General features: G+C 40.2%; 3 protein-coding genes across 4 annotated transcripts; 2 read left to right on the top strand and 1 right to left on the bottom strand.

Annotated features, from left to right (window-relative positions):
• The first annotated feature begins 13,031 nt into the window (after positions 1 to 13,031).
• Positions 13,032 to 15,658, top strand: sox17 (SRY-box transcription factor 17). The gene is made up of 2 exons (XM_037756642.1): positions 13,032 to 13,356; positions 14,449 to 15,658. Exons 1-2 carry the CDS (start codon positions 13,032 to 13,034, stop codon positions 15,318 to 15,320), a joined length of 1,197 nt encoding a protein of 398 aa, XP_037612570.1. The 3' UTR covers positions 15,321 to 15,658.
• A 17,058-nt stretch (positions 15,659 to 32,716) lies between these two features.
• On the top strand, positions 32,717 to 43,473 carry LOC119480432 (oxygen-regulated protein 1-like). The gene is made up of 4 exons (XM_037756630.1): positions 32,717 to 32,906; positions 34,399 to 35,053; positions 36,378 to 36,525; positions 36,902 to 43,473. Exons 2-4 carry the CDS (start codon positions 34,409 to 34,411, stop codon positions 43,390 to 43,392), a joined length of 7,284 nt encoding a protein of 2,427 aa, XP_037612558.1. The 5' UTR covers positions 32,717 to 32,906; positions 34,399 to 34,408; the 3' UTR covers positions 43,393 to 43,473.
• A 2,086-nt stretch (positions 43,474 to 45,559) lies between these two features.
• Positions 45,560 to 60,303, bottom strand: LOC119480431 (protein MLP1 homolog). Of its 2 annotated transcripts, XM_037756629.1 has the most exons (11): positions 60,195 to 60,303; positions 55,769 to 58,103; positions 50,990 to 55,201; positions 50,822 to 50,909; positions 50,282 to 50,363; positions 50,087 to 50,195; positions 49,811 to 49,942; positions 49,176 to 49,265; positions 48,802 to 48,945; positions 48,499 to 48,683; positions 45,560 to 47,635 (listed from the first exon to the last, which is right to left on the bottom strand). In XM_037756629.1, exons 2-11 carry the CDS (start codon positions 58,100 to 58,102, stop codon positions 47,467 to 47,469), a joined length of 7,545 nt encoding a protein of 2,514 aa, XP_037612557.1. In that variant the 5' UTR covers position 58,103; positions 60,195 to 60,303; the 3' UTR covers positions 45,560 to 47,466. The 2 variants fall into 2 exon arrangements, with proteins under 2 accessions (XP_037612557.1, XP_037612556.1); XM_037756628.1 differs by having other exon boundaries at positions 50,990 to 58,103.
• Between the last annotated feature and the right edge of the window lie 607 nt (positions 60,304 to 60,910).

Genomic DNA, 60,910 nt, shown 5'->3' with positions numbered 1-60,910 from the left:
TGCTGATGTAATTTTGATTTCTTTTCATGAATATCCTTAAAGAATGACATCATTCTTGGGTTTGGATTCGTCATCATTACACAGTATTATACTCTTTTGCCTAAAATCTCCCTCAGTTTGGTGCATTTTCTCAATATGTCACTTCAAATTGAATAAATGCTTATCGGAGCATCTTGAGTAACATTATGTGCATCACTTACAGGTTGTATTTATTGTTGTTCTATGACATCGCTGCCAGATACGAGTCTGCTAAGGCACGATAGAGCCTGTGTTATTGTAAGGCCACAAGGCCATCTGATAAGGCCCCATGCTCCACAGCCTGCAGCGATAACACATGTTTTGGATGGTGTCGAGCCAAAAGAGCCGAACCTGTCGCTGCACAGAATGCAACAATTACTGCAAAGTTCAAAGTCCGCACCATACGGGCATTGATCAGAATATCCATGGATGCCATTTTTCAGCTGCGGATAGCGTCCTCTTGGGTCTCCATTGTTTCACACACTGCAGCATGTCAGTAGGCTATAGGTAGTCGCAGGCTTTTGTCTGGATGCAGTAACGTGATGATATCAGGAGGGACTTTCCCCCACCGAGTTTCCTGATATGAGCTTTTCCCATGTTATCATATAGGAGTATTCACAGGAGGGATGCTGATCAGCTGACACTGATTGCTAAAATGTGATTGGAAGGAAAAATTGCAATTGTATCATGCCATATATTAATTTAAGCATGAGTAATTATGTATTCTTCACATGCTTTAATGGAATAGTTAGACATTTTGGGAGGTTTTGGGCATTATTTTGCTTTCCTGCTGAGAGTTAGATGAAGAGATTGATACCACAAAGGGAAACAGTGAGCTTGGCTCTGTCCAAAGATTAAAAAAAATACACCTATCATCACTTTTTTTGTCTTCTTAAGCTTAATAATAACCACGATACATCTAGTTTGTTTAATCAATTCAAAAACAGAAATGTAAAAAATTACAATTTTAGGTTTTATGTGACGAAAACATATCGAGAAACAAGATACAGACTAGCTTGACTAGATAATAGCTTCATATTTCAGTGGTATCAATCTTCTCATCATGGCAATAAAGTGAATATTTATTTAATAAAATGCATTCCTTTAAACTGAGGCTGCAGGGTGGGCTTTGGTGCAGTCCAACCTCAGGTGGGGAGTGAGTAGATATTGATGATCCGGACCATTGTGTGTAAATGAACCGAGGAGATAATCTCCATCAGGTGAACTCAGACACTGAGAGGTTTAGTCAAACACAGGAACTCCTTGAAGTGTAAGATAGGCCAGATATGTGAGATAATGTATTGATAAAATGCTCTCGTGGCGTATACATTTCACTGTGGCTCATTGTAGTTAAAACACCCGTTGTTTCGTCTTAACGATGTGTTTCTTGGAACATGTTAATGTCAGCTCTCACTTTGCTCCCAAATAGGAAATTACAAAAAAAAAGGTGAAAGTCAAATTTTCACGCCTGAGGTTGATTTTTTTTTTTTTTTATTCCACCCCAGAGTGTCGTTAACTTGACACCAATCCATCTGCGAATTTAGTTAGTTTGACGGGACACTAATTTGAGTTCTTGAGCGAGAAAATTTGGTAGAAAATAATGTGTGAATGTGATTAAAAGGTGGTTCTTCCTATCAGTGCTGCTTGTTTCTATACAGCGTTAGTGTAAAGGGAACAACGTAGGGAGGAAGCCCTCACACACACACACAGTGCATTTCCTCCATAAAACCACAGCTGTGTGAAAACAACACATTCCTCAGTCATTTCTCTCACTTTAGCACAGTAAAGGACAACAGCGTCTGCAGAGCACCGTAGTCTCTAATGTGACTAATAAAGACTTTGCACTGATTGTGCAGTTAACTTTGCAATGATTATACAAAAGTGTTGCATCATAAATAGTGTAAAAGACCAGAGTTGATGTGGGAAAACAGTTTTAAGGAGCTTTAAACCGCAATCCATTAAAGGAGAAGTTGCTGTGTTTATGAGGAAGTTCCAGCTTTGAGTTTTGGAGTATTTGTTCTGTAATCTCCAGAAATGACGGCGCATTATTTCACTATGAGAAACTATAAAAAGCCCCATATTAACTGAGTCTTATGATTTTATTTCCACCACAGCTCTGTGATCTTCTCTCTTATCTTCTGTCTCTGCAGCTCCTTTACTCGCCTCTATTGATCCAGATTCTTGCTAGGTGCGATGCCACTGATCACACACGCTGTTATTGATCGACATTGGTCGCCGTGGGCCGACATGGCGTCCTGTTAGCACCCTCGGGGGTATCTGCGTTTTTTTTTTTTGTTCTACGCTTTAGCGCCTCGACAAGGCAAAGGCCACACATGAAAGGATTCGGAGTGTTTGAGCGACCGAGGGATCAATTCACACCCTGATTGTCATATACAAAGGCTTCACTGTCTCTTCCCTCATCTCCAAAAAAGCTTGTCTGAAGAGTTCGACCAGTAATTAACTCGTTTCATCACAATTTTAGTGGTGCATCATGTTGCAAAACAGATGAGATGGATTGAGGGACTTCTTTGGGTGGAGGGGTCAAAGGCGGGTCAAGTTGTGCAGAGTAGTATTTATGTGGCTGTCAGGAAAACAATAATGCCGCTTGGACATAATCTATCATTTGTTTTCTCGGCAATACTTGTGAAGCAATTCCTTATTTTGCCACACAAAGCAGGAGCGGGAATTGTGTGGCACATAAGTTATTGTATAGGAGTATACTTTCATCACTTTGATGGTAAAAAGTAATTGTGAAATGGTTTATTATGTAGCTGCAGTTCATTTTCTGATGTTTTTAATGTTTGCAAGTATTCGTATGCATGTTTTGTTCTCTCTTAAAAAAGTTATTTCAGGCTCATACTCATGTGTCAAGGACAAAAAGAAAAGAAAGACCCAAAATAGACAAGTCTTATCAGTTTGGGAATGGTCATAGCACCAGTAGGAACAATGGCGTGGCGAGATGGGAGCTGAGGTTGACCCTAATAATGCGACTGGTCCCGTCAAGGAACCCGGAGAACAGGAAGCCCACCGTACCTCTGTCTTCATGGATAAAGTCATAAAAATGATAAACACTGGGCACGATTAGCCCCCGTCAGGACAATGTGGCGGTCAGCGGCGGGGAGGATTCGGGTCGGGCCAGTAAAAGTGAGGAGATGAAAGAATCTGCTCTCCCGTGTGGCTGACCTCCCTGTTCGTTTCACTGAGGAAACCTGGGTTTTCCCTTTCCCCCGCTTACTAATGGTGATTCATCAGTCAATCAAGACGCTCTATTAATAGACCTGTTTCTCCCTGTGGTGTCGGAATAAAGAAGTGGAACAGTTACAAATGAGGGAAAGTCACCCTGAGAGCAAAGGGGCTGGCTTAGTTTAAGTATACACCGGAGTTAAAGGTTCATTACAACTTGGATCTTATTTTTAAAGGTTTGGTTATTGTTTCTGTTGGTTATAATAACATAGTACACTCCAGATGAATTACTGATTTCAAACAAACAAATCCCCAGGTTATCTTGTTTAAAATAAAAGTGAATAGTAAAATTATTACCTAAAATTTCAATTGTAAACATCCATCAGTCAGTTTACAGACTGACTTCCTGGTTGACCTTTGACCTACTCTACTTGGCCAACCCGGTCTCACAGGAAGGCGTATAAATACCACGACATTACAAGGAAATTCAACGTGTCATGAGGACATATATTAGGCTTTTCATGTGTCATTTGAACGCCACACAACAAAGCTACGGTAACGTCCGTAGTTAAAAATAGAAAATAAAATTAAAGCTAGAGTGAAGATACTGACATCATATGAAACTAGAAAACCTAAGGAATCCATTGGTATCAACCATGTCATACTATCTTGTTGCAAAGGAGTCTAAATAACGCTCCAAATTTATGCTACATTTTGGCGAGGAAAAACTGGCCTGGCCATTTTCAAAGGGGTCCCTTGACCTCTGACCTCAAGATGTGTGAATGAAAATGGGTTCTATGGGTACCCACGAGTCTCCCCTTTACAGACATGCCCACTTTATGATAATCACATGCAGTTTGGGGCAAGTCATAGTCAAGTCAGCGCACTGACACACTGACAGCTGTTGTTGCCTTTTGGGCTGCAGTTTGACATGTTATGATTTCAGCATATTTTTTATGCGGTCTCGAACACCGGTGTCCTGGTTAAAAGTTGTATGTTGCTGGACCCGTCCACCTCTAAACGACCTTTCTCACTTTTTATTCTACGTCACTAGCTCTGACCGTAACATATTTCCACGGCTGCGTTTACTATGCAGTCAGTACAGACTACATGTCATACAAATGACACGCCAAAAGCAAGAGCGACGTTCTTATTGCACACTAAATGCCTTTCACATTATCATGTCATTCATACGCCTTTTCGCGTGAACGGGCTGTCTTGTATATATACTGTATATATACATAAATAAATATAGGTATATTTAAAGAAAGTGATTTTTTTGTTGACTTGGTTAAAGCCATTGTTCGACATCTTGGGAAATACACTTTCTGTCTTGAAGTTCGATACCACCCTCATGTCTGTAAGATAAATGGGAAGCCACAGCCTTTAGACAGTTAGCTTAGCTTAGCATAAAGACTGGAAACAATTGTAAACAGCTAGCCTGGCTATATTTTATCATAAAACATGATTTATGGTACTAAAATGAACTTAGCAGCTTCGTCTTTGGTTGACAAATCTTGGTTCCTAATCGGTTCTCTATAAATGAGCGGTCGACTTCAAATAATTATATTCTTCTATATACTTTTTTATTTTTTAGAAATGTGTATATTAATTTCCTCCCATACGCTACATTCACTTCGGCCTTTTCCCACATTTAATACCACTGATTCAAAGCCTCACACGATATCCTTGACATGATAATTTTTCTGTATCCTCCAAGCCGCCTGAGTGAAACTGCAGCACTATGGATGTTCTCAGGAAAGAGACTTTGATTATTTTACATGTTGCTTCCGCTTTATTGTTGGCTGACCTCTGGCAGCGCCCAAACCCCGAGGTCACCACAACTTGTCGTGAAAAAGTTTCCAAACATCCTCATGTTAGCATGACTAAAGGCATATTTAAGATTTGTCTTGGACCAGGGGTTTAAACAGACGGAGAATGAGGGCGAGACGAGGAGATAAGGCGGATGTGCTCATCTCCAAAACTGAGCAGCAGAGACAAACAAGAAATAGTTTTATCGTCGGAGCATCTTCGTGCGGCGGGGGCCGGATGGTGCCGCGGAGGGGTACAGCAGGGTGAAGGTATCAAAATGTCCTCTCTGCTCCAAGCAGAGCGAGCTGGCCAATAAACACGACAGGGCCGAGTAGATTCCCACCTGATTCCCAGCAGATCCCCGACAGATTAACGCCTCCAGAACAATGAGACGAGAGTGGAGACGGTTTCCTCCGTGTCCCCGCTCGTCTGAGGCAGACAACATCCCAGCAGCGCTTACCCTTTTCTGCAGGGCGAGGAAACTTTCCCAGCAATCCCCTGAGGGAGGGGGAAGACTGCACGACCACTAACACATAAAGACATCTATGTGTGCATGTGAGCGAGAGCTGTAGGCAGCAGCGTGATCAGTTTCTGTCTTGTTCTTTTGCCAGAATTTCAAGTCCCCAATTTCTGTGACCAAAAGAGGGACCCGTGGAAAAAACATGATCAAACGTAGACTCTCACATCCTTTTTATGAGCATAATTTAACCACCTTAACCTGTGGATGATCTCTCATATCTGCAATCACCCTCATGGGGTGATTTTCAGGTTACTAAAGATCAAACACCAAACAAAAATAAGTCAGACGGTACACTTTACCTTGACTTATTCCCTTTTTGACAGACAGCTGACAGCAGAATTGAAACTCATTTAAAATTCCTGAGTGACATTATTAGTGTTAAGGTGTGATTTCTATTTACAGATTCAATCTAGACGTTTCTCTCCTGCACACCTGTTATGTGTGCTCCTCTTTAACCTCTTCATTCTCTCCCCTCCCCCGTCCCGAAACACCTCCGGCTCTCTCTCCAGAGCAGGTGTTAGAGGAAGTAGTAGTCTAATCAGATGATCTAAACAATCACTATCTCACCATTGATAATGACAGATGTCTACACGCTGACTGTATGGCTTACAATTCAATTCAATACACATGACAAAAGAACTAAAACCTGGGTTTGATGTAGGGCTGCAACTATTTTTACTATAGTTACATTTATGAATAATATGTTCAAATAAACCAATAACACCAAGCCCCTTTAGTTTAGACAGATAAATTGGAACAAATATACTTTTTTCATGTTATACACCAGGCTGTTCTCATACACCGTTAAGTAATGCACTGTAATTTGTATACAGTATATCCCACAAAATCAATTTGTACGTAATCCACGTAATCATGAACCAGGATGCATACGCAACAAACGCCGTGTAGGGAGGTGGTCGGGTTGGATGGGTGGGTCAAAAACACTGGACTTTCGTCCAGGACACCGGTGTTTGTATCTCGTGTAAAACCAGAAGTCAACATTGATTTATTCATCACGTAACCTCTGTACTTAGGTAACGCCACTTTTGGTGTTATTTTAATCCAAACAACCTTTTCCTAAACCTAACCAAGTTGTTTCCTGTGAAGACGGAAGTTTATTTTCAAAGGACTGTATGCATGTAACAAGAGGAAATTGAAGTGTTGTTGTTTACTTTTCGTAAGATATCATATGAATCGTTGTATGAGGATACGTTGAATACATTGTTGAATTGCCAAACTGCAATAAAAGTATGGAGAACACATATTTTTTAAAGCTGCAATAATCAATATTTTTACATGTACAATGGACAATGTGAAATGTGAAAGAGGTCGCTAGTAGCAATGAACCTACAGAGAGTTATCATCCAACTCTGCATTTAGGAGCATTTTAGTGTCTTTAAGCTCATCATTTTGTTTTTTGGGCCCACAACTTTTTTGTTTTGATTCACCGCGCTTATCAGTGTCATTTCCAGTTGAATGCAGCTGTTTTCAGGAAAAACCTCTGATAAACACACTACCTGCTCATCATCACCAAACAGCAGACACACTTGGTAACTAGCTGGTGAACATAGTGGAGTATTAAGCAGATAAAGAGACAGATGTTTCCCTCAGGAGTTGGTGGAGACCAAAAACAGAGCTAAAAGTTGAGTGAATATTGGACTTACACATGATTTTACATACATTTTAATGTTTCAATCTCTGTGTTTGTTGGATGTGTAAATAACCTGTATAAGGTGATGAAAATGTTGTGGTTGCAGATTGTTACACAGCTCCCAAGTGGCCCAAAAAATCAATAATGCAGGTTCAAGTTTTCAGTTTTATACCAAAAAGACCAAGAGTCCAATACATACATTACATTTTCACAATTATGTAGCCTTTCATTGTACCAGCAATCCATGAAATTTCTATATTGTGCTTTTTCCCACAGGAAGCATGGGAAATGGTTAATACATTCATTGTCTATTGTAGAAAATGTCATCAATTTGTGAAAAATGTTCATGATGAAAGGCTTAAATGATTAACTGATTATCAAAGTGATTGCAAATTAATCATCTGTTAATTGACTACTCAATAAATCAACTAAACATCCATGAAGATTTGAAGCTGGAACATTTTCAGCTAATTAGCAGAGTATTGTTTAAACTCTGAGCACTTTGCCCTTCTGTGGCTTTGTCCAGCTCAGGCCTCCGCGGCTCTGTAGCGGCTCAGGGGATCAGCGCAGAGTGCTAACACATATATACCTTCCGTCCCTGTGATTTAAACTAACACCACTGCCTCGCAGCTCGGCACAAAGGAGCCAGCAAACACATTGTGCAATTCCCAAGAAAGCCACCCACAGACATTTGTACAGCGAGACTGGCGGCCAGCGGCTCAACCGCGTTTCTGAACTCGCTCGGAAGGCGGACAGTTTGTGCTGCTACGCCAAGGACAGGAAGTGCTTGCAGAGGGACAGGAAGTGCTCACCGCTGCAGTAGCCGAGGCTGGAACTGAGATAATGCCATTGTGTAAGCAAGCCAAGTGACCTCTCCCTGAGCGCAGAGTCCAGAGGCTGGCGTCGGGAGCCCTGGCCCCCACCCAGCCCCAGACTCCCCAGGCACGGGGTGGGGGACTTGGTGGAGGGACAGGGGGAGGAATGGACGAGGGGAGGAGGAGGGGGATGAGGCGTGTCACCTCCTCATATCCCCCCCACCACCTCCTGCTCTCCTTTGGGTTGACTCTGAACCTCACCTTGTAGAGGAAATGTGGCTACGACTCCAGACTTTATGACTTCTCCCATCAAAAGCCAGGATTTCTCACTCCCACACAGCGAGAGAGGGAGATGTGGCGCGGCCACACTCATACCCACGCCCATGTCAACACACACACACACTCTTTCTCCACTCTCTTAGGGGGAAAACCTTATCAGGTCATAAGCGGTAAAATAGACGATGACAGTATTATAGCCCAGATCCTGTCCCATGCGGTGCTTGGCTGGACCTTCCATCCAAAACACACTCCCACCAGCCCCTAGAGGGTCACCCAGCGTGCTCTGGAGTCCCCGCTGGTGTCTGCACACACGGGGGCACGAAAAGGTTGCATAAGCATCTCTCATATTTCTGTCAGCTCCGTCACAGGGGCCGTAAACCACCCCGAGATGGGAACGGTCCGAGAAGAGCTGACAGGTCGAGGTCTGCTGGCTCTGATAAGGACCAGCATCGGGCTGTGGGTGATGTTTGGGTTTCTGGCCACAAACAGGGACTTCATTCTCTGCTGCGTAAACTAAACTCCAAGTCTGGATGTTTGAGGTGCAACAGGTTGCTTTAACCTTTCCCCCCCCCCGCCGTATCACCGTCCTGGTCTGGTACAGCTGTTCCAAAAACAAGGAAACACGTTCTCACACATTTCTGTAGCTCACACGTGTGTTTTATAGAGTTAATGGAGTTTATATTTGACTACTGGCTGATGTCATGACTGAAACTGCTTATTTATTTATTAATTTTTAATGAATTATTATTTTATTTTATTTTTATTTCATAATTTGTATTTATTTTTGTATTTATTTTTGTATTTATTTATTTATTATTTTATTTTATTTATTATTTTTTTTTTCACTCCCTTGTTTTTGTATACGTTGTTTTTCAATTTACAGTTTCTATCTGTTATTATATGTACATATTAATTTGTTTGTTATGGTTTAGGTTGTTCATTTTTCATTTTTCTTAAGGAAACAATAAAATAAAATAAATCAAAATAAATCAAAAAAGAGTGAAACAACATGTTGTCAAGTGACAGGGAGGGATATTTTTTTCAAAATGTATTCTTTGTACAACCTTATTTTAACTTTTTAAACTCAGACAAAGGTTATAAAGTAGGACAATAAAGTGAATGAGCATCTAATGAGGTGAAATAATTTGATTGAGACATTCAGATATTTTAGGTGAAATGCACCTTAAAGCTTTGTGTGAGTTGTTGAAAGAGGTATAATAGCTGACCACATACGAATAATAAAATACTTTCTGATTCAGTTTTATTTTTAGTCATTGCAGACTTGGCATTATTCCCACTATGTAGCTGTATTATGTAATTCCTGTAAAAATAAATAAGATATTTGGGCTTTTTTCCAGACATCATCTCTTCATAAATGTGTTTTACACCTTCAACTTCATCAATCAACTGTTTGTTTGGATCATTAACATCCCAGACCGACGGCTAGTCGAGTAAACAGTCGAGTATCCACTTTGACATTTGAGACAAAAGAGCACCAGTATCACAACAGTTTACAGTTTTTTTGTTCTGTCAAAGAGGCCTCCTCATCACTTCGCAACTATAATGGCTGTTTATTTAAGGTTTCTTGTTTAAGCTTAGCTTTCACTTAAATCCTCAATTAACACCTTTTTGTCCAGCTCGTCTCATTAGGCTGCAATCAAAGGAAGAACGTCTCCATCGAGACGATTGATGCGAATGAGGGAGCCATTAACTCCCCATGCATAAAACCTGATATTCAAGATTGTTAAACACAGTTCACCAACCCAATACACAGACTGACCATCAAGTGTATTGATGTCTGAGCATTTAGTGTCAGTCTAATACAAGGGTGAGTGTATTAGTAAAATTACGCACGTTGGCAACTTCTAAAACATTTGCACTAAAGCTTTGATTTAAATATATTTTGTGCACATAAGCATATATTCTTATCATTTATAGTTTTGCATCTTTAAATTCTCACACCGTCTCTCCTTAGAATAGAATAGAAAGCTTTATTGTCATTATCGTATTAAATACAATGAGATTCACAGTTGCCACTTCTGGTCAGTGCTTTAAAGCAAATACTTGACAAGACTAAACGAAGCAGATAAAACATATAACAGGTAAAACACACACAGTTATGAAGCAAATAAAACAGGTAAAGTAGATGTAATAAATAAATATAAACAGAAGTGTTACACTAGAGGTATAAAATATAAAAATAGATGTAATGTAAACAGAGGTAATTGGACTTGTAAAATAGGTAGAGTAGATGTAATAAATAAAATGTCAACAAAGTTATACTTGTGGTGTATATTGCATCAAGGATATATTGCACTTATAAATGTATTCACATTCAGTGTATTTTTTCCCTTTTTTCAAGGCTGTTTTCATATATGCAATCCACTGTTTGTAATTACAACAGTCTATAAACCAACTTTTAAGTAGATGAGCTTACAGACAAACCCATCAAGTACACTATAGAGAAAACAACCTCAACATTCAAAACCGTTGACCGTTAAGTCAATGAAAGTCAGCGTCGGGCTCGCACTTGCTTGGTCTAAATAGACATGAACGAGCATTGCTCAGAACAGTGAGGCGATACGTGTCAGCTAAAACTACAATATCACTCTATATTTCACCTGCTTGGCAGTAATGTTAGCTGACCAGACGAAGGTCTCTCCATGAATCAATGCTAATCCTAGTGTTGGCTTTTCCTGCTCCAGCCTCCGGGGCTGAAGCAGGAAAAGCGGGTCGGTGCCGGGGCTGAAGCAGGAAGAGAAACGTTATCGTGTCCGACTGAGCCTGCAGGGAGACACCGGCACCCGGTCGGAGACAAAAACGTTTCTCGCTGCGGAGCTCCGTCACTTCACAAGACACGGGAAACCTCTGTTGGTCTGGAGGAGCTGCAGCATTTATTTCTGCACAAACGTCCTCTGTACATTCACTAGATATTCTCAGAGCTAAACTTACTCTTCTGCAGTGTGTAGTGAGCGCGCGTTCACGTCTAGAGGTGGAGCGAGACAGCGAGAATGCGCGCGGTGTGTGTGAGTGAAGGCAAGCAGGCAGAGGAGCAGTGACTCCGGCCACACGCGAGCGCGCATATGCGAGCGCGCATTTGCGTGCGCGCATATGCAAGCGCGCATGGGATCCCGACCCGGTACATTTATACGCTTAAAAAGTTACAAACAGTCCCTTTAAAAAAACAAAACAACAAAGCAAACAAACACAAAAAAACACATAACAATAATCTTTAAACTCTCACAGTGTCTCTCCTTAGAGGGTCTCAGTGCTTCACACAAGGGTGGGAGGCGGGCTGCTCCAACTTTGTTACACCTTTGTAGTAGTCTGGGTTTATATGTTAGTGTTTAATGTTGCTATGAAATAAATTTGTAAGTCATCATTTACAGTTGTGCATCTATATATTTTTTTTTATACTTTATTTTTTCCCTTTTTTCAAGGCTGTTTTCATATATGCAATCCACTGTTTGTAATTACAACAGTCTATAAACCAACTTTTAAGTGGATGAGCTTACAGATAAACCCATCAAGTACACCTAGAGAAAACAACCTCAACATTCGAGAAACCTCCAATTGGTCTCGGTAAAGATGAACGTTACTTATTTAGAATACTCAGAATCACAGCACTGAAGCAAATAACAAAAGGGTGTAAAAAAAACTAAACCCCCAGATTTTATCAAATGGAAAAGTGTAATTCAAGAAGTAAAAGTTATGGAAAAGGGAACTCACAAAATAAGGAATATGGAGGATGATTTTGAGAAGAGATGGAGTCTAACAGAAGGAAAAATATAGTTACATGGGTTAACACGCATGCACATATACATATGCTTGGAGGTGACCTCACGTTAAGAAGGATGCATATGTGTGCCCATGTAAATGATATAACTATATATTTGTGCCCCCCCCCTTTTTATTTTCTATTAACTTATTTGTCGATTTCATTTATTATTACTCTCGTATTTTTGTACTATTATTGTTTTGTTTTTTAAAAAAACAAAAAAAACATTCAAAACCAAAACAAAACCAGGAAAATAAATAACAATAATAATAATGACAGAAAGAATAACAACAACAAAAACAAAGCAAAAAAAAAAAAAAAAAAGTTTTGCATCTTTAAACTCTCCTTAGAGGGTGTCAGTGCTTCAAACAAGTAAAAAAAAAAAGCGTTTAATGTCGCCATGAAATAAATTTGTAAGTCATCATTTACAGTTTTGCATCTTTATTTATTTATTTATTTTTTATACTACTATATTATAAGAAATAATAATAATAATGATAAAAAGAAAGAGTAGAGTTAAAAAAAAAAAGAAAACAACAAAGCAAAAAAAAAAAAAAAACACACATAACAAAAAAAAAAAAATTAAATATGAATCTTAAGCATTATTTTATGCTTCTGAGCTCTTATTAGACGCATTTCAAGCAAAAACACACATAACAAAAAAAAGTTTTGCATCTTTAAACTCCCACAGAGTCTCTCCTTAGAGGGTCTCAGTGGGCTGCTCCAACTTTGTTACACCTTTGTAGTGGTGGTTCACTCCCACCACATGGTGATTGGCTGCCTGTGACTTTATATCCCACCAGCCTTCACATCTAGAGCTGAGTAGTCCAGTACAGTTCAGTCCACACGACTCCTGCAAGTGGCTCATGCATGTGACTCATTCTCTTCCAGCTTTAAAGCCAGAAAGTTGTTGTCATCTCTCTGTTGGTTCTCAGTAGTTGCTGCTCTTCTAAAAAGCCTCCCAGCTGGACAGAGATGAGTAGTCCCGATGCGGGTTACAGCAGCGACGATCAGACGAGCCAGGCTGCAAGGTGCACGATGTCAGTCATGATGCCTGGAGGAGGAATGGGACGCTGCCAGTGGGGAGATCCTCTCAGTCCTCTCGGAGACAGCAAAGTGAAGACCGAGCAATGCGCCTCCGGATCCGGATCCGGCTCTGGCAACCAGAACCGCAACAACAAGACCGAGCCGCGGATCCGACGGCCCATGAACGCGTTCATGGTCTGGGCGAAGGATGAGCGCAAGAGGCTGGCGCAGCAAAACCCGGACCTGCACAACGCGGAGCTCAGCAAGATGTTGGGTAAGTCATGTTAGACTTTCTTTTTATTATTATTTCTTTTTGCTCAAAGTCTTTAAATGAAACATATACAACAAAAAAAAACACAAATACAAATAAAAATAAAAAGGAAAGGACAAAAAAAAACACTGAAAAATAAGTTTTAGACTTTATTTTTTATTTATTTATTTAATTTTGTGCTCAAAGTCGTTTTATTGGTATTCTGTACAAAATCCAATAAATAATTGTATAAACAAATTATTCCCCCGACCCCTATAAAAATATTACTGCCCCATTAATTAAATAAGCAGAGTTAATTTCATAAACAATTACATTTATACATATAAATGAATATTTATATGTATATATTCTTAATATGCCCTTGTACAAAGTATTTCTTCTTTATAATTGTAATGTAAATGTAATATAACTTTTTATTTTAATGGAGCTTCCCAACAAAAAGTATTTCACAAGTTTGTACTTGTACAACCTGCGTGACAATAAACATCTTGAATCTTGAATCTTGAATTAAATCCGATAGCAACATAAATGAAACATATACTTGTTATTTTAAGTTTCAAGTTTATTTGTCATATGCATTTAAAAGTACAGTGTACAGTGAAATGCAATGAAATGCATTTTACCCTGTCTCTCTCTCAGCCCTTAAAATCTATAAATAGTACAGTTGATAAATACTACAATAAATAAGACGATACCTGAGAATAAAATTATAAAACAACCTAAAAACATCCATAAAACAATCCACAGCTCTGCATTCATTTAGTGCTACTGTTCAGTAGTCTGACCGCCTGAGGGTAATAACTGTCTCTGAGGCGAGAGGTCCGAGCTCTAAAGCTCTGTAGGCGCTTCCCTGAAGGGAGTTATTTTAGTTTAATGTTTTATGTCAAATTCTATTTATGAATGGTTATTTCTCAATCAGTTGTTTAGGCAGCAGGTGATGTTACCATGTCATTCAAAGTCACTGTGTCTTAGTTCACCTCAAAAACCTGTCCCTGCCCCCTAAAATGGCAACAAGCTATTTTCGTGTGCATCACCAGACTGCGGTACAGTATCTGCTGACATATCATTGATGTGCACTCTCCTCTTGACCTGCAGGGAAATCGTGGAAAGCCCTTCCTGTTACAGAGAAGCAGCCCTTTGTGGAGGAGGCCGAGCGGCTGCGGGTTCAGCACATGCAGGATCACCCCAACTACAAGTACCGGCCCCGGCGGCGGAAGCAGGTGAAGAGGATTAAGAGGCTGGACTCTGGCTTTCTGGTCCACGGCGTGTCCGACCACCAGGGCCAGTCCATGCCCGTGGACGGTATGGGCTACCACGAGCACGGCTACCAGCTCCCTCCGCAGCCGCTCAGCCACTACCGAGACGCTCAGGCTCTCGGGGGCCCCTCTTATGAAACTTACAGCCTCCCCACGCCTGACACGTCTCCTCTGGACGCCGTGGAGTCAGACCTCATGTTCTTCCCTCCACACTCACAAGAGGACTGCCACATGATGCCTGCGTACGCGTATCACTCTCAGGCCGCAGAGTACCAGCCCCAGGACGCCCACTCCAACCACCACAGCAACCACGTCCTGCACCGACACCCGGCCTCGGCTCCAGAGCAGCAACCTCAGCCCCCTTCCTACATGGGATGCCCCAACCCCCTGGCCATGTATTACACCCAGCACTGTAGTCCCAGCCACCCCAAACGGCACCCCGGCGGGGCAGGACAGCTCTCCCCACCTCCTGACTCCCACCCTCACTCAGCAGACAGCGTGGAGCAGATGCACCACTCCGAGCTGCTGTCTGAGGTGGACCGCAGCGAGTTCGAGCAGTATTTGAGCTCCTCCTCAGCACGTGTGGACATGACAGGCTTGCCGTACGGCGGGCCACACGAGGCCGGCATGCAAGGACCCGAAAGCCTCATATCATCGGTGCTGTCAGACGCCAGCACAGCTGTGTATTACTGTAGCTACAACAACTCCTAACCTCCCGGCCGGCCTGTCACCCTGCTGCAAGGACACATGATCTGACCTCAAATCTCTGTAGCTAAATTTGAACAATTTTTATTTTTTTAATTTTACTTTTCACTACTAAGCCCATGAGATTTTGAAATGGAGAAGACTGTTGTACTGTATCTGTGTAAGAAAAAAGCCATAGAATATTTCAAACACTGGGTTTAACTTCCTCTCTTTGCAGGGACATGAATGCATTTTGTGATAATAAATATTGTACAGTCACTATTTTAAAATGTATGTATATACTGAAGGTGTTTTTTATACTTTTTTTTTGCACTTTTGAGAAATAAATTTTGCAAATATACACATCATGTCTTGTATTTTGTTATTTCACATTCTTTTCCATTTCAGAAAACACTGAATTTCTTTCTTATTCATTTACTTTAGAGTATGTTTTACTTTCTAAATCAAAAGCTCTATCACTTCTACTGTGATTTTATAATGAAAACAAATTGTTTTTCCACTCATCACAACATCGCCGTTCATCCAGTGTTACATGGCACTATCTCTGTTAGTTTTTCCCATTTCCACACGGGGCATTGAATGGGCTCCCGGTGGCACCAGTTGCTCACCTGGAAGCGGGGCAGCGGAGGGCTGCGACCCGGGCTTCCTGGCCCGGACAGAGTGGAGGTAATCTCAGTGTCTGCGTTACACATGGCGCCTTGTTTTCGCAGCATGGGAGCACGGTTTATGCTCCGGACATCCTGTCTGTGAGTGATTTAGTCTTTTCTGATTAATGGAAGGGGGTCATTAAAATTCACTACACCTCTGTTGAACAATGGTGACTCTTTATTTTGTGTATTTTCACAGCTGAACATGATTCAATAACCATCCTGCAGCTATAACACAGAAATGACATCAGGTTTTATTTCTGTAAGGCTCTGATATATTTATCCACGGACGCTGTAACGTCTGTTGCTTCATCAGATTTATCAGGTAAAAATCTTTCAAAACCTTGAGGATAATTCACGGTATTTATAGCAGACAAAGAGTCCTGTTTTATAAATAGAGATTTTCCCTATTTTAAAAGGAAGAGGTTCTTCTCCGAGGGGTCAATCACCCTGACCTCACCATCCATTTTTAGCACTTCAGAGGAAACATGTTCCAGAGGTGTATATATTCATGAGCTTTGTTCGTGCTGAATGTTTTGAAATATTCTCTTCTGTAGGAGAAGTAGTGGTTGGACCTCAAGGTAAATATTTCCCACGGTTGTAATAATGATGTCAGCTCTTGTTAAAGTTTAAACAAGTCAGAACAACTTATTTTTTTTTACTTTAACACACATTTCCTTAGTGTTTTTACTCCAAACAAGTTTGTCTGATATATATGTGAGGTGTTGTTAACTTCCCCTCGCACACAGACCGACTTGTTTCCCTTCGGGCCGTGCAGAAACAATCCGCCGTAATTGGTGTGAATGTGTTTAAATTCAGTCTGCAGCTGAGTGGCAGGTTTATCCTCCCTGTTGTTGCAGCTAATGGGTGCATAACAACAGGCTCAGGCCACGATCCCCGAGGCAGCGGCAGCAGCAGCAGAGTGGGTGGTGGGGTCACCTGAGGCAGACCCCCCAACGTCAGCCATGATATTATCTCCTCGGTCTAATTGATCAGGGCTAATTGACGAGGAAGAGCTCACTGTTTATCTTAAAGACGCAGGAAGGTGTTGGATGACAAAATAAAGTAAATATTAATATGAGACGTTTGTGGGAGGAACATCATTACGATTATGTTTTGTCTTTTTTTCTGTTGAATTCAATTTATTTTATTGTTTAAATGGAATCTAGAGACCCTGAACTGAATTTATCCCCATACGTAAGTATTTAAAGGTTTTATTGGTCACATACACAAACAATATGTGTTGTGAAATACAGTGTCCTTACTCTTAAGACGAGTGAGACAAAAATAAAATAAAAATATAGATACATATGTCAAAGTATGCGATAAAATGTTGTACATGATTGACAAATATACATAAATACATACAAGGATTCAAGCATTATTATAGAAATATATAAGAATAATAACTAAATAATATGAAATGTAAAATTTTGAAACTCATTTACATTGTAAAATGTACAATTTAAGAAATTATATTTATATAAACATACAGTGTGTGTTCATATAAATCCACATTGATGGGAATATTAACGTTTTTTTAAATTCTGTGTTAGTTATTTGTAGTATTTACATTTGCATTAGCACCAAGATGTTTCCAGGTAAAAGCAAGAAATCCAGTCAAAGCTCAGGAAATCTGGGCTTTCATGGTGTTCCCATTGCTGCCGTGGTGTGTGCGTGCAGGCGCGTGTGTGCGTGCAGGTGTGTGTGTGTGTGTGTGTGTGTGTGTGTCCCGGGGCCTCGCTGCTAGCAGTCAGGAGAGAGACACCCAGAGATTACAGCCGGCTACATTAACACAGCAGCACTTAATCATGGCGCTGCCCTAATCTCATCTCAGGTAGCTGCTGCCTTTCACAAACACACCTTCAATTACCCACGAAGCCAGCTGCAATTTATTTCATTCAGCCTTCAATAAACCATCAATATCAGCTTTATTTGACCAACTCGGACGCAAACACAGTGACATTCATCTTCTAGAGGGTTTATTAGTCATTAGGAAGTCACGTTAGGTAGTTGTGGTTGAGCGTTGCTGCTGTACGTCCTGAACAAACACTGAATGCACAGATGGTATACCGAGCTGCATCCAGGTGCAGGCAATTATGCCTTATTGGTTTCTCTGTCTCTTAACTTTACACCGTTCAGAAGCAAGAAGAGCAAATAAACAGATGTTTTTAAAGAATGATTTTTAAATAAGGAAGCAGTAGAGATGTGGGTTGTGCAAAAACAGGTTAATAACAAGAATATTGCAGAAACAATTCTTCGATTAATCAACAATTTTTACATTGTTTTACATTTTTAATAAGGTTCCCTTTATAAAGAGGTTATAAATTGTAATTAATGGCTCCATTAATGGTTAATGAAGCCATTAATAAGAGTACATTTTAGGTTGCCAGGCTGTGAAAAATCCATTTGACTGCTTGGTCCACTACCTTCTGAGAAAGGGCTGCAGAAGATCCAGATTAAAATCCATTTATTAACATCGTGTTAAGTATTTATTAATGTCTGACCAACATTTATAGCTGCATTATTTCCAAAAAAGAACAACTAAACCAGCCAAAGGGATTTGTCACATTCTGGCAACCCTAAGTTTGCTCCCATCAATGGCATATAACTCATCTAAGGTTAAGAAAATATTTTATTAACCATGAATAAAGCCATTAATTACAATGTATAAACCTTTAAGCATTATGAGTTTATAAGTTGTTGTTATTAGAAAGTGGTGCCCAATTAATTTTCCATGTTATTTATCAAGAAGAAATAGCAAACTTTACCTCCTTCTTCTCTTGTGAGGATAATATACTGCTTTTCTATGTTTTGTGTTATTGTAAATTGAAAATCTTTTAAGTTTGGACTTCTAGCTGGACAAAACAAGGAGTTTGAAGACATCATCGGGCTCTGAGAAGTTGATTTTTAAAACTATTTTCTAACATTTTATAGACTAAATGATTAATTTAAAATACTATGTTGTTTAATTCAATTAATTGAATTAAAATAAATCATTTTATTTCATTTTATTTATTTATTTTTCTATTTATTTATATCTTATCAGAGTCTTTCTTTTGTACTAAAGTTATTATATCTTATATGTTGCTGTTAGTGCTGAGCTGACCCGTTCTCTCACTCTACACATGTCATTGTACCGTTGACCCTGTGATAACCTGCACATGAAACTTGAACAATTGTAAAACGGTTTATCAAAAGTGAAAAATAACGGTAAATTGCGGCCCTAACCCTAAATAACAAGAACTTTTAGCAAATAAGTCAATCGCAAAAGTCTGATTATTCATGCATTCTTTGCGTTAATGTCAACAAAGCCTTGTCTCAAGTTACCATTACAATAAAACACACACATGCACATAAAACAACCACAGAATTTGCATGTGTTTCATCATAAATGCCGCCCAGTAGTTCACACACATAAATAAAAAAGCGCTCTCTGCAAACTGTTGGAGGTGAGGATTCCTTTGTCCAGTTTCAGAGAGGCTGCGAGGGCCCGAACTGATTAAGTCATTGATAGTAGATTGCAAATACAGCATGTGAGACAGCTGCAGGAGAGGGTGTGTCTCTCGTCTAAAGCAGGGCTGGTTGCTCATAATCCCAGGCATATGCTGTCCCTCTCTGGCCTGATCGCTTTTATGGTCTCTGCCAGTCACACCACCGTCCAGTTGTGCTCCCACTATATATAGTGGATCCAGTCAATCTCCACTCTGCGCTGTGACTCAATAGTTTATTTTTCTTCTGATTCCAGCTCTGCTTTTGTCACACGTTCAGTTATAAATAGTTGACTCGTGAGTTGATAGATTCAACAGGTACCTATAGGCTACACTTTTTGTGCCAGGATGTCAGCTGCTGTGTCAAAAGTCACAGGGATTATTCACAAATGGTTTTAGAAGTAATTTTATTGCACAGCTGCAACACTTCGGTAATATAAGGCGAAGCATGATTTAACAGCTTTGCATTTTCCTATCTTATCCTCATTTTATTTTAAATAGTGGTCAAATATACAACATTATGTTAGTTTGTAAGTTTGTTTTTTTATTCATTGTGTCATGCACATACAAGTGGCCAGCCTACATGGACATAAAACATTACATTGCAAATATTTTGTTTTCTCTCTCATGATTTACAAATAAAATCTGTCACAAAAAAGGCTCCCTTTCTAAAACACAACTCAAATTTTCATCATCTAACCAGAAGAATTCGTCAGGACTATTAACTAAAACATGTAGCCAGAAAATCACGATAAAATGAGTAATAAAACATAAAACAGACTTCATCAGAGCCATAAAACACATAACAAACAAACAATTAAACCGACCTATATCATTAGCTAATGAAATGTATCTGAACGTGACATATAAACACAACCTTAATCTTGTATTTAATGAGACAATTTGTATATAATTTAGATTTGTACCAACAACAGACTGTCAGTATATTCAACATGTCTTCCGAAACACGAGGAAAGTTTTATAAAATTATGCATTAGACATCAAAATTTCTTTCTTTAAAATAATGTTTAAGCCATAAAGATCACCAATAATGTGTTTATTTTATCATTTCACACAATAGGCCCATATGTGTGATATATATTCAAACATTTAATCTAACTTTAAAGCTATTTACGGGGAAATTTAAAGGTGATAAATAGGAATTAATGTTTAATACAGGATTTAATTTAACAAAAAAAGGATTTCCTGGTAAATAAAAGAGTAAAATTACATGCCGATATGCTAAACAATTGCCATACAGTATACAATACGACAAAGAGAAGCTGACTGATTATAAAATGATGTCCTGGTGCCAGAGAACATTTTTCCAGCTGGCTGGCACATTTGTTTCACAGTCAGGAATTGACTCAGGGAGCTGAATCAACTCCAGGCCTCTCCTGATCAGCTCAGAGCGCTCCGTTCTTTTGTTTGAATCCCCCCGTGGCATTCAGGACAATTTTTAGCTCGTGTCCAGGCGGGTAGTGAGTATAGAGTATAAGATGACTACATCAGCAGTCAGTTTCCTCTCCACTGTGTTTTTCTTTGGGAGGCAGAAAGGTGTTGGCAGAGTACAGCCACACTTTGCTCTCTTTAAGGCCGGTGTCCTCAGGATTCCCTGTTGACTCCGGACCTCCCTTCTGAGGAAAAATAAGGAAAGTGAGCAATGCTGTTTATTACAAAAGAACATTGTACACTGTGACTAATCAAACATCAATAATGACAAACTTAAGTTTAAAGCCATTACCAAGGGGGAAAGGGGCAGTAGGCTGACAGCAATTTGTCAAATTTGAAGGAAAAGGAAAGACGTAGGCTACATCCTATTTATGGTTAATTTAGTTCAGTGTGTTCATGGAAACATCCTGGAACAGCTCAACTAATGTGAATTACAAAATACAAAAATATAACCCTTAAACCAGCTGTAACACCTGAAAACTACTGAGAAAACTAGTTATTAAGTGAGCAGAGAAGTTAGTTAAGCTAAAAGTGATGAACAGTTGAGATAGCTAAAAGTAACAGAAACAGTTGAAATAGTTAGCTAAAAGTAAGCTAACAGATGAACAGTTGAACTAGCGAAAAGTAACGTTAGCTAACATGTAAACTGTTGAAACACTTAGCTAATGGATTAATGTTTTAAATAGATTGCTAAAAGTAATAGGTAAATGGTGAAATAGCTAAAAGTGACAGTTGAATTAATTAGCTAAAATAAGGCTAACGGATGAACAGTTGAAATAGTTAAACGTAATAGAAACAGTTGAACTAGTTAGCTGAAAGTAAGCTAACGGATGAACAGTTGAAATAGTTAAACGTAATAGAAACAGTTGAACTAGTTAGCTAAAAGTAGACTAACGGATGAACAGTTGAAATAGCTAAACGTAATAGAAACAGTTGAAATAGTTAGCTAAAAGTAGACTAACGGATGAACAGTTGAAATAGCTAAAAGTAACAGAAACAGTTGAAATAGCTAAAAATAGTCTGTTGAAAAATAGCCTAATGATAAAACTACTGAAATAGGCCTCGCTAAAAGTAGCTAATGGATAAACTGCTGATGTATTTAGCTAACGGAGAAATGGTTGAAATAGATAGCCCAACTCGTGAATGGTGAAATAGATAAAATAATAGATAAAAAGTTGAAATAGCTAGTTAGCTAAAACCTAAATGTACACAGTTGAACTAGCTAGCTAAATTATAAAATAGTCCTATAAATGGTTGAAATATAAAACTATTGGGTGGTGAAATAGCTCAAATAATGGATAAACTGTTGAAATAGTTAGCTAAAAGCAACAGATAAATGGTTGAACTAAATGGTGGTGTGAAATAATGGAGGCTGCCTATAGAAACTGAATGAATTTAATGGCAGTAAAAATACTCAGAGGCTCAGCTGAGGTGCAGTTCACAAGATAAATGTGGACCATTGTCTGTTCATGTTTTTTTCTTTCCGTGGATCTTTGAATCTTCCATAGAGCACCTGTCTCCACTTCCTCGTTCCGATGACTCCTGTTTGCTCCATCCATGAAAGATTGGCTGGGAACATCCTTTATCTGAGAGGAAACCATATGTTCTGTGAAATTCACACCACCAGCACCATTTTGGGAATCACCGGTATAGGACTTCCTAAAAAATAAAAATACATAAAAATATAGTCTAAATAAAGGGGGGAGAGGGCAGAGCGCCATGACCCAGGTCAACTACCCTTTGTTGTCTCATTGTATTAATGTGTGAATGAGTCTCTGTGTGCATGTGTGTGAGCAGCTGACATGTTTTTTTCTTCTCTTCTTATACATTCAATAAAAAACAATATATTTGCTTTGTGTTTATTATAGTAGACATTGACATTTCACCACATTTGTGTAAACTGCTCTTATTTAGATTTAAATTGAACTCTGTTTCTAATGTATTAAAGGTCCCATATCGTGCGCATTTTCAGATTCATACTTGTATTTTGTATTTCTACTAGAACATTTTTACCTGCTTTAATGTTAAAAAAAACACATTATTTTCCTCATACTGTCAGCATGAATAAACCTGTATTTATACTCTGTCTGAAACGCTCCGTTTTAGTGCATTTCAATGGAATTGCAACAGAATTGCATTGCTAGGCAACAATTTGGGTCCATGTTTACTTCCTGTCAGCTGATGTTATTTACATACACTGCAAAAGCAAATAAACTAGGACACATTTAGAATGTTTACGTTTAAAACCGTGCAATGGTCTAAATATTGTATATTTGTGACATCACAAATGGACATAAATCCTAACGGCTTGTTTCAAACATGCAATTTCTGTGTGTATTTCTCCGTATGTTGAGCGTTTTGATAGTTTAACAGTATTTATAAAGCACTTAAACCTGCTTTATAATAGAAAAGACATGAAAATTTCACTTTTTTACAATATGGGACCTTTAATTGTACACACGTTGGGTCAGGGTTCCATATTGTTTGATAAGGGATCATGGCAGAATTGTATGACTAATCTATTGATATTTATTTAATATACTGTAATTTTCCTCCTTTAGAATATAAAAACCAAAAGTCTACCATCTTAAATTTACATGACAAGTTTCAAAACTCACTAATTTCTGTTTTTTGGACCTACAAATGTTGTCAAAAAATGTGAAGAAACCAAGTTACAGTATCACATATTTTTAGATTTATGTTTAAATTGAGTGAACCTATACAGCCCAGGACAAATGTCTAGACACTGTTTGGTATTTTTCTTTTTCAATAACACAATCAGTCTGAGAGCTGTCTCTTACACAGGAAGTGTATTTTGTGCTCATGTTGTTGGATTATGAGCTTCAAACAAATATCAAACACATTTCCACTGAAACAGCAAACAGTTCACTTCCAGTTCCCCAAAAGCTGACAGTGTGTTCCTCCCTGTGCAGGTCCTGTCTCCTCTGTGTGGGCCCGGTTTATCCTGTTGGGTCTGTACAATCTGTAACACAGTCATATACTCACAGAAAATATTCACTTCTGAAAGTGATTTAATGTTTTTTTCTAATTTGAAAGTTGCTGTAGTGGATGGGTTTTCCCACATGCTGTATTAATTGTACTGTCAGTTGTTGCCACCAGGGGTCAGCTGTGCACAGGATTACATGAAGCTCACTGTGAAATTAAACCTTTTACCAAAAGTAATGACAGTTAATGTCATAACTTTTAGAAATAAAATTAAAATATTTCTCTATTTGGTTTATATGTCTATGTACACACTTTACATTCTGTTTATCTATTTACACATAAATAAAACATTATATGATTAAATTGATTCACCTTTCACAGATTGTGGCTGTGATGATAAATAAAATATAGAATTGTTTTTAAGTGTGTAATAGTAGAAGTTAATTTATGATTTCTTACATGTTGATTTATTGATTAAAAAAATTGTAAAAAATCTGATTTATCAATTAAAAAAAGTTTGATTATATTTACAGACCATTTAAAGGGATATCTTTCTTGCATTTTGACTAATTATTACATAAAGATTGATTAGGTAATATTATGTCCCTTTTCTGGAATTCAAAATATCGGCCTCTCGTGGGAATCATGCACCTCAAACAACCTTTTCTAAATAAAATCCCTGCTTATAAATTAAATTGAGTTGTTATAGTTAAATATATGTAACAGGTTTTATTGCATTTTCAAAACAAGGATCCAGATTGAAAATGTACAGTAAGAGAGTGAGGGAAGGGCATGAGCAAGTGAGCCTGCTGTGAGTCCCATATAGATCCAGGTGAGGTGACGTGCTCCGGTAATCCCTTACAGAAGTCCTGCTGTGGTCACGCACAGCGGGGTATTTCAAGCTCCAGCTCTGCTGTCATTATTACCTGTGGCGTAACATGTCACCGAAATGGTTTTGTTATGATACGCTGTAAACACATAACAACTATGTCAAAATTACATAATGTGTTAAAGGTGACCAAAGTGGCGAGGGCTGGAGACTCTTGACATTTGAGTATTGGACGTGAGGTAACTGGAATTAGGGAGAAAGAGACAGGAAATTCCACCAAAAAGAAGTTTATTTGACACGAGTTTCCCCTTTAACCTCAATAAGTGTTGTAGTTTAGAAGACGCACTCCAGGTCAGGAAGGATCAGGTCTAGTAGCAGGGCAAACAGAGAAAGCTTCTTTTCCTCCTACTTATAGGAGCCCTGATTGTGTTCTGATTGGGCTCACCTGTGCCTAGTTGACTCTGAACAGCACAGGTGAGTTCATCAGGATAAAGGTGGACATGAAACACTTTCATGTGCATCATAAAATGTCATAATGTGAAATAACATAGCCTGTCATTAAGCAGCCAGATGAGGAATGTTTCAGTAGACAGCAACACATTTAAAGGTTGTAGGAAATGTTATGATTCTCTCGTAATAATAAATTGAATGTCAATTAAATTATTGGAAATATTTATAAGATTGATATTTATACAACTTGCATGATAAACAAGGACAAACACCAGGGTATATATTATTTAAAAGTGCCTTACAAAATGGTCTGGCTAACTTCATAATAAATCATAAGCGTATTATGACATATATGCTTATTTTTAAAGTGCAAAGTCCATAATACATTACTGTTGTTTGTTGTCTTTTTTTCCAATTGTCTCTTGTAATACTGTCTTGTTTTGTTAGGACCTATTATTTTCTGTCTTTAGCATTATAAACATGGTTGTAGAACCACTTAACTCATAAAGTAACTGTGCATTACATATAAAACATGATTATATTATTATGCAATGAAAATGCTGTAGCACTAGTGAGGCTCATATGTGCAATAATTAATAATTATTTGCAGATAAAATCAAATGAGTTATTATCCTATCACAGATTGTAATGCTTTTCTTTGTTTATTCCAGCAGATGTCCTCTCCAGTTGCTACTTTATTAATATATATATTCAGAGACGTGTGTATCTGGGCGGGTATGTATGTATGCTTCAGCTGTATCAGATTATTATCTGATGGCAATCACAGCTCGATCTACGGTGAGGACGGTAGGCAACATTGTGTGCTGTTAAAAGTCTGCTTTGATTGGGGTTTTTCTAATCTAACCATATAAAATATGTCACACTTCTTTATTTAGTCATATCAAGGGAACAGTTGATAGAAATGTGGATCTGAATATTGTATGATTTTGTCACATCTGACATCATGAAACATGTTTCCAGGTTTTGTCTTCCTGAATGTTGTAAAAATAAGAGGGAGGTTGCGGCCCTAAAATCCATGGAGAGATTGTTTTACTGTGTATTGTTAATTTTTATATCTGTATTGATGATCTGTACCATTTCCCTTAACGGCTGTGAAACTATTTCTGTTCCATTTGTTGTATGAAAATCTCCCTCTCCGTCTCCCAAACCCAATATTGGTGATGATTTATAATTTTAAAAATCCATATAAACTCAAATATTTAACATGCAAATTATTGCCTTGAGCAAAACCAAGCTCCATGCAAGTACCACAAAGCAAGATGCAAACCATTCCCTTGTTACTTTTAATGTAAATTCTGAGTACAACAGCAATATTGTAAGCAGATTTTTGGAAAGAGAAGTTTAATTTCTTGCACAAGCAAAAGTACTGTACATGATTTAAGAACTAGTTAAGTAGAAGGAAGATTCTGAGCAACGGCTACTTCGCCACTGTGTGACAGCAACAATAACTACAACAAAGGAAACTAAAGAAAGAGAAACCAACACAGGACATCACAGGGTGTAGGGGGATTTAATGCATGAATATTACAAATGCAAGTGAACTAGCAGCTGGGGTTGTGGCTCATTGTATCATTCACATATAGTGTTATAGGGCTGAAAATGTGAGATATTTAAATGTGTGAGGTGTGGCAGATACATCGAAAACAGCAATTAAAATAATTAACTGTGACTGACTGTGAGCTTTAGCGCTAGGGCTGGGCGATATGGAAAAAATACAATATTGCAATATTTTTGACCCAATATCTCAATATTGATATTGCTTCGATATTGTAGGATTGACCATTGGTGCTTTTACAAAATATTTACACAATGAGATTTTTGATAAATAATCGTTAGCAATGTGGATATAATGACTAAGTGGGTAAAGGCAAATAATAGAACAGCTGGAACAGATCGGTAAATTCAGAAAATTACATCACTTTACTGTAATGCAGTCTTTAAAACCAGGAGAAGACAACACTTACGCCATACGATATCCAAAATCTAAGACGATATCTATTCTCATATCACGATATCGATATAATATTGATATATTTCCCAGCCCTAACTAAACTTAAGTAGAATATCTTCCTGATTTGGCCACATCTGTAGGTTAATCAGAGAATTTACTTAAAAACAACTAGGACATGGGTACGTTTCATCCCTGCAGAATTCCCTTACAATATATGCACACAATAGACACTAAATTGATGGAGGTGGTAACCAGTTTGTGACCCCTGAACAGCAGGAACACTGGTCTTTAACATCCCACAGAGACGAGTCAAACAGTGGGTGACTCAGATTCACCACATCCTTTTGTTGTCTGGTTGAGCCAATGTCAAGGCCAGTTCAATATGTCTTTATCTTGGCTCTGGAGTGTGTGTGTGTGTATTAGTCAGCCAGCTGTATATGAGTAAAAAAGAGGAGAAATAATGACTACGTGCACATTCCTGTGTAAAAACCGACTGGTAAAATGTGAATATGTGTGTTCACAGTGCAGTGCATGTGCTGTTCGCAAGCGTCTGGAAAGTCCATTTGTGTGGCGGTCAGGATGCCAGTGTCTCACACAGGGAGGCCGCCTGTCTCGCCCCTGTCCACTCCACTCAGCTCTGTCGCTCAGTGACTGACCCTTAATCAGAGGAAGGTTGTCTGATGCGAGCACAGACGGATAAATCACTCCTCACCCGGGGCTGCTATCTGGGTCGCGCGTAGCCAGGTTGTCCCGTCAGCGGACTGGCCCTCCGCCCGGGCCCTCCAAAGCTAACAGCCATGTGGTATGGAGTCCTTTGGTGAGGAGGACCCTGCCTGCCGCTGCCCTTTGGAGAATAATAGTCCACATTCTGTGCATATCTGTATTTATATTGCTGTTGAGAGGCTTTGCTGTTGACATACTGTATCCTCACAATCTGCAGACGCTCGAAAGACATCATTTTTTAATCTGCCATTGTGTTTTGTCTTTGTTTCCTTCATGTAATAATTTTTTCAGTCCACATTGTCTCGCTCCTGTAGCCTTTACGATGATGAAAATATACTGTGTTTTTATTGTGTGTGTGTGTGTTTTTATTGTCTTGTTTTATTGCCAATTAAGACTCTCTCTACCAAGAGATACACAGAGACTATTCTGGTAAAATAAGGGTTAAAAGAAAATTAAATAAAGATAAAAATGTAGGACTGTTTAACCTATGTATTTATCAATAGCCAGTTTACTTACCACAGTCTAAAAATAATGCATTACCCTACACATAAGATGTGGCTTGAGTAAAAGTAGCAGCAAAATGTATGTATCAAAATTAAATTTATGCAAATAATAGCCCCATTCATTGTGTTATATTATATTTATTGATTATTATGACTGATGCATAGGCTACTGTTAGGCAACTATCTATAAAACTGCATCATGTTTTATAAACTGATTAAATGTTTTGGGCTTTTCATGTAAATTGTTACTAGTAGCTGTCAAATAAATGTAATGGAGCAAAAAGAACAATATATTTCCCTCTGAAATGTGGAGGTATTAAATACTGTATTAAAGTAAATATTTAAAAGATCCGCGTATGAGTCGACGTGTGCTCGAATATGTCAGTTAAGGCTAACCGTTAGCTCAATTAATGCTAGTTTAAAGGCCTATATTCTAACAAATGCTTCAGTTAAAATGTACTCTCTAATGTGGATCACCATGCAGCGTAGTAAGCATAGCCTAATTTAGAAATGGATTCACAAGTACAAAATTAATAAAAGATTTTTTCAAGAATGTAGGCTCGTAATAACTGGCTATGTTAATGCTAACGTTAGCTAACCTTAGCCATACTGGTAAAGCAGTAGCTGGATGCTATGTGGGTTATCCCTCATTTTACAAGCTAACTTGTAACATTAAGTCATTAAAATTAAGTCTATTCGGCTACTGCTGCTTAAAAACTATGAAATATAGCCTATAAATATAGATTTGTATAGAAATAAACCCTCTCAGTTTCTTGAGTTGTTGTCTGTCAGTTAAGGTTAACCGTTAGCTAGCCAATTAATGCTAGTGTTAACCTTCTAAATAATGTTAACAGTTATCATAAAGTGTTGCTGTACTGTGGGTCACCAAGCAGAATATAGTAAGCATAGTAATGTAGAAATAACTTCACAAGTACAAGACAATAAAAGCTTATTTTTTCAAGAATTGGCTAAATTGGCTGAAGTTTATGCTAACGGCAACGCTAGATAACATTAGCTCTCGGTAGCTAACGGTAGGCCAGTATAGCTGGATGCTATGTGGGATATCCCTCATTTTACTAGTTAATGTTATAGATTAGTTATTAAAATGAGGTGTATTCAGCTAATGCTGCTTAAAAAAACACAACTTTACAGACTATAAATGTATTTGTATTTGTATCAGTCTCTCTGTGTTGACATTTCTTAGATTGCAGAGTAATTAGACTTTTTATTTTTTTACTTTATAAAGTATAAAGTACCCCAAACAAGTACATTACTTCAAAATGTGCTCAAATACTTTCCTTCACTGGCAATAACAGACATTCTTTTAATGTTTGCCGTCAAACAATTAAAGCAAATGCTGTTAAAAGAAGAAAGCGATTAAGAAAATTAAAATGATGTGAAAACAACCGCCAAGCGTCTGATTGTAATTACCATGAATTGTGGTCAGTTTGAGTGCAGCCTAATTGAATAATGGTCATATCAGTGAACGAGTGGGAGTGCGGAGTGATTTACCGCACAGAGGAGCGTGCTTATCTTTCCCTCTGTCCCATGCAGGAAACACTGGGATGTCACCAGGCAGATTAAAAGCTTGGCACAGCTGATACAGAGCGCTCAAAATGGACGGGGTGGGGACCTCTTGACTGCTGTGCGAGGGGTTTTGGAGGGGAGGGGACGGGCGGTGGCGTGACCTTACAGTGTGAGTGCTGTTTGGCAGGGATTCATTCAAAATCTGGGAATTCCACTGGAAGTTAAGACCGGGGGAAAAAAGATATACAACATCATGTAACTTGAATGGAATTTTGAATAGTAAGCATATTTTTGGTGCAACGTTTGCCAAGTTTAGTTCACATTAAACTGCCCTCAAAGGAAAAAAGGAATTTATCAATGTTATTTTGTAAAAATTCTGGAAGAATAGAGATTTTAGGTGCAAGTTAAGTTTAAAATATTTGCAGGATCAGCTAGCTGCCTGGCTTTTAATTAAAATGAATGTTTAAAACTGCTGTTGGTGCAGCTGTATCACTTATAATTGAATTCCTGACAGCTGCAATGCTTGGAATTTTAACCAGTTCTTACAATGGCTACAAAACAAGCTGGGCATTTTATATTTCAAATGACAATACAGAGGCTGAACGTGGCACAACATCACAGCAAACTGCTGTTATTTTCTATGCAACCACCAATGTATTTCTGCACTCTTCGCCTCTCGAATTGAGGCAATATATGACGACTGAAGAGAGGTGTTTGATGGGAACACAAGTAGACAGATCTGGAGGAGCAGCTGCATGGAGGACGCTGGGCCAAATATAGAAAGGGGGACGAGGGCCAAAACATATCACACATTTTTTCCCATTAACAGCATAGGTTTGAATCTAACTTGGCGCCAATTAGTTGCAGTATAGGCGCAAGGGCTTAAAAATAGAGCGTGGCAGGGGTGACAATACACCCGGAACGCAGAGACAGATATCTCTGTCATGGCGGCGTGTGATTTCACGTGTAATCATGTGAAGGGAAAATAACAGTATTCATATCACCAGCTGGTTCGTTATAACTCTGTGACGTGGAGGGTTATGTGACAAATGGAGCTTCAGACATTTGTTGCTATTACCTGCCATGCTGCTAAGAGTGCAGAGCTTCAGGCCTATTTTCAGACTGATTGGAAGTATGTTTGGCAGGATCCGTGCTGCTGTATCAGTGTGACCAGCCGTTTTTACCCCGCTTGGTTTCAACATTTGTCTCTTATCTCTGGAGCGGAGGGCTGGAATGAGGGGCATGCAGGCTTCGGGCCTACCTGTTTACTCTGAGGGCTTCCTCCATTGTTCCCCCCCCCACCAGCTTCCTTTAAAGGATTTTTCACATTTTTGTGCTGGTTGTTGTTTTGGGAACAGGTCATGGGCTAGGCACTGTGGCATTCCTGAATCTCCGTCTGCTCGGGCTCAGCAGGAATTCTTTCCTACAGCACATATCGTCTCTTTCATACACACCTGGGATATTTTTACAGCAGTAAAACTAAACGGTGTCATCACTTTAGCCTTTTTATACCGAGCTGAAACCCGATAACGTTTGTATATTCCTTTGATTCCTCGACTTCAGCCCCAGGTTTACTGTGGAATGAAGTCATCCATGGTCGACTAATCCCTTTCACGACAGAAATAGACTCGATTCAGGACAGTTTTGGTAACCGTTACGCAACTCATGATATGGTTAAACATGACCGGCTAATGCCAAGTAATACGGTTCAACCTAATCTACTGGACTCCATTACCCTGCTAAACTTAATTGTATTTCTAGAACGATCTTTTCTTTGTGTATTTTTGTACGCCTCCATGTGTGTTTGATATTAAAGGAATGTTATTTTTACATTTTTATTTTCATTTTATACTAACATGCCCTGTATCTGTTCAGATTACTATATAAGTTAAAGGTGCTATTGATAACATTCAGCCACTAGATGTTGCATTCTCCCTCCCCGGTTTCATTGCATTTTCTTCACAACAAGTCATTGCCAGGCACCTAACCGTCAATCTCAGCCATTTATCCGTTTTTTCCACACTGATGACCCAGAGATACCAACGTTGTTATACTATTGGCTCACAAGCCTTGTTAGAAGTGGGAACCGAACGTCAGATATCTTCCACAGATATAAACAAAACATTCATTTTGGACCCGCCAACATTTTTTAAATAATTAATTCACAACAATTCTTTTTAGGAAAAGCCCTATTTTTATACAGCACCTTTTCTAAAGACTCTGTGGAATTTTTTTGAAATATTCATCTACATAAAAATGTTATCAATAAGACCTTTAATAATTTATAATCTGATTTATTATTAAGAAGGTGAATGTTTACTCCTTTCATTGAAAACAGGTGCTCTTCTCTAAGGGTCCAGGGTCAGATGAAGAGCTCCTTAATCCTTATTATCTAAAGAGGTCCTCAATGAGATTACAACCCTGCACGAATATTACAACCGGACGCCAATTTACCATCTGCTGCCACCGGTGGAGAAAACACTGCTCTCCTTTTAGTTTGGTAACCTGCTACAGGTGCAATGCTTATTTAAGTCTCAAAAAAAGAGGAAAACAAGTACAAAAAACATTAAAATATGCTTTGTTATACTGTAATGCAAATGATCTAAATCGCTCTCAAACTTGTGTTAGTTTAAGTCCACTTGTATCTCATTGAAAGAGTGAATTTAGGAGGATTGTTTTTGTTTTTGAAATTGTTTCGGTTTAGTGAAAAAACACTTTTGTCAATAAACCTTTATATAAATGTGTTTGCGGCCTATTTAACATATAAAGTGTATGATGAATGATTCTCAGGTCCTTGTTCCACCTCTTCGCCCTGCTCTGACAGCTCTACGTACATCAGGTGTGACACCTTTCCGAAGAGGATTTCCAAGCAGTGCACTTGCACCAGGAGATTAACTTTGTGCACAGATTAAGCAAATTAACCAGGATGGTGTCTCCAGAAATAAACTGTTGCTGTGCAGTTAGTTCAACAGCAGTCATCATGTAGAGCACGGAATAACATTTCATGGATCCTTTCAAAACGGTTGGGAATTTTATGATGTCGACGACGTAGGTGAGTTTACTTTGAAATCCTGTGATTTTTTTTTGTGTATTTATTTGCTTGTTTACTGCCTCCGGTTATAATCTGTATGTTTATGTTACAGCGGTAGAAATGTCATGACCATAAATCTTTAACCAAATCTTTTTTTGTTTTGATTTTGTTGTTGTTTTGAACAATTACTACAAATATTTATTCCTGATTATGAAAAAAATAATGTAATGTTAGTCATTTAACAAATTAAACGAATACTGCTGCTGCTACTTCTATCTAATACATCTAAAATTCCTATTATTAACTATTAAAATTAAATATCACAATTTTGATTATTTTTAATCAAACTTTAAATAAAGATATTCTGCAATTTATCACTTAATTTTTCATGTGAAATGTACAATCATTTTGCAAATCAATATTCAAAAAATGTTGATTGATTTGAAGTGTTTTGAAACATCGGTTTACATAGATCATATTCATTTTTGAATCATTTAACATACATTTTCTATATTAAAATCATAATACTGAAATGTAGTATAACATCATTCTCTTATTCTATAATTATAATGACAAAAGAAATACTAGTAAAAGAGAATAATCTGTCAAACATTTCTCTATCACTTGTTAAGTGCTCTATTGTGTTGTTGAAAGCCAGGTAATTAAATAATTGAAGATGAAAGTCACATGGCAGGTTTCCCAGAAGTCAGGTCATTTACCTGATGGTTCTACGAAGTAAACAACATATGTTTGCAAGACCTCATTCAGCTGTTAATTTATGTTTGTGTGTTGACCCAATTTGCAGAAGTAGACACGCAAATGTCTCTTTTGATAATTTTTTCATAAACTTGCCAAACCACTCTTTGCATGATTATGTGTTACTGCATCACTGACCAACAATTAGACTGTTTAATACCTTTTTCTTTATATATTCATAAAAGTGGACAAAACAATATCTGTGTTTACTTTAGAATGTGTAAAGTTTTATGTGTATAAGCAACTTGAGCAACCTTTTGGGGCTTCTCACCATTGACTCTTTTCTACTAAGCAATCAGAAACATCATTGTTTAGGTGACCGAGTTGGCGAGGGACACTCAAGTATCGGACATGAGGTAACCACAATCAGGGACAGAGAGCCATGAAATTCCACCAAAAAAGGACTCTATAATAGATGAACGTCGCCTTTAATATCATCAAGTGGTGTATTTTAGATGCACTGGATGAAACGGGAACAGGTCTGGCTGGTAGCAGGGCAAACAGAGAAATGTTTTTCCTCCTCCTCTCCTAGTTATAGGAGCGCTGATTGTGTTCAGATTGAGCTCACCTGTGCCTAGTTGTCTCTAAGCAGCACAGGTGAGCTCATCAGGATGATGACAGACTATGATGAAACACTTTCTTACAATCATTATGTCTACCATACAGAACCTCAACTGGGAAGTGTAAAGTGGAAAAAAAAGAAACCTTTATGTTTCTACTAGATAGATCTAATTCTTTACGTTTGCTCCCCTTCCAGCCAAGCAGCGATGATGAATGAGCCGGGGTTTCGGAGGGTCCTCCCCGAACAGTCGTTAGGGAGTGGGCACACCTTTGGCACCCCACGCCACCCAGGCATCAACGACCCGATCCTATCGAAGAGGGTCTGCTTCTACAAAAGTGGAGATCCCCAGTTCAATGGCCTACGCATGGTCATCAACAACCGCACCTTTAAAACGTTTGACGCTCTCCTGGACAGCCTCTCTAAAAAGGTTCCCCTCCCGTTTGGGGTGAGGAACATCACCACTCCCCGGGGGGTTCATGCGGTCTACACTTTGGACGAACTGGAGGATGGTAAATCCTACATCTGCTCTGACAGTCGTAAAGTGAAACCCATCAACCTGGCACTGGCCAGGAAGAAGCTGCCGCCCTGGTACAACGCCAGGCCTCCTAGTTCCCGGCGGCGGACCGTGCAGAAGGCCAGGTTTTTCCCCGGAAAGAACATCCACAAGCAGAAGCCGGCGCTTGTGCGCACACCAAAGAGGCTACTGGTTTTTCGCAATGGCGAACCCACTGTGAAACACTCTGTGGTGCTTCACAAGAGGACTACAACAACTTTTGAGTCCGTCCTGGAATATATTTCAGAGCAGATCCAGTTCTATGTGGTGAAATTACATACAACTGATGGCAGACGTGTGAGTGTCCAATACATTTTTAAGAAGAAAATGGGATTTTGCAAACACTATAGACTGACAACTTACTAAAAACACCATAATATATTCACTAAACCTTCCCTTCTAAAGCCAAGAAATCAAAGAAAACTGAAAGCCTGTTGTATGATTAACATACTGTGAGTGCAAAAAATCTACATTCCCCTAAAATCTGTTTAAATACATCGCAAATATATAAGTTTTAGGTTTTGGTAGCATCACTATCACCCCACAGAGGACTGGCTTGAACCTGGCCTCTAAATAACCGTCACATGAGGAGAGAAAGTGTTAATCTTCTTTAGAACCTCTCCCTAATACGGAGAAAGGCATTCTGGGATACTGCACTGTAAGGCCTTAGGTCAAGGACCTACTGTGAATTCAGAGCTAGCTGGTATTGCAAGGTGCCATTTTAACAAATATTTAGGGCTGTCATCGATTAAAATATTGAATTGCGATTAATCGCATGATTATCCATGATTAAGTGTGATTAATCGCAAATTAAATGTACCTTAAAGGGAGATTTGTCAAGTATTTAATACTCTTATCATCATGGGAGTGGGCAAATACTTGCTGTATGCAAATGTATGTATATATTTATTATTGGAAAAAAATTAACAACACAAAACAATGACAAATATTGTCCAGAAACCCTCACAGGTACTGCATTTAGCTTAAAAAAATATGCTCAAATCAAAACATGGCAAACTGCAGCCCAACAGGCAACAACAGCTGTCAGTGTGTCAGTGTGCTGACTTGACTATGACTTGCCCCAAACTGCTTGTGATTATCTTAAAGTGGTCATGTCTGTAAAGGGGAGACTCGTGGGTACCCATAGAACCCATTTTCATTCACATATCCTCAGGTCAGAGGTCAAGGGACCCCTTTGAAAATGACCATAACAGTTTTTCTTTGCCAAAATTTAGCATAAGTTTGGAGCATTATTTACCATCGCAACAAGCTAGTATGACATGGTTGGTACCAATTGTTTTCTTGTTTCATATGATGCCAGTATCTAGCATTAAAACTGAGCCCACTACAACCTAAAAACCGCAAGTTGCGTTAATGTGTGAAAGAAATTAGTGGTGTTAAAACAAATGTGCGTTATCGCGTTATTATCCATTATAACTTTGACAGCCCTACATATAATAAATTTAATTTAGACTTGTCATACAAATACATGCATGCAATTTGCAGTTATATCATTCCCTAACATATGTAGATTCCAGGTTAATAACTTTTTGAATAGGCTATTCTATATGCTAACATAATGAAATGCCATTCGAGTGACATGTTTTTCTGTCTACTGCAGGTGGACGGTCTTCCAGGCTTGATATTGTGTTCTGGGACCGTAGTGGCTGTAGGCATGGAGCCATTCAAGCATGCAAACTACAACACACAGAAATCACCAGCTTCAGCAACACATCCTACCAAACAATCGGGTCACAGAAGACTAAAACGTAAGTTTATATAAGAATGTTTTGGCTGTATCTCTATGTAATCATTTGGTATTTATTTAGTTTATGAGGACATTTATTGACATTGATGGACACAGAGTGCGTCTGAATTAATCTACCTGCTCTCATGGGATGAAGATTGTGAAAGTGCTGAGGCGATGATATTATGCGTAATACCATGGATGACCTACATACACTGTCTATGTGGCTGTCGGCTATTGTTCTTCATGAGCTGTGAATAGTTGTACTATCTTTCTAACTTTTTTTCTCTTTCTTCTCCTTTCATGCTTCTTGGGTTTCCTCTTCAAACTGCCTGCCTATCCTCTTCAATCCTCGCCTGAAATCTTTGAACATTTGGCTCTTTTGACTGACTGTAAAGGTAAAAAGAAGTCACGATCATACACTTCAAAGCCAAGAAATTTCTCCCCCTCATCGGAGAGGTATATCGTGAATCGGATCCACAATTCCATCGCAGAAAGCTCATGCGACCTACCCGGTCACTCTATCGAGCTGGAGTCAGGTCGTATGCTGGAGTCGGTGCCAGAAACACCTGAAACCTGCCTCGGCGTTGGAGCTGAAGGGCAGGATGGCTTCCTGCCCGCAGAGGACGACATTGAGAAGTCCTTTCGGGTGAACCAAGATGGTAGCATGACAGTGGAGATGAGGGTGCGGCTTACAATTAAAGAAGAGGAAACAATCCATTGGACGACCACTCTGGCACGCTCAAGTGTAGCCAATCAGCTTAATGTGACCCATTTATCAGAGCCTGAAAGCAACTCGCTAAAATCAGACTCACTGGATTTACAAAGTCCTGTTGCCTCCATTGACTCCATCAACAAGGACAAAACTCGGGATAACAATGACGAGGATCCACCATCGCTGAGCAACGAAGTTTTCAGTGAGAATAGTCATGAAGAGGGTGATGTCAAAGTACAGACGGACGTTGTGTCTCCTAGAAGACCTCCTACACCAGGGCACAAGCAAATCAGAAAAAAGCAAGCGTCTGTGGAGAGCATAAAATCAGTGACGGCAGAGGGGATTCAGGAAGGAATGGTTGGCTCTTACTCCTACAGAGAGCAGACAGAAAATGGAGCTGTGACAGAGCAGTACTGCATGGTCAAACAGAGCAGCAGAAAACCAGTGCCCAAACCTAGAAGACTTGGCTCTGTGGATGGCAATAATATAAGCAATGTATCCACGTTCAAATCAGCAGAGATGACTGAAGTCCTACAGATTGAATCCAGTGGAGACGAGGTCACTGAAACTGTCTTACACGTATATGAACAGCAGATCTGCCAGGATAATTTCTTTGCAAACCTTTCTGGGATTCCTTTTTGCAGGCCGGCTACTTCAGAAACTGGACAGCTCTCCTCCAGTAATGAGTTTGAACCCCAGCTCTGGAGACCATCGACTGCTTCTGAGTCAGTTAGCGTCTGGAGAGCTGAGAGCAGGTCCGTAACATCTGATTCAACCTCGCCTTCACAGAGGCATCAACGATTCCCAAAGCCCACGAAAGGCAAAGACAAGCCCCAACCACGAGAGGTCAATAAAGATAAGAGGGTGTCCTCAAAACCAAAAGTGATCAACAAACGTGTTCGGCGGCTTACGTCACCAGGGAAAAGACGAAAAAATTCTGCAGGAGCAACCGAGAAAAATAAGAAAGTGAAAACCTTCTCCAGTGCTGGCTTCATTAAGAGAATTTATGGGAGTAAATCAAAATCAGCAAAAAGCATGATGAAGATAAAAAAGGGACGGACACAAAATGGAGATGGGGGCGTTACAACAAAGAGCTCACAACAGTCGGATGACGAATGTATTCTCAAAGACCCAAACACGCCATCAGCATTGAAAGAAACTACGAGTGAGACAGTTTCTAGTGAAAAAAGCAGCCTGAATGTTGCTCCCAATGAAGTAAGCCAACCACGGGGAATACTGACACGGCAGACATCAATGCATCGAGAGAAAAAGAACAAGTCCTATGATGTCAGTGGAAGCATGTCACTGCCTCCTGTTAACTCCTCCAGCTCTGTTACTAATGAATATGTGGAAAACTGGCTGGAGAAAATCCATCTTAACCCCACAGCCTACTCAGATGAGGAAAATAGACAATTACAAGCACTTGGACAAACAGAAAACGGCAGGTGTGGAGAGTCTGAAAATAAGAAGGGCGTGATGATTGTGGCCGATGAGGTGAAGGAGGACACAGCTCTCAAAACTGACCTACTGCTTGAGCGAGGAGCTTCTGTCAAACAAAGAATCAAGTCCTTTGAAAACAAATCATCAGGTCCACCAATGGAGAAAACCACAGTCAAACAGCAAATTGCCAAAAGTCAAACAACCACTACAAACACAGAAAACTCAAATAGTTTAGCTCAGATTAATACAGACGAAGTAAAGCCTCTTTGTTCTGAAATAATTCCACCAACTAATGGGACCCCAACAGAAATGCCATCAGACAGTGAAAACAAATCAAGTCAAATCAAAATCTCATTTCAAAATGCAACACCTTCCATTACGCTTTCCATGGAGCTACCACTACCGCCGCCACCACCACCTGATGAAAATACAGAGCTATCAATCACTGAATATAACATGATGGAAGCACCCTCAGTGGCCAGCAGCCCATTATACAGGCTATCATCAGTAAGCAGTGAAACGTCAGATCATCATCCACTATCCATCAGTCCTACATCTGACAAGGCCGCATCACCTACCGACCACACAACGGAAATGACAACATCAATTCAAAGTGACATTCCTTCCACGCAGAGGGAAGCGCCATTACCAAGAACGCCATCCATTAAAAGGGCCCCGTTGGTCAGTAATACATCTCTTGACAAGAACATGTCTCTCAGAAAGGCTTGTCTGGATAAATATACTTTATGTAGTGATGCCACTTCAGAGACAAGCACATCATCTACATCCATCAACATAGCGGGTGATAATGTGCTGTCAAACGGCATCTGTTCAATCGGGACGTATCGGTCGAGTGAAACCCCACCAGAAGAGAATTACAGCATGTTAAATATGAAAAGTAGTCCATCATGTTGTACTTCTGCGTCTCCTACTAGTTCAGCATCTGAAAAGAGAATCTCACCAGGCAGTATTTTATCAAGTGAGGCTCCAACACCACGCGATCTTCCATTTAAAGAGACAAAAACACCAATTTTAACTCAAAAAGAGTCACCTAAACCCTTGGTGAAAAATGTAAAACTTATGAGCAGTCCATCCAAGAAACTCTCTTCCGAAATTCCTCATAACTCTCCAAAATTATCATCATTACATAACCACCCTCAAGATAAAACTACGTCACCAAATATTGGAAAACAAAGACATGGAACACCGTATGCTAGCCCCAACACTGAGAGAAAGCTTTATAGACCTAAATCACAAAAGAGACGGTCTCCATATTCTCAGTCTCTGGACATGGTGTCACCGCCTGTCAGACACAAGTCAAGTGGAAGGTCGCTTTCTTCAGACGATGCATTAGAGCCAACAAGTAAGACACAAAGGAAAACATCATCCCAAAGAAAGCATCGCCAAACGCCACAGTCAATAGAATCAACAGCTGAACTGGACAAAACACTAATTTGTAAAGCTCTCATGCCATTGGAAGCTGAGCTGAGTGATGACAATAAGGTGCCAGATCAAGAGAAATCCATAACACAAATAATACCACAGCCATTAAACATTGCAAATCAGCCAAACATGAAACCCGTGCTTGAGAAGATTTGCTACTCAATAAAGTCAATTAGACGAATCACACAGAACAAACGTCCATCATGTCTGGAAAAGTCCAACAGCCTGCCTGACTTCTCCTCTCATGTGGCGTCTACGTTTGGCTCATCATCTAAAGCTCTCCTGGCATTCTTGTCCGTCATGACCCTAAAGGAAGGCCTAACTAACCAAAATATGGATGAGCTGAACGCAAACAATGTCAGCTGTGCCGAGGCTTTAAAAATGATCGATTCTCTCACGGAAATCGCCAGCATGGAGGACTCCCACGAGCTAAAAGTTAGTTTGGCCAATTTACAGCAGTCGGCTTCGATGCAGCTCCTGCAGAGTTGGAAGGGCTTTCAGGATCTTGGCGACAAATGTAAAAGTCGCAGCTCAACGCCAAAACATTCAGAGCAGGAAGCTGAGACCAGTTCTGAAAACGACTGTGGCATTGATGAGAATGTTTTTGATGAGATTTTGGATAATCTTGACATTCCTGAGCAGCTCAAGGACGAATTGACCTCTCTTTCAGCGGGTGTCCGAAGTGACAGTGACAATGAAGAAAAGATTGAAAAAGTGGAACCAAAAGATGCCAAGAAATCCAATTTCTTTGCAAAAGATGCCGCTAAAGTCAGGGATGTTACTCAAGACGAGAAAGTTGATGTGAGCTCCATCATTAAAAAATTCACAGATATCAACCAGCCAAAACAACCAAGTATAACTAAAGACACTAAAGAGAAGGACAGCTTAAATGGGCAGAATGGTGTGGCCAAATGTCCACCAGCTGAACCTATTGATAAACCTGAAGAAAGGCAGCTTTATAGCACAGTGATGTTTGAAAAAGATGATGGGCAGCAAGGCCACATTGAAGAGAAATCAAACCAAGAAAATGCTAAAATGAACAGAGTAGTTAGCAGCAAGAAAAGTCTTGAACAAGACAGTTGTACCTCTGAGGCAGAGGAGCAAGACATGGAAGGTAATCAGCTGCACTGTGAGGAGAATGAGCTTACCCATGATGACGAGTCAGGTTCAGACGAGGAAGGGCAGAACAAGTCAAGTGGCACTAAAGATTTAGAGCAGAACGAGAGCTGTAAGCAAAGTGTATCAGAAGCAGATCAGCAACATAGTTCAGAAGAAGAACCAGAAGTTGAGATACAACAGGAGACCAGGGAAAGTGAGGACCTGTCCAACCCTGAAAGTCACTCTGAGGAGGAAGAAGTGAAGAAACCAAGCTCAGATTACTATGTAGAAGTGAATGTAAGAGGGAAGGAAAGAATATCCAGCCCGGATAGTCAACACAAGTCTCTGTCAGAGGAAGATGAACCAGAGGTTGAATGTGAAGCAAGCTGTACGGGGACGAGTGTAGACGAAAGCACATCAGACGTTGATGATCCGTCTTCAGATGAAGAGCAGTCTGAGGTTGGATGTAAGAAACTAAAGGTTATCATTGAGGAAACGTCGTCCGGCAATGAGGAAGAGGAGGAAGAACACCATGTTCATCTTCTGGATCACAGGCATCACATTAAAAAAGGTTTGTCTTTGATAAACGAGACAGAAGAGGAGGAGGACATAGTGAGCTCAGACAATGAGGACCGCCATGAAGAAGGGGATCGAAGCAATTTGATAGAAAATCAGGATTCATATACCAAAAAAGACAATAGAAGTTTAACAAAGAGTTATGGATTTAGTGCAGATGAGGATAGTGGGAACGACCACAGCAGCTGTGATGAACATGTAGAGGTAGAGCAAGCAAAGTTTGAAGATGAACAGATCAACAACTCAAGCTACAATGAAAAAGAGTCCAGCTCAGAGGACGAACATGCCAATATGGACAGATATATAGAAGAGCCAGAATATCAGGAAGCTCCTGCATTGGTGACACAGTCTAAAGATACAAAATGTGAAAAGGCTGTGGAAAAACAAAAGCATCAATCTCAAGAAATGATATCCCAATCTGTTGCGGAGAGAGTAATTCTTCTGGACAAAAAAGTTGCTGATGCCCAGAAAACAACAGGAAGTTCTGCCATCAGACGTTCCTCACAAAGAAGTACGCCACTTGAGTCGGATGTTGAGGGTTCACCCTCCGAATCGCCCACATCTCAGTCGGCTTCCGGCACCCGATCGGCTCCTCAGTCGTCTTTATCTTTCAGCTACGACTCCAGTGGCGTTATAACCACAGAGCCTGAAGGCAACAGGGTCAGATCCATCAGGGAAATGTTTCTGGCAAAGAGTGCCACAGAAATCCAGCATGGACGCTTCCCAAGCCCGAACGCATCAAAGCGGACTGAGTTAAGAGCAGAAACCTCAGCCAGTGGCGGGTATCAGTCTCAGACTTCAGGTGAGCTGTCTAGCGGCGAAGATGACTCGGCACGGAAATCCATCACTAAAGGACTCGTGAGAAGAACAATTGAGAGACTTTATGGCAAGAAAGATGCTGAGGAAGCGAGTGAAAGGCCGCCATCTGCGCCAAAAGAGAAAAAGAAAGAAAATACAAGCATTTTCTCTCCTTTCCACATAGCCAAAGCAATTGAATTGTCCTACTTCAACTCCACTAATGCTATGGACACGGCACGATGCGCTGCTTTTAATGTACAAGTCGGACCTGAAGACAGCGTCCCTGTCGGTGATGAACAATGGCTCCTTCGAGAAAACGCGCTGATCAGAAAGTCCGTTTCAGACCCGGTCGGAATAAACAAAAACTTATCAAACTCTCCTCAAGGCGGAAGCATGTGTGACGATACACAGGAGGACGCCCCGTATTCCCTCTTCAGCTCAAAGTCTGAAGTGGAAGACAAGAAGGCGTCATTTTCAAGAAAGTGCACCTACTTTTCTTTGCCCCATGCGAGCGACTCAGAAGCATGTCAGGACGAGATCAACACAGTTGCAAATAGTGACAGTATCACAGACACAAAAGACGATCCAGAGGACACCAAGACGTGGGCGGAGAGGAATGGCAAGTTGCCTGGCGCTGGCGTTACTGACTTTAAAATGAAGGATAACAAAGTGCACCCGCTGGTAGAGCCTGCACCTGATGGCGAGGTCGTAGTAGTGCAGCCTGTGAAAGGTCAGGGTGTTATGGCCAGAAGGATGCAGGAGCCTGATATGTTGGACATAATTTACAATTTTTGTGGTCAGAATTGTCCCATCCTATGAGGACATTTTAGCTTTTTAACACAAAATCACAAGGACTTTTTTTGTCTGAATAAGTGAACATTGTTGGGCTATACATAATATGTCTTTGGTGCCTACATTTTGATGTTGCCATAGCCTTGGCATAACACACGATCATATGTAAACCCATTCAAGCCAACTGCAGAATGTGTTACAAGCCAATGGATCAACCTTCATATTTTACCATGTATGTTAAGAGCTTGTCATCAACTTGTCAGTTTATGCTCCTTGTTTAAAGGGACAGTGTGTAGGATTTTTGCGGCATCTAGTGGTGGGGTTGCAGATTGCAACCAACTGAGTACCCCTCTGCTCACTCCTCCCTTTCCAAGACTGCGGTAACGTGAGCTGCTCAGTGCAAAACCGTGGTAACGCCGTTCGCCTCGCTCAGAAGCCATCTTTAACATAATGCCGAATTCACACAAGGAAGCGGCGAAGCGCGGCGAAGCGCGGCGAAGCGCGGCGAAGCGCGGCAAAGCCTCAATAACTACATTTTTCTGCGGCCGGAAGACGTATTCATGTGTTTCAGGCGGTAAGAAATTCTTTGTAATATAGGTCAACATGTTACAGGAGTCACAGGATCCGTTTACTGATTGGCTGCGGGTATTCCCTGGCCGCACTTTGCTGCTAAAAGTTAACCTTATCCCAACTTTTATTTCAGCCGTAGAACCAAATGGTGGCAGCTTGCTGAGCTCGGGAGCATCCACGGCAGCTTTTCATAGACATTGTATAACAGCTCACCGCAGGCCGCACTTCGCCACTGCTCTGGTGTGGCTCACGTTACCACAGTTTCACAAGTGTTTCGGAGAACTAGTGTGGCTTTCAGGTGACGTAAGAATGCGAAAGGCTCTTGCTACAGCCAGTGTTTGCTTTGTCCGTTATGGGCTACTGTAGAAACATGACGGACTCCGTGAAGATATGAATATGTAGATATGAAGGGCTCATTCTAAGCTAACGAAAACACAACGATTCTTAGTTTCAGGTGATTATACACTAGTACTAATACTGCATTTCTGCTAATAGATCCGCTGAAATGTTACACACTGTTCCTTTAATGTAAAAGTAGTGGATGTTGTTTCCTAACAAGTGTATTTGCCACACACTCCCAGAGCAGCTCTTTTCCTCTTATAGGTTGCCTGTCAACAGATCAAGTAACCAGAGCATTACTGTAATCTTGTTTTAAAACTCTTAAAACAGATCAAGTCCCCACAGCAGATGTCAGGCAACAAGGCCAATCCCCGCTGCACTGAATGACCAGTGTTAGTTTGTGGTCACAGCTCAGGTACGAAGGGATGAAGTTCAGGTCAAAATCATGCTAAAAAAAGCAGCTGGGTACGACACAGGTTATGTGTGAATTGTAGAAGATGTCAGTCTGATGCTTTTGTATATTGGATGTCTAAAGTGTAAATAAGACATTACAGATTTTTACCAAGTAATCATAGCGTAATACATATTTACGATAACCTGATCTTTATAATTAGGATGGTTTCAATGTGGCAGCTGTGACAATTTTGTCTCTTTAAATTGATGTGTGAGAATTAAAGTGTGTATTTACAAATGTTTGGGTTTTGTCTTTTATTTTGTGACCTTTTTTCTAGACTAAATGCAGTTAAATCTCAATGGATTCTGGTTTGGTTTAAACATAGATGCTTGTGATGATCTTAGTGTCAGTGAAAGTCAACATGCCAAGGTGACCGTTGTTGTTAAAGATACCTTAGGAAGCTCAGGCTGTTTTCTCCTGCTGATCAGCGGGAGCTGTTTTCTCAACTCTCTGCCTGAGGAAGTATCCGTGTTGTTCTTGGGTTGTTTTGTTTCTCAGAAGTTGCCATCGAGCTGGCCCGTGTTGTGACAGGAGCGTCGAGGAATGCACCAAGACGGGAGTGTTTACGTCTGCATATACAAAGAGACAACATGACAGCCAGACAATTCACACAAACATACATTCTGGAGATAATGAATGTTTTTACATCAAAATAATGCATAGTAGAATCTTTGAAATGTCACCGACACTAATGTTTACAACAGCAACGTCCACTAGATGGCATGAGTGACCAATACAACCAAAGGAGTTAAGGGGTCAGTAGTAAATGTATGTAAAAAGCATAGAGATAACTCACCTGTTGTTTCTTCCAAGAAGAAAAAGCAAGCGAAAAATGTTTTAAATCGTTTATTATTTAAATAAATATTTACATAACAGCTTCGTATAAATCAAATTTAATTTTCTTACACGACACATCTTTCTAAATCAACCGCTTTAACAAGAAGGAAGAAGAAAATAAGGGATGGATTACAATGATACTGTAAATCTGTGTTGAGAGAGGTTCATCTCAGCCACTTGTGTTGTTGATCACTTGAGCAAATAATCCTGTTTGCTGAACCTGGATGACCATCGCTTGAATACCATTTAACACCGGAGCCTTAAGGCCTTGCTCATCCATTATACATGTTATAATATGCATAACTCTACATGATAATTTGATATACATTTTAATTTGTTGTTACTAAGGAATAGAAGGATGATACTCTACACTAACTCAATAAAAAAGCCATAATTTATGGCTAAGAAAAACAAAAAAATCTTAAGTCACACATTATTCATTCAGGCACAAACAAAGCAATAGACAGCCTCGGTGAAATTATAAGACATCACTCATACAGTTTAGGCTACAATGCCCTGCAAAATGGTGTCCAGTATATGGCTCAGCTCGGAAACGTTTCAGGCAAGGTGATCTAAGAAGAGCACACAAGTAATGCCCAAGCTACATTTCTCACCCACATCTCTTCAAGCAGATTGTTGAAATGAGACTCTCTGATTAAAATCCCTTGGTTTGGATGATCAGTTTGAAATGTTAGAATAAAACATGACAGTGAAATTAGGGGGGGACTGATGTGGAAAAAAAACGAAAACTTTAACCGCCCTTTAAGCGTTATCGCTGATGCTTAGAGCACAACTTGAGACAACGGCAGCATCACTTTCCACTGTTAGGAGATGAACATGAAAAATCCCTCAATGTACATATAGTTTACTATGTCATGTGAGTAAAAATGTCAAAACAGAATGAGGACAAAACTCTAAGGGCGCTTTCACAAGCCAACATTTAGTCTGTTTTTAATCAAACTCTGGTGCGGTTCGTTTGGGTGGTTGTGGACGCAGTAATCGTACTCTGGTGCGGACAAAAACAATGCTTGGAAACAGTCCGAGAGCGCTTGCGAACCAAAACATAGGCTGCATGTGCGGCCATTTGTTGAGATGGACACAGGTAAACGACAGGTTAACATGAGTGGGAAAGGACTGACCTAGACTTCTGCGGAAGTCAGATGCTTGCTTGACATCTGGGCCAAAGAGAACATACAGAATATGTTAAATAAAGTCCATACAAAGAGTGATGATCATCAAGTCATTCGAGAAGGAATTTGTGCATACAGTAGATCAGTGCCGAGTCAAAGTTAAAAAACTTTGACAGCAATATCTGTGATTCCCCGCATAAAAGTGGCAGCTCAAAAAAAGATAAACTCGCCCCTCAGCAAATTATTTTCTTTAATGTGGTCTGCTTAATTTGTGCATTGTGAAACTGAACCAGACTGAATAGAAATCCAACCAAAATATAGGTTTTCCCTCTGATTCGGACCAGCCAAACAGACTTTGACTTGTGAAAGCGCCCTGATTTACCATTTTATTCAATGCGACCTTATGCTTCTCAGGAATTAAAACAAAGTCAATGAAATGTTTCCTATTGCTGTCAGGTCATGCATGTAAACTCTATACTTCTAACAAAACCAATTGTTTACTTAAAAATGTATAAAGAAAATATTATTTTTCTTCCAAAATACAATTCGGGGAAGGATTAAAGGGCGAATTAATAAAATTTTTCAACAACACCTTGTTGTTTTCATCCTGAGATTTAAACCAATGTGTGTCCTCTTCAAGGAGTAATTTACAGTTTGTTTTTTTAAATTGTTGCAAATACAGATTCTGCATCAGACACCGTTCAGTGATGGCGCCTCCCGTTGGCCAGCGGGCGTCTCAGTCAAATCCATCGTTACCGTTCCTGGAGACTGTCATACTGCGTCAGTGTTGGGCGGGGCCGAACGAGTTCCACTCACAAAGTTATAAACCAAAAACTGGGATGTGCCAAAATAATGCGTGGCGAAGAGTTTTCCATCAGGTGTGGGGTCGGAGAAAGCGATCTCGTCTTTGCTCAGGTACGAACCGAATATGAAGTCGTTCCTGCGCAAGAAAAAAACAAAAATAAAAAGTCAATTTGTTTTGAGGTGTTATAACTTCAAATAAGAGGTGTCACAATATACCGGTATTGATGATAACCGTGATATCTAAAAAATTAAATATTGATATCTTGTTAATAATACACATATGATAATATTATGTAAGTAATACATAATAGTCTCTTAAATCTTGCTTTGTACAGTTATGTTAGAGAATCTCTCTCCACCTCCCTACACTCGTCATTTGAGTGTAAAGCCCTTTACACACCGGGGATGTGACGAATAAACATCACGAAAATGCGAAATACTCGCATGCAAATTATATATGTCTAGGGCTTTTATTGTGAAAAGTAAGAACGAAAGGAGTGTATCTGGTCTGCGCTGCCTTCGTCAAGGTTGAAAAGAGTAATGAAGTTTGCCGTCCTGGTTCGGACTACGAAGTCTCCGTGTTGTTGTTTCATAAATATGGGCCCGGTTCCGTACAACGTGATTGGTTGATGCCTTTATTCACAGTGTGAAAGCTCAGAAAAGTCGCTTTTTCGCTGTGTTATATTCACGTTCTGTGTGAAAGTACTCATGACAAAAATAACAGTTCAAAAAAATATACTGACATGCAAATTAATCGCACAAAAAAACCCTGCCACCGGTGTGTAATGGCCTTAATTAATTTGTCAAAAAAGAGCTAAAACACACAACAAACAAAGTTAAAGATGAATTTGACTGGTAGCATTATTTTCTATAGACATCACATTACTACCATTATGGTGAATTATTTTGAACATGGTGATTGTATAATGAACATCTGATATCATGACAGCCCTCATCATCAACAACATCAGATCTCTGTGGTTTTGAAGACGCACTGACCTGAGGCACTCGAGCATGCGCGATGCGATGCCCTGGCGTCTCATCATGTTGACCACCCAGATGCGGCTGATGCCACAGATCGCCGGCTCCGCCGTCGTGGAGCAGCACCAGGCTCTCTGACGTTCAAACATCACCTTCTCTCCCTCTGAACCCTCCGGTTCTGGCTCCTCGATTACCCGGTATCCCTGCGAGCATTCACAAGGCTCAGTATACTTTAAGTAGTCGGTTATCACTAGATTTGTTTTCATATAATACACGTACATCAAACATGTGCTGATGACACATTTCCTTGCAGGCTCTTACCTCTTGTATGTGCTCTGCTATAAGGCATCCTCCCACTTTCCTATCATTGGAGATGAAGAGGAAGGTCTTGGTCTGAGAGGGACACTTGGTCTCCACCTGCTGGAAGCCGAGGTCGTTGTCCACCATCTCCCTGATCTCCTCCACCTGACAAACAAACAGTTACTTTGTGGTTAAGAAATAATGTGCTGGTGTTTGAGCTGAAAGAGGCTCTAAAGAATACTGCATATTAGGAAGAAAAACAACAGCCTTGTATCTGTCAGCTTTCATTTCTATTTCCACTTCCAAAACTAAATAAATTTGAATTGCTTTAGCAGGGCTGACCTCACCACTGATACCCAGCAACGTTAAGGTTAGTCCCTGTTAACATACTGTACCTTCTTCAGAGCATATTTGGGATCATCTGGCAGGACAAGAATGATCTTGCCGTCAGGATACTCTGCCAGTATCCTCTCTTTCTTCCATCCCTGAAAAAATAAGAAAAAAAAGAGTGAATTTTAAGAGAAACAATCTTTATTGACCTCATGAGGCATTCATGTTCTTCATTTCCCCCTGGGGATGAATAAAGTATTGCTGAAATAAAATGACAGAAATTGACTGACGGACTGTAAAGTGTATTGAACATTAAGATAATCGGTTATCAGAATACCGAGTGGCTCTTTTTATCATCATAAAAGTCAGCAAGAGTAACATTTTATACACTCTGGATGCGATCGCACGAAGTTCTGTTGACTTTAATGGTGTTGAGAGTCAGAACTAATGTGTAAGAAAATGTGTTGCATAGACAATATTGAGGAGGCATCTCACTCACACTAACACCTGCAGTATATGTCACATACAGTACGTACGGTTGTTCCCTGAAATTGGTTCGGATTACCCTCTAACTCAGTGTATTTCTAGAATAAACACTGTGCATGGATGCATCTGTGTATCGCCCTGATGAGTTAATGTTGTGAGACAGTAAGCAGGACAAATGAGATGTGTAATCTTATTTAAGGAAACTTCCTCTCACCACGTATTTGACAGCGCTGATGAACTGGTTGTGGAAGAGTAAATGTTGAGATTCATCTTCAGGGTTGGCAGCAGAGTAGAGCATCCCACACACGCTGCAGGCCACGGCTCCAAAATGCTTCTGTCCTGCGTCCTATGAGAAAAAGAAAACACATTACATCCAAATACATCCTGCTAATATATACAAGACCTTCCTTGGTGATGTGGAATAGCCCACAAGGCCTCTACCTGTTTACTTGCTACACACACTGTATAATAATAACAGACAGATGCTCACAATAATGGTTTGGGTGCTGTCTTTGTCGGCCTCCTTTAGTTTCTTGACTTCTTTCTGCAGACAAGCATCAGAAAGAGGAGTCCTGCCATCCTGCGGCTCCGCTGCTCTGCTGTGATACAAACACACATCACATTACTTCAGATTCCTGCTGCTTCGAGGAAAAACATGTCAAATTACTTGAGAGATGCTTCTTACTCTTGAGGTCCGTCCGACGTCTTCTTGGTTGTGTCGACTGGTTCTGTCTTGTGCTCCGGAGGAGGAGGATCAACGTCAGCGACTGTAAGAAAAGAAAATATCCTTAAACACCAACTCATCTCTTTCAGCTCTTTGTTAACACAACTGTGACACAATATCAATTCAACCGTCTTCTTGATAATTAATATCATAATAGTAGGATGTTTTTCACCCAGATTTCATAATCCTGTGATAGCTTTACAAATAATATCAAATACTTAAGGCTACAAATAAGAATAATTGCTCACTAAAAGATATCCTGAAGACAGAATCAGTCCTGTATTTAGTAATGTGACGACAGACATTTTAATATATTGAATATCTTTGAGTTGTGGACAAAACAAGACATTTGAGGACGTCATCTTGGGCTTTGGGAAACACTGATCGTCATTTTTCTCCATTTTCTGCCTTTTTATAGACCAAACAACTAATCAATGAGATGATAATTGTTAGTTGCAGCCCTATTTAAATAAATCATGCCAACAGCAAATAAAAGCACACCTGCAGGCTTTTCTTCACACTTCAGTGTGTCGTCAGACACTTTTGAGTTGTCTTCAGAGGGAAGGGAAGAGGTGGGATGAGCTGTATCCTACGCAAGAAAGAGACAGTGGATGAGTAACATTTATTCAAAAATGACACACATTATGGCAGAATTTTGTTTTGAGTTACCTTGCATTTGCCATCTTGTGATGACGGTGGATTTGGGGTTTTGTGAGGCAGTGAATCGGCCTGAGGAGCAGCAGGCTTCGTCTCAGATGTGGATGAACCAGCAGTCTGAAGCGCTGCTGACTGCTGGAGCTGAGCTGAACTTCCACTAACAGCAGGCTTTAACTGGGGTGAAGCAGCAGCAGTAGCAGCAGACTTGGACTGACCCGGAGCTGAAGCAGCTTTTGACTGAGGCGTCGTCAATACAGGAGACTTTAATTGAGTTCTAACTGGAGGAACATGTTTTGAAGAAGTTGCGGCCTGTGGCTGCCGTGTTGTTGGAATGGCGGGCTTTAACTGTGGAGCGGTGGAAGCGGCAGGTTTCGACTGAGCCGTAGCTGCTACAGTGGGCTTTGACTGACCTGAGATCTGTCTAGCAGGTGTGGTCTGAGCTTTGAGTTGTGCCTGGTTGGCCGGATGTGATGAAACTGTGGGTCTTGACTGAACTGTGGGTTTAGATTGAGCGGCGGCGGGGTTTGACTGATTAGGTCGTGTCGGCTGTGCGGGCCTCGGCTGTGCGGGCCTTGCCTGTGCGGGCCTCGGCTGTGCAGGCCTCGCCTGAGGACCGGGCCTTATTGGAGCTGCTGGTACTGGGTCGTCATCTAGCTCAAAGTCATCAAAGGAATACTTGGGCCTCGGTCTGTACGGCTTGTACTCAACAGGCTTCGGTTTTGGAGCGTTGAGTCCGTTGGGCATGGGCGGGGGTATTGCTGGGAGGGTCCTCTTGGCTGCGGATCTGGTCACTTTTGGGGCGGGACCCGGAGTGGGGGTCTCTTTAGGAATTATAGGCTTACTTTGCCTCGTGGATTTACGTGTTCCAGCGTTAGGAGTCCCAGTTTTGGAGGCTTCTGTCTCTTTGTCAGGTTCAGATTTAGTGGGTTCAATTTTGGAGGTTTCTCTTTCAGTCTTACTGGGTTCAGCCTTGGGTGTGTCAACCTTGGGGGTTTCTGCCTGGGTGGTGCTGGTCGAGGCAGGACTCGGGAGAGGCGTTTTCGCCGGACTTGCTGCGGGTGGAGGAGCTGTGGTCACAGGACTCACTGAGAATGGAGACACATCCCAGTCCATGTCTGAAAACATCTGATTTGCTTGGTCAGATTTAAGTTTTTTCACACGCGCCCAAGACATTTTCTCTCTCTGCAGCTCAACCTGTCTGAGTCTTTGATATCTAGTCAGCTTCTTTTTCTCGTGGGCTTTTAGCGGCACTGTGATCTGTGTGACGAAGAAACGCCTCTTTGGAGGCTCTACAGCGGGCTTAGCATTGGCTGAATCCGCTGTGGAGGGCTTGGCTGTGGGTGCCTCCACAGCGGGGGTCACCGAAGCAGAGCTGCCTTCTGGTCCAGCAGGAGTCGTGACAGTAACAGCGTCTGCCTCCTGCGTGTTAACAGGTGGACTTTCCTTCTTGCTGGCTTCACTCTTGGCTGCTGCTGCTGCTGCTGCTGCTGCCGCCGCCACCACCGCTGCTGCTTGTTTTTCTTCTTCTATCCTCTTCAGCAGCATGCTGTCCGTAGCGATGTCTTCTGCAATCTCGTGACACAAAGCTAAGAGGTTCAGCTGCTGTCTGTTTGCCGTTCTCTTAGCCGCTGCAGCCTTTTGCTCAGCCAGAGCTGCCAGACGGGCTTTGGTTCTGGCCTGTGTGTTCATCTCTTGTTTCTTGGGTTTTTCTGCCTCCTGTCCCTTTTTATCACCTCCACCCTTTTCAGCTGTGCGGTTTTGCTTCAAGCTGTCGTCTTTAGTTTTCTCTTTAACTGTTTTCTCAGACTTTTTCGGACTCGGAGGGGCTGCCTCTGGTGTTTCCTGGGGTTTTTCTATTATTGTAATATCACTATCGTCATCGTTATCTTCCTCTGCTACTACGATCTCACGGCCGATCTCTATATCCCCCAGAATCTGCACTTCTTGCAGGTCCAAATTAGCCTCAGCATTCTCTATCACCAGTGCGTTGCAGTCTTCATTGGTGACTTGAGCGTGAGAGTTTGCCATCTCAGTCTCTGAGGTATTAACGTCCATCACGTGGTCAGAATTTTGAATACCTTCAACACCTTCCTCAGTTGAGATTTCTGTCCCAATCCCGGTCCCGTGATCTAAAACCTCACTTGAATTCGTCTCTTTGATCTCATCGGTTGTTTGACATTGCTGCACTTCGATTTGTTGGGAACCATTTTCATTTTCCACGTCGCCTTCCAAAGCACTGTCTGGATCCACCTGGTCTGAAAGCGAGGCCGACAAACCCGACTCGGTTGCTGCTTGAGTGACAATATCAAAGTGAATTTCACCCCCTGGGACCGGCTCTAAGATCACAAACTCCTCAGATGTGCTATCTGGTATTTCAACTTCAGTGGTGGCCGTAGTCGTCGTCACCGTGACATCTGCGTCCTCCTGAAGTCCAGCGTCCTCCTGCACCTGTTCTGGGAACTCTGTAGCGCAGTCTGGATACCCGTTCCTTTCACTACTTTCTGGTGCATCCTCTGACTGGCCATCTGGCGCGCTGATGTCATCGCTAGAGCTGATCACCGCGACTTGTTTCACATCCACGTTCATGTTACTCTGCTCCGACTGTGCAGGGACGCAACTTTCTGGCACTTCCATTTCAACTTCTCGGCTGTCTGAGGCACAAATCTGTGGCGCAGCATTTTCCAGTTGTTGGTTACGGCTGTTTTCTTCATTAGTGGATGAATCTCCTTCCATGTGCTGCGTGTCCTGTATGTCCAGTAAAGACATGCCATCGTGGTTCTCTGACACTGTAGGAAACTCTCTACCATCATTACTCTCCGGGCTGCTAATGGGCTCATACACTATCTGGTTTTCATGAATCTCAACCGTCTTAATCTTCTCTTCTGATGCCTGAATTGCAACATCATCCGGTTGGTCACAAACAAAAACTATTACTTCATTGCTTCCAGTTCCCTCTCCGTGTCCTTCAATATTATTGACAGCCTTATCAGAGGAAATGATTGCAGCCTCTTCTTTGACCTCATTAGTCACTTGCCTCCCTGTTTCCTCTTCGAAAGCAGAATCTACCCTTCCTATTGATCCACTTATTACATCCATATCCCCCTGGATATCCTCAGCACTATGCTCCGTCTGCATGTTTGCATTATCCTTACGTTCAGCCACAGGAAGAGGTTTGTGAGTTTCATTTGATAAGGCCATAGCGGGTTCATCGACGTCCGCCATCACTTGGTTTTTCTGCTCTGCTGCATTAGAAATATCCTCTGGTGTTGTAGTAGTTTCCATATTTATGTGAACCTCCGGAACATCAACACATTCAGCAGTAACCTTGTCTTCATTTTCTTTACGCTGACACTGAACACCTGTGTTGAGTTCACTGACCTCCCGGCTCCCCCGGCTTTGTATTTCCACTGCAGGTGGTGGATTAGAAATCTCCTCTGGTGTCGCTGTTGTTTGCGCATCCATTTCTATTTGACTCTCAGTAGCATCCGCATGTTCTGCGATAACCTTTTCTTCACTCTCAGTATTGGCAACAATAACATCTTTTAGCATTGCAACATCTGTGGTGAGTTCACTGACCTCCTGACCTCTCTGGTTTTGTGTTTCTACTGTAGTTCTTGGATCAGAAGTCTCTTCTGGTGTCTGCAAATCCATTTCTCTTTGATTCCCAGTTGCACTGACGTATTCTGTGATAACCTTGTTTTCATTTCCATCACTCTCAGGAGTCTGAATCATTGGACCTTCTTGAGCTTTCTCAGATATGTATGTTGCAGGTTCAATGACGTCTTGGCTCCTCTGGGCCTGTGTTTCTACTGCAGGTGCCATGTTAGAAATCTCCACTGATGTCGCTGCGGTCACTTCATATGGACTTTGTGTTTCCACTGTAGGTGCTGTGTTAGATATCTCCTCTGATGTCTTTGTAGTCTGCATGTCCACTTCTATTTGGCTTGTCTGTATTTCCGCTGAAGCTGGATTTGAAACCTCTGATGTCGATGTAGTCTGCATTTCCATTTCTGGTACGGTCACAGATTCAAAGTTTACCTTGTTTTCTTCCTCATGAAGTTCACTAGTTATGTCTGTTGCCAGTTCAATGACTTCTTGGCTCCTCTGGGCCTGTGTTTCCACTGAAGGTGCCATGTTAGATATCTCCTCTGATGCTGTTGTAGTCTGCATGTACACTTCTATTTGGCTTTTCTGTATTTCCACTGAAGCGGCTGGATTTGAAACCTCTGATGAAGATGTAGCCTGCATGTCCACTTGGATTTGACTCTCTGGTAGAGCCACAGGTTCAAAGATCACCTTGTTTTCTTCCTCATGAAGTTCAGTAGATACATCTGTGGTAGGTTCACTGACTTCTTGGCTCCTCTGGGCCTGTGTTTCTACTGTAGGTGCTGTGTTAGACATCTCCTCCAATACTGTTGTAGTCTGCATATCCACTTCTGTTTGGCTTTTCTGTATTTCCACTGAAGCGGCTGGATTTGAAACCTCTGATGTGGATGTAGTCTGCATTTCCATTTCACTCTCTGGTACAGACACATATTTAAACACCACCTTGTTTTCTTCCTCGTGAAGTACAGTAGATATGTTTGTGGTAGGTTCACTGACTTCCTTTCTTTGTATTTCCACTGTAGGTGCAATGTTAGAAATTTCCATATTCACTTCATTTTGATTTTCCTGTTTTTGTATTTCCACTGTAGGTGCTGTGTTAGACATCTCCTCTGATGCTGTTGTAGTCTGCAGGTCCACTTCTATTTGGCTTTTCCGTATTCCCACTGGAGCGGCTGAATTTGAAACCTTTGATGTCGATGTAGTCTGCATTTCCTTTTCTGGTACAGTCACAGATTCACAGTTTACCTTTTTTTCTTCCTCATGAAGTTCAGCAGATATGTCCATGGTAGGTTCACTGACCTCCTGGCTTTGTATTTCCACTGTAGGTGCAACGTTAGAAATCTCCTCTGATGTTGTCGTAGTCACTTCTATTTGATTCTCAGCATCAACGCTGCCTTCATCTTTGTCGCTATGACAATTTGCAACAGGATGTTTCTGCGCTTTAGCAGACATGTCCGTGGTGCATTCACTGTCTCCTGGCCTCTCCTGGCTTTGTACCTCCATTGTAGATGCAGGATTAGAAATCTCAGATACCGTTGTAGTCTGTCTCTCAGGTCCATTACTAGTACGTTCAAACTTCTCATCTTCATTATCCATTATTTTAGAATTTAACACATGATCCTTATTAAATCCTGTAGATGTGTCTGTGGCACGTTCACTGACTTCTTGGCTCTTTTGGCTTTGTTCTTCCACTGTAGCCGCTTGATTAGAGATCTCCTGTTCTGGTGTTGCAGTGGCACATTCAAAGTCCATCTCTTTTTCTTTACTTGTCTTTGCATTTTCTTTGACTTCAGGTATTTCTGTAGTGTGGTCTTTTGCTTTGTGTTTATCCTCTTTAGGTGCCAAGTCAGACCTCTGCTCTGATGTTATTTTAGTCTGCATGTCCACGTCTATCTGACCCTCTGAGACTGTGACACCATCGGGGAGCGCCTCGCTTCGATTTTGCTCAGGAACAGACTCACAATCTGGCGTCAGTATCTCAGTACAGCTGTCACTTGTCTTGTCGATCACCTCTTGGCTCAGTTGTAGCTCAGCAAAAGATCCAGGACTGGCAACAGGCTGACTCGACAGGAAGTCGCCTCCTCTCCTTTCACTTTCTCCAAGCTTTTCTTCAGACTTTCTGACTAGTTTGTTCACACCATCACACGAGTTGGTAATTGTATCTGGCACTTCATGGCTCACTCGATCCTCAGATTTTGATTCCTCTTTGAAAGTAACTTGAATTTTCACACTGAGGTCTGTTTGAGTCTCTGGATTGCCAGCAGACTCTGTTGCTAGATTTTCCTCCGTCTGACTCTCTGGATTACTACTTACTGCTACCATGATCTCTTCTGGTGCAGAGTTTGTTTCGTTTGACGATGCCTTATCTTCTACATCACTGTGGTGTGCAGAGACACTTGCTGCTTCAATCACTTCCTGCTCTCCTTCCTTACTTTCACATTTTACATCCAGCTTTACCTCCTCAGAAACAGACTCTGTGGTCTCCTTTGTTGCAGTTTCACTGCTCACGTCTGTCTCACTTCTACAAGCTGTCCATTCATCACCTTCCCAGGCTGGATTTGCCACTTCAGTACAAGAATATAGTGTTTCCACTGATGTCACAATTGTTTCAGTATCTACATCCTTTTGGCTTTTAATGGCAAAGTCCGTCTTTTCATTTCCCCCAGCCCCAGATGTGATACAAGGCGACCCTGCAGTGACAGAGTCTAATATTTCTCTACATGATACTAGTGCGTCATTATCTGTGAGTTTTTCTACATTTTTAAATTCCTCGTGTTTACTTCCATCAGCTGCACACTCAGATTCAATGCTAGCTTTTGCACTCCCTCTTACAGAGTCTAGAGCTTCCTTTGACTCTGCTTGTGTTGCATTAACTGACACTTCTTGCCTCTCTTGTTCAGTGACAGATTGTTGTCTCTCCTTTTCTATAACTGAATCTGAAAATCTACCATAATTGTGTTCCATCTGAACAGGGTCTTCAGGTGCAGATGGTGACCCTTGGCTTGTCTCCTGGGGGTCGGACGTCGACTCTTCAACCTTGCGCTTAGCTTTGACTCGATTTGAATATTGTCTGACGCAGCGGGCCTTGTCGCCATCGTCCCTCTCTCTGAACAGGTCAGTCTTACTGCTGTCACTACTCAAATCATCCTCAGACTCTGTGGAGGCTGTTCGCTTCAGGGAAGCTTTGGAGTTAGCTTTCGGTGAGGGAGCTTCTCCGCAGGAGGCACTTGTGGCTTTCAGGAGCTTGGCTTTTTTGAGAGGTGGATCAGAGATGGTTTTGCTGGAATCCTTTGGAGGAGAACTCTGTATGGATGCTGGTTTATTCCCCCCTTCTGCCGAAGCACACAGTTTTTTCTTAGTCCGAGGGGCTGCTGTGTTTTCTAGTGTATTTCCTGTTATAACGGATCTATTGTTGGAAGCTGGTGCAGTTTTGGATGGCAGATCCTCCCCGTCCTCATCCAACTTCCTCATCTTGGGCTGAGAATCATGAGGAGATGATCCTCTCTTTGGGGCTGGCATCCTGTCAAAAATATGTGACAAAAATAAAGTAAAATAAGTGTGATGAAGCCAGGAAGAGATGCAACTTAAGCCTAAGATTACTTGCTAGGATTAACATGTTTTTCCAGGCATCCTGCAGTTTTCTTCCAGGTTGAGAGTGGTGAAGTGAATATAGAATATAATAAAAATGAGCTGTGTACATAATCAATAAGTAAATTCAACACTAGTATTATACTAGTAAGAGCTATAATCATTTTCTCTCTTTGGGGCTGGCATCCTGTCAAAAATATATGACAAAAATAAAGTAAAATAAGTGTGATGAAGCCAAGAAGAGATCCAATTTAAGCCTAAAATTACTATTTAATCAAATTAGCTAGGATTAACACGTTTTTCCAGGCATCCTGTAGTTTTCTTTTAGGTTGAGAGTGGTAAAGTGAATACAGAATATAATAAAAATACACTAGTATTATATTAGCATGAACTATAATCATTTTCTACACGATTTTCCTAATAAACAACATGCTAACGTTAAACATAAACAGTGATAAATCGCAGTTTGAATCATGAGGAGATGATCCTCTCTTTGGGGCTGGCATCCTGTCAAAAATATATGATAAAAAATAAAGTAAAATAAGTGTGATGAAGCCAGGAAGAGATGCAACTTAAGCCTAAAATTACTATTTAATCAAATTAGCTAGGATTAAAAGGTTTTTCCAGGCAAACCTGCAGTTTTCTTTTAGGTTGAGAGTGGTGAAGTGAATACAGAATATAATAAAAATACACTAGTATTATACTAGTATGAGCTATTATCATTCTCTCTCTTTGGGGCTGGCATCCTGTCAAAAATATAGGATAAAAAATAAAGTAAAATAAGTGTGATGAAGCCAGGAAGAGATGCAACTTAAGCCTAAAATTACTTGCTAGGATTAACATGTTTTTCCAGGCATCCTGCAGTTTTCTTCCAGGTTGAGAGTGGTGAAGTGAATATTGAATATAATAAAAATGAGTAAATTCAACACTAGTATTATACTAGTAAGAGCTATAAACATTTTCTCTCTTTGGGGCTGGCATCCTGTCAAAAATATATGACAAAAATAAAGTAAAATAAGTGTGATGAAGCCAAGAAGAGATCTAATTTAAGCCTAAAATTACTATTTAATCAAATTAGCTAGGATTAACAAGTTTTTACGGGCATCCTGTAGTTTTCTTTTAGGTTGAGAGCGGTAAAGTGAATACAGAATATAATAAAAATACACTAGTATTATATTAGCATGAACTATAATCATTTTCTACACGATTTTCAATCGCAGTTTGAATCATGAGGAGATGATCCTCTCTTTGGGGCTGGCATCCTGTCAAAAATATATGATAAAAAATAAAGTAAAATAAGTGTGATGAAGCCAGAAAGAGATGCAATTTAAGCCTAAAATTACTTGCTAGGATTAACATGTTTTTCCAGGCATCCTGCAGTTTTCTTCCAAGTTGAGAGAAGTGAAGTGAATATTGAATATAAGAAAAATATATGACAAAAATAAAGTAAAATAAGTGTGATGAAGCTTAAAAATTACTATTTAATCAAATTAGCTAGGATTAACACGTTTTTCAAGGCATCCTGCAGTTTTCTTTTAGGTTGAGAGTTAATAAGAATGAGCTGTGTCCATAATCAATAAGTAAATTCAACATATAGTATTATACTAGTATGAACTATAATCATTTTCCCTAACAAACAACATGCTAACATTGAACATAAACAGTGATAAATCGCAGTTAAAACCAGCAGCTAGCAAGTCACACAATGTACCATCTACATTTACTCACTTATTCAACATTTGAACACATTATCTCACTGGTTGTCTGATTATCTCAGAGATTGTTGTCACCAGGAGTTTCTCAGATAAATGGTCAGTTAGCTTAGCGGTGGCTAATGCTGCTAGCTGTGATAGACAGTGATGGGAGCTAACAGGGAGCTAACTAGCTAGCATCAGACAACTCTCGCTGTTAAAGTCGGTAGAAACATCAGTCAGACAGACCGAGAGGAGACTACAGAGAGCGGTTCTGACTCTACTAGTGTCTGAGAGAACATGAAGACAACACTCGCGTTAATCAAACTCACTTTGATGTTTTCTTTCTCAACAACAGCTGTTTGTTTTTTTTTTTCCTTCCTGTGAATAAAAATTAACTGTACTTCCGGTCCGGAGGGGAAACGGCGGATGTGACGTAGCAAGCAGCAGTAGCCCTCCAAGGCCAGACTCAACATCCAGATTAAAGTTGTACTTTTATTCATTTACCATACACACTAATGAACATCAGGTTGTGATTGTGATGTAAATGTGCCATATTTAAACAAATAAATTATTTCTCTACCTAGTATAGGTGTAAATAATAGTAAAAGTAAATAATATGCAGTATACAGGCAAAACAAATATATGTAGAATATCTTTATAACAGATATTATCGCATGCCAACATATAGAATACACATTTTATATAGGCTTACAGACATATGTATATATATATATGTATATATATATACATATATTTAATTTTTTTTAAATATATAATGTCATAAAACATGAATAAAATCACAGAAAAACAATTATACATATAATCCCTATATATATATATGTACACAAACATATATATGTATATATATGCATACATACATATATATGTATATGTATATATATATACATAAATATATACATATCTGTTTGTATATATATATACAAACAGATATGTATATATATGTATAAACAATTATACAAAAAAAGGTATATATATATATATATGTCTTTTTTTGTATAATTGTTTTTCTGTGATTTTATTCACA

The sequence above is a fragment of the Sebastes umbrosus genome, chromosome 21 (genome assembly GCF_015220745.1).
Source record: "Sebastes umbrosus isolate fSebUmb1 chromosome 21, fSebUmb1.pri, whole genome shotgun sequence".
NCBI classification, from domain to species: domain Eukaryota; kingdom Metazoa; phylum Chordata; class Actinopteri; order Perciformes; family Sebastidae; genus Sebastes; species Sebastes umbrosus.
Note: the sequence above shows the minus strand (reverse complement) of the source record. Positions and strands in the feature narration are given on the sequence as shown.

Bases quoted from the DNA above. Each gene is read 5' to 3' on its own strand.
- sox17 (XM_037756642.1), top strand. From the start codon at position 13,032: ATGAGTAGTCCCGATGCGGGTTACAGCAGCGACGATCAGACGAGCCAG. The intron at 13,357-14,448 runs GTAAGTCATGTT...CTTGACCTGCAG, and splicing joins GGAGCTCAGCAAGATGTTGG to GGAAATCGTGGAAAGCCCTT.
- LOC119480432 (XM_037756630.1), top strand. From the start codon at position 34,409: ATGATGAATGAGCCGGGGTTTCGGAGGGTCCTCCCCGAACAGTCGTTA. The intron at 35,054-36,377 runs GTGAGTGTCCAA...TGTCTACTGCAG, and splicing joins ATACAACTGATGGCAGACGT to GTGGACGGTCTTCCAGGCTT. The intron at 36,526-36,901 runs GTAAGTTTATAT...CTGACTGTAAAG, and splicing joins GGGTCACAGAAGACTAAAAC to GTAAAAAGAAGTCACGATCA.
- LOC119480431 (XM_037756628.1), bottom strand. From the start codon at position 58,102: ATGCCAGCCCCAAAGAGAGGATCATCTCCTCATGATTCTCAGCCCAAG. The intron at 50,364-50,821 runs GTGTGCTTTTAT...CTTTTCTTACAG, and splicing joins GTGTGAAGAAAAGCCTGCAG to TCGCTGACGTTGATCCTCCT. The intron at 49,266-49,810 runs GTGAGAGGAAGT...TTATTTTTTCAG, and splicing joins TCAGCGCTGTCAAATACGTG to GGATGGAAGAAAGAGAGGAT.